This window comes from Mugil cephalus, chromosome 13, assembly GCF_022458985.1.
Source record: "Mugil cephalus isolate CIBA_MC_2020 chromosome 13, CIBA_Mcephalus_1.1, whole genome shotgun sequence".
NCBI lineage: Eukaryota > Metazoa > Chordata > Actinopteri > Mugiliformes > Mugilidae > Mugil > Mugil cephalus.
The window spans coordinates 5,669,415-5,730,362 of record NC_061782.1 but is presented as its reverse complement, the minus strand read 5'-3'; the positions used below and the strand labels follow the sequence as shown (position 1 = coordinate 5,730,362).

The following is a 60,948-nucleotide window of genomic DNA, read 5'->3' as shown; positions in this document are numbered from 1 at the left end:
CACCTGGCATTAATCTGTGTGGATGTTACTTAGACATGTAGCACCCACGTAGACCAGACCAGGCACCCCCCACCCCATAGCAATGTCACTCCTTGATGGCAGCAGAAAAACAGCATAAGGCTTGGCCTCCAAATTCACTAGATCCCAAACTGATCAAGTATCAAGGAGACCTACACAATATTAGGAAGGTGGTTATAATGTTATGCCTGATCGGTGCATATATGACATTTATCTACTAATTACAATATGTTATTTATTTTAATAGTAGTGGTTTTAAAATACACTGTGCATTTTTGGTGCATAAAGGTTCAGCGTGGTTCGTTTTCAGACACATTCCTCTTTTTATTCCTATTTATGTAAATGTAAAAAACATTTTATTCCAGCTTTATGGGGAGCCGTGTATATCATAGGTCTTCAACAGGAGGTCTGTGACCCCTAGGGGATCTGTGGAGGTACTGCATATTTATTTATTTATTTATGTCCCCCCACAAATTTAAATTTCTTTAAATACACATTAACACGTTATGTGTGTTTATGTTTACGCCACCCAACCAGGCAGACTAAGAACACAAGCAACTACATATAGTGCAGAACTTCCAGAGCTGGAGTTAGCTGCAAAAAAAAAAAAAAAGTCGTTTTCGTCACCTCCATGAAAAGGAATTAATTTCAAAGTTTACCCGAATTCCCTGCTTCTGGTTAATAAAATCATTTAAAGAATTCTGTTATCGTTGCTTCCACTTGGAAACCGGCAAAGAGCGAAGTGGCCCTGAACGTCTTAAAAGGAGACTTTCTTACAGAACTCACACATTCAAAGTGTAAGCGTGTGGAGCTCAGATCTTCTCACTCGGTATTCTGCTGACTCAGGGAATTAACACTCACCCACCCCCACCCCCTCACTGAGGCCCTGCTGCCCTAACATCTGCAAACTCACGTGCACAGAATACACAAGTCTGCGAGCTCCGACCCAGTTCTCTCCTAATTTAAATGATCCACTTTTCAACTAAGTTAAATTATGACGACAGCTCCGTGCACTAATGTCCCACATAAAAAAAAAGTGTAGAGAGCATCACCAATGCACACGTTAAGCTCTTTTTATTGCTATCATTCATATTCATACACCAATTAAACATGCATAGTGTTACTATTTATTTACAACAGGTTAAGCGAACGGATGCCGATATTAGCGTGGTGCTACTAGTGTATATAAATACATTTCACATGAAGATGTCCCACGTTGTTGAGGTTGGTATCCAGCGTCATGTGGAAGCGCTAACTAACACGTCCCAAAAAAAGGTAAAGAAAGGGCAGTCCAGCGGTAGCCATTTCTGCTTATTTTATTCATTTATTTATTTATTTTCCTGTTCCCAAAAGTTGCTGAAAAGTAGCTCCAAAAAAATCTGTCCTGGCAATGGTGTTCACATTGTTCACCCCCTCCACGGGTATTTGGAGCCATCCAATAATAACGATAGCAGACAACTGATGCTCCACCCACGCTGGAAGCTTTAGTACTTGTTCTTTGGCTCCATATTGGCATTCATCTCTTGTACTGTTCGCTGAGTAGGTTACTATCAAAACTAAGACCCTGGTGCTGTATTGTATAAAACCCGACAGTCTGTGTTTTATCGCGTTAACCTTTTCAACGGGTCAGCGCTCCCGGATTTCCAAACAGAAGACCCAGATCTGTGGGAGGCAGATGAACGAAACGTAGATCTGGTCCTAGTTGCAAAAAGCTCCGGCGAAGCATTTTTACGATGATGTTAAACCAAAACCAAAAATCAAACAAAGAAGAAGAAGAAGAAGAAGAAGAAGAAACACTTGATATTCATGCAGGAAGGAGGTAAACTGAAGAAAATCCTACTTTTCTATTGGTATCAGGCAATGAGAGCAATTAGCGAGTGTTGATAGTTGACGGTTCAAAAAACAGGTTCAAACATGAGAAGCAATGCAGCTAAAATAGAAACATAAAGAGTTAGTAGAACATAAGTTATATTAGCTTGTCATTAACATCGAAGGGTTGCACTTAAAAATGGAACCTCCGAGACTTGCGTTGCGGCGAAATGGACTGTTTCATTCTGCGCTCATTTAAATGAGTGAGAGCTTGTCACGGCAATACTGAACACAGCAATAAATAAACGTGCACCTCAACTGAATCCTGACGCCTATCTGGTATATGAAGTGTCATGTTCACCTGCTCACTGACGGCATGCTGTTTCAGAGTTCTCCTACGAATACCAAACATGATATCAACATTTGAAGATGCACTTAAAAAGAGAAATCTTCCAGGAACTGAAGCTGAAACCAAGAGGGAAAATTAAAACTCTTTGGTTCACGTCACTGGCAGCAGACAAACTGTTACCACCTGAACTGAAACACTCAATACTCACAAAGCAGAAGGTGGCAATGGCTTAAAAGAACAGAGGGGAGGAGTTTTATCAAACCATATTCGAGATTTTTTTTTTTTTTTTTTTTTTTTTTGCATTCTGATAATCCGCCAGTGACGACATCCTCTTGAAACCGCTTTGGCCGTTCCATTCATATTCAAATTACTCTACAATGCCTGGCACATCAAGGTCTGTCTACTGCTTTATGTGTTACAGAAGCACAGTGAGAAACACTACCAGCAGGCCATAAGGAGAGAATACTGCATCGAGTTTATATATTACTATAATATTATATCTGTCGTTCCAGCTGTTGCTGGACTGTATATCCACCCCTGTCTTGTGTATTATGCCTGCCCGGGTAATACCAAGTGTTCCATATTGAATTAACTAATAAGATATAGTTACATAAATAAAGATAAATAAACGATCATATCGTTAGCCTAACAGCATAATTGCCATTTTTTGACTAACTGCTACAATATCAATAAAAATGTGATTGCTAAAACTTGTTTTCCCAAAAAAGTTCAAATTTGACTTACAACAATATACAAGATCAAACAGAATGAATTATTTGAAAATTATTAAGATTCAACCAATTTAATATTCTTCTCAGAAGGTCTACTTTTAATTTAAAACACATTCTCCTCCATGATGCTTTAAATTATTTTGATGCAAGTGAAGCAAGGGGACGCTCTTGAACCACAAGCTAACTGGCTACTCCTTGCGTCGCGGCTAGTGGAACCATCAAGACAAGCAGCCTTTTTCTGTTTTATACATATATATATATATATAAAACCTGATTCGGTTTGTGTTCGCAGGGCAGTCAAGACAAAGTTCTGACATGACCTAAACACTACGAGCTTTCAAACAGTCAATAATCAGGAAATAATAGCATATGAATAACTTGATTAGTTTTATCGAGGCTATACATATAAAACCTTAGTTTAAAGTATATGCTGAAAGCTGCAATATTGGTGCCAGACACCTCTGAAGGAGAAGATATTCTGTAGAAGCATACAGCAACCTATTCCACATCAGGTAAAGCGATTGATTACAACCTGGAAGACAGACCAACTAACCCCTATGTTATGGTGGAAAGGTGGTCTGGAACCTGTCCTTAGGGAACTGGTTATGCTCTGGAAAATACCTGCCTGGTCAATCAGATCGTTATGGTGGACTTTAAGTGGAGATGGACAGAAGAGTAACAGCAGAGACGTAGTCATACGCGTCATCCGAGCGCCATAGAGTGGAATTTGTTTGCAACAAAATAGCACTGAAGCTATTTTATCCCTGTATCGACTGAAACACCATAGAAAAAAATATTTTGTCAGGGTAGCTTGGTTGTATAATTACAAGCTTATAACTAGTTGTATGAAAATTAAAGATAACTCAGAGAAGGACACATAAGACAAGAGAGATTTTCAAACAGCGAGCAGAATTGAATTTCCTCTGGAGACTGGCTTAGAGTTTCGAAGACCCGCCTCCCTCTTCTGTCTTTTTCAGCACTCTTCCGCTAGCCGTTATTTTTCCCATTTCACTCTAAACGCTGTACCCGCAGGCAAAGATGGAAGATGGAGTTGTAAAATGTCAGTGATCAGTCCTTCACAACGTAGAATCAAAGCGAAATGGCAATTTCAAAAGTGCCGGCAAATTCTTCCATAAAGCCTTAAATTACACCTCCATCTTAAAATGAATACGCTGCGATGAGACATTTTACCTTTGTTTTAGCTTAATAGTGTCAGAATTGATCAAATCCCACATAGTCAGGGTCAGGACTGAATGAAATTGAATTCTACCACTTTGTTCGAGCACATATTAAAATGGAGCTGCAATGATAAGGTTCACTTTTCCACTGAAAACAACCCTATGTGAGTATTCTACCTTGCTCACAAATCCAAACGTAGAAATTACGCACACACCCATCTCAGAACACACCAAAATAACACTGACTGTACATACATACAGTAACATACACCTCTGGTCTACATACACTCTCTATCTCACACCTTCCGGGACACATGCTGCACTCCAGCAAATGCTAAAAGTACAGGTAATATGTCCAGTAGAGCAGGTTGACCATGACAAAAGACAGAGGGAACGTGACTCTGGAGTAGTTGTCTATGTGGTGGGGGTTCTCTATATGACAGCAGCTTATAGAGCCGAGAATTTTGCGGAGGGTGGCCAGGACAGTGAGGCACCGGTTGGTGGGCTCTGGAGGCGACGCCTCGGGCTTATCCTCACTGGCCGTTGGGCTGGAGGGTCGGACAGCGAGTTCTGTTGAATCAGGAGCTGGGGGAGGAGTCGCAGCAGCCTCCTTGCGTCTCTTGGCCCGCTTGGAGTGACTGGAGATGGTGGTGAGGATGCCGTTCATTTCATCGTCGAAATCGTGCATGTGATGTCCATACTGCAAGGGAGTGAGAGGCAAAAGAAGGTTTGAATGGAAGCGAAAGCATGACAAATCTAAGAACTGGAAGCACTTGTTCAACTCACCCCACAGTGCTCTTGATGACATGAGGATGATGATTAAAGAAAATGATGACAGCGACCACCACGATGAACACAATAACTATGACCGCAACAATCACAGGAGCAACAGCAGTGAACCACAACAACTAACAGTGACGCAGTACATCCAGGAGGTCTCTCACCATGACTATGTGTGCGTCAGCATGAGTGAGGGTGCAGAAGTGGGCCACGGCGTACTCGATGAGCGCTCCAAAGATAAAGCTAAAGCAGATTCCCAAGTAGACGTCAATGGCCTTGATGAAGCAGTTGGCGTTGGGCAGCGAGGTCCGCGCTCCCATCATCAGAGTGGTCATGGTCAGTACTGTAGTCACTCCTGGCACAGGATACGCACAAAGACACAAGTCGAGAAGGGATACAAGAAGGGATTTCCCTAACCCCAACCCTAAACTCAAAGATCCACTGAATCTAAAGCAGCATCATTGTTTTTTCTATGTTGTTTTTTTCACCATTTTCAAGTTTAACTAGAGCCCTGTTAATTACGTTACCATTTGCACAAAGGTAGTTAATAGAAACATCGAATAAATGTTTGCTTTGTCAGATTGTCTGATCATTAAAGTTAAACTTGGTGCTACAGGGTTTTGGTGGGTTAGGGTTATGGTTGAGCTTGACATAAACCCTATCAAAACTTCCCTTTACATCTCCTATGCTGAGATCTGGAATAATTTGTAGTTTGTTCTGAGTTGATCCCTGAAGAAATGGTGGACTTAAACTAACAGAATGTCTATGTTTGGATGTTCCTACCAAATACCACTCTCAAATTGTCCTAAATTGACACTTCTTCTCCCTAAAATTAAGCAAAGGCCCCTTATGTTAATGTGAGAGCAGACAAATGCACATTTGTCACATCAGTACGCAGCAGCTGCATTGACCAACACATGTTGCAGTCTTCTAGAAAAGCTAGGTACATATCTTGAATCCCCACAGAAACCTCATCTAAATAGTGTTTTACCAGACTTCATATCATAGGGTCTGTTGGTAGCTCCTGTAACTGTGTGTAAAGCGATGAGTCTACAGTCACAGAGAGAAACTGTACAAATCTAACCTGCACTGGAGGCCTGCAAGGAAAACGCTTTTGCAGTCCAAAGAGCTGATAAGAGAAAACTACTACATGTAGGGGAGGGGGTTAGGTTAGGTCATTTGGAATAATGCCCTCTGGGGAGCTGAATCAAAGACTGGAAAGACAGATTTTCAGAAGAAGTACCTCATGCTAACTGTAATGAATGGAGGTGTTATATGACACTAGAAGAATTCACCAGAGAATCAGAAAAGAGAGGGAATGGCCAAGCGAAGAAATAAAAGTAAAGCAATCTGAGGTACTGAATCAATGAGAATCACTTTGGTTTGTCCAGTTATTTACATAGGATGCACTTGCTTTTGTCCATGGCAGTCGATAAGGTTTGGTGTGCTGTAAAAATACATTTTTAATTTCCATACCTATACAAATTCGTGCTGGAACAGAGGACAGGGAAATCCAGAAGGAAACCCACGAGAGGACCACCAGCAGGCTCGAGGGGACGTAGGTCTCCAGGATGAAGTAGAGAATGCTCCTCTTCAGCTCAAAGTGGAACACCAGCTTGGGATAATGACCTTTGAAAGGAGAAACAGATCGTATATCTGTCTGCTTGTGACTCCACAGAATCAAATCAGCGAAAAGACGAGGCTAATTTCACAGTATTTAACGATTCAACGCTGTGGTTTAAACATTAATAAGGAGCTGGCAGGAACATTAAACAGTTTTTCTGAATGTCATTGTCACCGGTTTCATAAATGGCCTCTGAGACAGATGTGTAGTGGTCTTCTACGGTGTACTGGGCCAGCTGGAGAGTGTCTAAACCACTGACTGACTCGTTGCCTCGGGTCCAGTAGAACATAACGTCGTTGATGTTGTAGCCCCCTGCAGAAGAAGAACAGCAGGAAATTGATCAGTGCTGTAATCAATCCGTGATGCTGTATGACCACCAATGACAATGGGTACGCATGTAATGTGACAGAATAATCACCTAATTCTTTTTAATTAAATGTCAGCCGTCGCTTGTGTTTGCTTCCAGCTCATTAGTTACCCTATCGGTTTACGTGAGCTAAAAAAGGTTATAGAGAGAATACTGCAGTCATCAGGGGAAGGCCAACAAACGTCTTCAAATGAATAGGAATTAGGATCCATGTCTCTGGCAACCATGCTAACATGAGCCACCACATGTGCCACCAGGGACCTCCACCATCCCCAGCAGGATATAGTCTGACACAGACATAAACAAACGCTTTAGGAACAAATAAAAAAACAACAACAACATGAACGACACATGGTGTTGATCTGTTCTCCAAATTCACTAGACCTAAACTGATCAAGTATCTGTGGGATGATCCACAGAAGCCCCTTCCCTCAACACCCCGGTCCCAAAGCCCCGAACACCAACAACATCTTGTTACCAGACACCACAGGACGCCCTCAGAAGGAACATGTCCATTCTCTGAAGAACTGTTTTGGAGGCGCGAGGGAGACCTACACAATATTAGGCAGGTGGTCATAATGTTATGCCTGATGTAGTGTTTCCTTCGCTAAACCCCAAAGTGACAGTGGAGGAACAGCTGGGACTGATAATTGCTAAAGCTCTGCTATGGTCTGATCCTGTTACAGCTGAGTTGTTTGGGATTGCAACCCGTAGTGGGTGGTAAACTCCCCCTAATGCTGAATATCAACACGAGAGAGAGAGATTTTGCCAAGAATCTAACAGAATGTGAGAACAACATTTGAAAAGCTATAGTAAGCACACGTGTAAGATCTGCACAGAATGACACGTGAACATGGTATAAATTTAAGCGGCATGCGACCACTGCAGCCCGACTTGTTTCATGTATGTGATATGTGGATAGAATTATCCCGTCGTTCACTATTTCGACACAACAGGAATCGCTAATGGGCGTTTCTTCAAAGAGGGAAAACAAAAGAGTCGTGATGAAGAGCTCAAGTTTCGCCTGATGACATAACAGCTTAATCATGCATAATGCACTGGGCCCTAGAGAACCCAGATAACCCAAATAAAACTTGGAGCAAGAAAGAATGGAAAATGAATCTGGACAAAGACGCCGTGATTACGGTGTGAGGAGGGACGGGATGCCCGTGGTTTGGATGTATTTTCCTTATTTCTCTGCAGAGGGAGCAAGAGAATAAGAAAAGTGCGAGGAGTCGCTGTTGGCTGAAGCTGGAACACACCTCTCTAATGAAGCAGCGCAGTGCATGAAATGCTCATTACTTTGCTGTTGCTCATCCCGTTGAAACGCGCGAGGGGCGATGTATTATTGACCAGAGCCGCGACACTGGGAGCAAAGTTCTCTAATGAAAGCCAGTGGTGACTTTGATGCTGAAAGGTCCTCTAAATGCGCCATTTTCTCTCTCATTGTGACTTCTCCAGCTCGGTGGAAGAACTCATTATTTTCCTGACCCAGAAGCCCCGACGTTACTGTACAAATTAGAGACGGCGATGGGTAGCGATACGCTGAGCAACAGCACGGAAAGAGTTACATGGGAGATGCATTCAGCCTGCCCCATGCCCCCCACCCCCCCCCACCTCGAAAGCAAGTAATCACATCAACACTATAGGAGCTTACACAAAAGGATCACGGTTCAAATTAAATCAAAGTGAGGATCACAAAAGAAAGCCGCCGTCCTCTGACTCTGTTCCGCCGTCGGAAACCAGCTGAATATTTCCCCGCTATCCAGATATGAATGCCTCACTCACTCCCACAAAGACACTTTCTTTAAAGAGCTCGCTCCTGTGCAGAGGGAGCCACTTTTGGCGCAGCATTAGGAGCAATAAATCCTTGAATATACATCAACATGAAGAGACAGAGTAAACAGAGACGGCGGGAGGGAGAGGGGGGGGTGCAGATATTTTGCATGGAATTACTGAAATGTCGGAAGGATCCATCACCGTCTCTGTTACCTAACGTTAACCTCCAGATGTCTCTTTGTCTGCTAAGCAGCAACGGAGCTCAGGCTAAATGTTTTATGTGGCGCTGAGGTCCTGGTCGTGCTCGTGGCTCGTAGCAGGGATCAGACAGACGTAGCTTAGCCTGGCTGGCTGTCATGCAACAGCGTGGAGCGAAAGGAAACTCGAAAGGAAGATGAGCGAGGGAAGGGAGCGCGAAGGGGGGGAGGGTGTCTTGCGCAGCCCAAAAAAAATAATAATCCATCTTGTCATGCAATTTAACAATAATGTGCTCTAATTAAAAACCTCACTGCCAGTGCATTTCCAAAGCCATGAAAATACATCACGATTAGACAAACTGGTCCTCTTAATCCTCCAGAACTACATTTAGAAATGTCTAAATGTAGATGAGTGTATTTCTGTAAGGTGCCAGGGATCAGTTTATCACATAAAAATAGGACTCTCTGTAGATCTCACTGATAAAAACCGTGGCGGGGCAGTGAGCACAGCAAGTGTCTAAAAGATGGACTTCTACCATCCCTTGAACCCTTCTGCAGTGTCACACTCAGGATTCGTAAAGAGTGGTTTTGTAGCTCGGCACTGTCTCGGCTCTGCCTATTCCGTCTGACCTGTGTCTAATTTGAAAATGGGCAAAGAGGTGATGCATAAGTAAACGGAGGAGGAGGAGGAGGAGGGTGACACTTTGGCAAATAGCTACCAACCTTTGACATCATTTAAATGGAAGGGTCATAAAAAATCTCTACAGTTGCTGAAATTACATGCAATTTGTTGTTTTATTTTACCAAACCATAGACTGTATATAAATATGGACGACGCATCCCCACTTCCTTGCATTTGGCTAAACTGACACTATTTTTAGTCTGCGCAGTGCGGTCTGAGAGTGGATCCACGCGTGAGACACGGTACCGACGACCCGACCACACTTCCATCAGACTCACTCGCGTTTTCGTTAAATTAACACTACGCTCTGCTCTACCTCCACTAGTCACAGAGAAATGTTGAATTATACATCGTACTTATTATATGCTCTCAGAGTCACACGGGGCCACGTTTCGAGGTGGTTGGCATGGTAACTGGAAGTCGGCAGTATGCCCGTTAAAACAAAACGTATCTAAAAAAAAAAATGACACTTGGATGTGCACCAAAATTATACCTTACCTAAAATGACAGAAACCATTCTTGCCGTGTATTTTAGTATTTTAGTTTGGCTCAAGTCCCATCGGCTAACATAAGAGGAGGTGGTCCTTAAGACCTATACTGCAGCCAGCCACCAGGGAGAGCTCTACTTGGTTGAGCTTCACTTGGTTGAGGAACAGTTCTGTGTCCATACTGTGCTAATTTGTGCTGCTTAGAATTGTTGTTCTTGGCATGTCTTTGTCAGTTTTTGATATTCTACAATGATACTCTGGTTTGTGATTATGAGTTAATGAACGTAGGCAGATGAACAGACGGAATCGGCTGAAGTTGAATGAAGCAACTGTAAGAATGGTATTTTCTCAAGAAAATATTAGATATAGGCCTATCAACCAAACAGTTAAAGAGCCTGTTATTTTATGTTATTATGGCAGTAATCAAATCCTTTATCTCAGACAAACATACACTGGAGGACATTCGACCGTGACTGGTGCCCCAGTTTGTGCCTTCTGTGGTACAAGCGTGCAGACGCAATCATACACACAGCACCAGTGTAGGAGATGAGAGAAAGGGATCTGTGCGATCCCTCGGTTTGATCAGATTTACTCGAAAATCTGCTCCCTGTCACAGCCTTGAGCAGCACAGTTCACATTTTCCTTATCAAGTAAGCATGAAGTGTCCTTACAGCTCTCCAGCTGAAGCGTGCACGTCTGCTTGTCCATGGGATACTTGGTCAGATCCATGTTGCAAGCCACGGTGGTGGTAATCCTAGGAAAATAAAATACAACATGGTTATTATTCATAAAAGGAGATTTCTTGAGAGACAAAACCTGCAGCAGGTGATATTTGCTTTTGAACGGTTAACGATTTGCTTCCCGTTGCTCCCACGCACACAAAGCATCTCTCTGCAGGCGCATCTGCATAAATTGGTCTCAAAGTTTAGCACCCAGTTGTCACGTATTCTCAGGAGTTATTATTAAGAAATTAGTGCTGAGTTAAGAGTTAAGCTCTGAGCTTCAAACTAGGCGTCGTCTCATTTCTGAATCCAGCTGGGAGAGATGATCAGAGACACTGGTTACACGCTCTCATGAATTTACAGTGACAGGCTGATGGAGAAATAGCACGTCCCAGTTATCTACGATTGCAACGCGAAAACATTCGCGATGTGATGGATGAGGAATGAATGCAGACACAACTACATGTCATCTTCTGTGGAATTAGAGCATCCTGGGAAACCAGAATTAAATCAACATACAGCATATACACTGAAATAAATTATAACAGTCAGAAGCATCAAGCCTTGTCTTCTGTTTGTACTTACATTAAATATGTAGTTGATTCACATACAGAAAGGTTTTATAATTATAATAATACACAGAATTTCTATCCTTCATTTATCTACATAGCTTAAGGGAAAATATTGTATCCACTATCGGCTTTCCTCTGGCGAGCATTGAGTCATGTAAGTGTCACAACCTCTGGAGGCCTTCTATTGGCCGATTCGGTGCTGAAGGGAGTGTAATTTTGAACATGGCTGCATTTCTTGTCTTCGCACTTCAGGGTATTTTCACATGTAACCTCAGTTCTCGTTGGGTTCAAACAGTTCGAACTCGCTGCCCTTTGCTCATCTGAACTACTGTCTGCGTAGCTTGGGATAAGATTCCTGCTGTGGCTGCTGCTGCTGCACTCGTATTGTTGTATATTAGCCCACAGACATCACATCTAAGCGCAAAAAGAGACTGATGAGAATGCAGTAAAGTACAATTCATGTCTTTCATGTTAAAGTTCCCACTGTTTCCATTGTACAAGTACTTCTGACATAGTTAGAGAAGCACACTCGCTTATATATATGTGCTGAATATAGGATTAAAACCTAACTTTGTAGACCGTGCCTGTTTGATGTGTTCTTCATTCCATATCTAAAGTGCAGCAGTTTCTTTCTTGAACGAAGCTAGTAAGAAAAGTCCAAGTGAACCTGGTCCGGTTCTCTAAGGAGGGGTTTGAGTTCGTTTGGAACGCTCCCACATGTGCAAAAATACTGACTAATTATTCTTTTGCGAGGGGATGAAGAATAAAACAACCCAAGAATTGCACGTGCTTTGAGCTTCTTTCTGCCAAGATTTTAAAGTGTGTCCTTTTTTTTGATGCATAAATCAACATATAGAACTATTTATTAGATGTTCTGTTCATTTCTACATCTGATTCTTGGACAATGGATGTGACACTGGTGTATAAAATGTATCTTGCTGAAATTTCTAAGCGCTAATGAGCTATAGGTTAACCCACAGAGAGCCTATGGGCGGTTGTGTGTTCTTGTGAAACTTCTTCAGTCGCTGCCCAACTACTGTTTTAATTCAAAGTACGTGTCGTGGTCCGCAAGTTTTATCTAGCATGCACTGGGAGGGAACTTGTGTGGACCTTGGAAAGCCAAGTATCCCAGAATGCATTTTACAGGTGTCCTCGAGTGTACTGTGTTCTGTGTCCTCCAGAATCTGTAGATCAATGTTGAACTTCAAGTCAAGTCCAAAGTGTGCATACTGGGTATCTGTCTATCATGCACCTACCATGCATCCTCCCATAAATTTACCAGTCTTTACACTACTGGCAGATGGAGTTGTGATTTCTGTCTTTGTTACATTTTTGTTTCATCTTCCCTCTTTAATTGCCCATCCTTTGACCACCATTACCCCTGTGATCTCCTGTGTATTCCCCCACAGCGCAGCTCTGAAAACAGATGTCCTTCTCCTTCAGCTCTTCACATTTCTTCACTTCACTCTGTGCTTCTTTTTTTTTTCTTTACACTGCAAATTCCCCCGAGGTGACCATGCCTCTCTCTCTCTCTCTCTCTCTCTCTCTGCTTCACTATCTCTTTTTTTTTTTTTTGGCTTGTCTTACTCTCACAACTCCTGCTCTCTGACTGTGAAGCGCCACCCTCCTCCCACACTTCCTCTGACAGTGAAGCACAGGGAGCGTGAAGTTCTCCGTGCTCTACTGTATCGAGGCAAAGGTCCGTGAAGAGCGGGCTGCAGACACACAAACACATTCAACGGGAAAAAAGAAAAAAAACAAGAAAATCAACAAATGAGTCATGCTGCACATAACAATGTCGTGCACTTGTTAGCAAACAAAAATAGGAATGAAATGTTGAGCATGTTCAAAATGTTAGTTCCGTTGTGAGAAGGGCGGCGCAATACCTTAATGATGTTTGTATTGTTGAAGAACTACAGACTGAACTGAGCCGGGACGCGCAAACCAGGGTGCCTCGTGTACAACGTGACACCCACAAATGGGCATCCAGCAGAAAATTAAAGGCACAAAAACCCGTCAAACCTGCGCCACCTCATCCACAGATGAGTGCGATGTGCAAATCCTGTCAACGCAGGTTTAAAGGAGCTGAACACATTAACCCACTGTCCGTAACCCGGCCGCTCGGCCTGCCTAATCCAAATGTCAAGGCACGTTTCAGGAGCTTGCTCGGCGCTTGTCAGGTGTTAAGCCTCGCACGCAACGCAGTATCTGTTTCCCAGATCCTAGCGGGACACAGGTTAGCGCACAGCGCTATCGACGCATAACATGCTCCCACACTCAGACGAACCAGTGCCAGAGTAATAGAACTGTCACAACGCTCTGCTTTGCAATCATATGATGTCAACCCACGCTCCTTCCCTCGGCCAATTTCCGTCTCCATTCCCATGGCCTACTTTTCTTTGTCTGATGGGAGAGAGATTTAAAACAAAACGGGATAAGAAGCCAAACGTCTTCATTGTTTAGCCCACCTCAGCGCGTAAAGGACGGTGCCGTTGGGGAAGATGCGGATCAGCCTGTTCTCCACGGTGATGTCATGGAGGAAGGACTTCTTGGAGTCGACGATGAAGGTGTCGGGCACCCAGAGGAGCTCGACCAGCCGGCCGTCGAGGCTCAGGCTCTTGTTGCCCTCAAACACCAAGCGCTCGTCGGTCCAGCGCTGGCGGAGGAATATGGTGGCGGTGTAGTCCTGCAAGATTGGAACCCAGAGGTCGCATCAGAACTAATAGACTTCTTTAACAAACACGTCAATATTATGCTGACAGCGAAGTCAAATTTCACATACGATCCTTTGTGTTTTTATATTCAATTAGTCAGCTTGCAGCTTTTTTTTTAATTTCCTTTCTTTGCTTGGGTGGGTTTTATGCCGTCGCGTCCTGGAGCCTGTGTCCCTAAAGCAATAATCCACTGCTTTGCCTTAAGTCAGCAAGTCTGTTCTGGTTTTTCTAACGCTGAACATATTTTCTGTGCAGGTCATACTCTCTGTAAGTCCTGCTGTTACATCATGTGTGACTGCATAATCTTTTTTTTTTTCTTTTTTTTTGTGCATGGTGTGGCAACAAGCTCCGAGTAAAACCTCCCCAACAACGCTCAACATCACAGGAAGTAAAGCACCATTTCTTAAGAAATGTTGGTGATGTATCAATTATTTAAACAGATTTTAAAGATGCATCATTATTCTACCATTTATGAGCAACCATTTATACTGTTCCAATATTGCATTCAAGTGTGATCGTCTCACCATGTTGATCTCTGAGATGGTGTCAATGCTGGCGATGTCCAAGCTCATGCCCACCGTCACAGGACCATCTAGAAACAAAGAAAAAGGATCCGTTAATAGGAATAATGATGCATGTTTGCACATATGATCCCTATAAATGTAATATGCTGTACACACTTTAGTGTTGCACTCTGTGATGAATGTAATGAAGTAGAGGGCTGTATAAGGAAATGTTCCAGAAGGAAAGCTGATGTAAAAATGCTAAGGACCCCCACATCTCTGCAACAGCTGCATCCTGTCGAGTGTGAACCTCCTTGAGGGAATTAGTTCTTCCTGATTCACCATCAAAGTGGGGCAACTTTGCTGCTCTTCCACATTGCCTTTCATCTTCCCATTCTCACTTATCAATCTTCATTTCTGGGAGAGAAATGAATCAGCCGGTTGTCACATTGTGGATACTGTACATGCCAACGTACACCAATCAGGCATAACATTATGACCAGTCCAAATATTGCACGGGTCTCCCCTGTGCCTTCAAAACAGTTGCATCTCATCCTTCTGAGGGTGTCCTGCGGTGTCTAGAAACACAGTGCTGTTAGTGGGGGCCAATGGGTTGAGGGGCAGGGCCTCTGTGGGCCCCAGACACTTGGATCAGTTTGGGATTTAGTGAATTTGCTCTGTTCTTCATGGTTTTTGAGTTGTTCCTAAACTTGTTTTGAGTTGTTTTTGTGTCATTCCAATGGGGTGGGGGTGCCTGGTCTGGTCTAGGTGGGTGGCACACGTCTAAGCAACATTCACATGAATGCCGTTATTGAAGATTTCCCAACAGAACATATTATTGTCACAAGAGGGTCAGTGTTATTCACTTCTATATGGTCATAATGTTGTGGCTGATCGGTGTATATTCTTTCTATATCTTCACGTATCTTTGTGCTGGCTATACTCCTACTCTAAGCAGCAGTCTGTGTACTTTCTTTTAATGTAAGTTAAATGGAACAAATATGAAGAACGGTATCTACTCATTAGGCTCCAGTCGAGAAAGAGCATTAAAACAAATTATTCATTTAAGGTTAATGGTTTGCTAGAAATGCTGATTTGGTTTTAAGTGTTTCATCTATTTAAAAAGTCTGAACTCTCAGGTTGGATGGTACTATTTGAATATACTTTCTGTATTTTCTATACTAACTTCCATCAAGAATGTCTTTTGTGTGGGGAGAAACATGATCAAAGCTTTTCTTTCCTGTGCTGTAAAGGATTTATAATAATATCAGCGGATGTTCTCACATGGCTAGTGATGCAAAGGCATGTGTGTGGGTGTGCGAATACGTGTTCATCAGTGGTTTTGCCATCACCGGCTGCCAAACCTGCATCCCCAGACGGGAGGGCTGCCGATTATGCTGAACAGCATTCGCCTTGGTAAAGTCCAAGGTGTTATTACAGATCAAACACAGAGCAAACAAACCATAATCTCATTGTGAAGGATTCCCAGAGCTCAGAACAATAACGGTAGCAGGGGGATTTGCAGGGTATGACATAACGTCGTTCTTCGTGAAATCATCCACTGATAGACTGATAGACGTTGATTCGCTATTGCAATAAAATGAGTTGCCTGGTGGAAACTGGAATCTAAACCACAAGACGTATTAGCAGCCCTAATCTGGATTAGACGACTGACAATATTGTTTATTTTCTTTTTTGGTTTCCTGCAGATGCAAGGCTATAAGTAAATTGTGCATTTCTATACTGACACAGTTTTTTCACCTTTTTGCACCTGAATTACTGGAGCACGCCTATTTCATACATAAATTAAAGTGCAATTGAACGTGTGCGTGTCAGCGTTTACGGCACAAATTTCCCCCGAGTGTTCTGTCGTTCCCACCGGCTGCATGTGTAGGCAGTTTCCTTACTGTCAAAGAAGGGCCTGAGGTACTTGTTGTATCCTTTCATCAGCCTCTGAATGGTAGGAGGCAGAATTTCTCCCTCCTTCACTTCTGCGTTGAGCAACGAGCTCTCTAACAACCTGGGAACAAAGACGGAGAAGAAGAAGAAGAGAAGAGCAGAAATAAGCTGTTTTTTCTTTGTTGCATACTTTACAAGTGGATTCGTCCTCAGCGTGCGCACGATCCGCGGGGCGTCAACTGAGTTCCGCAGAAAACCGTGCGAGCCGCGACAAGGGGAAGAGAAGGCAGGAGATTAAAAATTAAAAATGTTGTTTTAGTTATTATATTAAATTCGACTGGTGCAAAATATTTAAATTATGCATCTGCCTTTTTTTCCCCCTTCCACTTATGCCTTTGAAATTAAGGTTCGCTTTCATGAGGGTCTCTTTTTTCCTCCTTTTTATATCTGAATGCTATCCTTTAAGGCACATTGAAGTGTAGGAAGATGATTATATTGTTGGCAATTGCGGCGGGGGGGCAGAAGGCTCATTGCGCCATCCCTCGTGGTGCGTGTGTTTGTGTATAAATCAGGCTCCAAATACGGAATGCTTGCTCTGCACAGAGAGAACGCCGCGGGGCACGTGCCATGATGTAAGAGGGGCTAAAGCAAGACGGATCCGGCCATGTGCAGAGGCAGAAAACATTCATCTCCGTACGCTGGCATCATTTCCCCCTCTCTCACTTGTGTGCGGCTGTAGTCAAATGTGTGACGGGCAGAGTGAGAATAGCGAAGCGAACTGGGTCGGATTTCTTCTCACGCACTATTACACACACTAGTCCTTCTGCGTTGGCGTGAATACACTACATGTTGTGAAGCATCATTAATTCCTTGCTAATTTACTGTAATACCTTTGTATGAATACTGCAAACAAGTTGGTCGCCTTGTTTCATGATAATTAATGTGAAACAGGTGGAGCTGGTGTCTTCCATGAACGCTGTTGCTTCTTGCTGGAATGATAAAAACTTCCTAGCGTCTTCAGTCAAAAACCTGACCTTATTTCTTCTTCTTTTCCTCTTGGCTTTTCCCTTCATGGCAGAGGAAATCATCTGCTTCCATCTCACCCTATCCTCTGCATCTCTGCACAGCTTCTCGTCCTCCTTCACCACATCCATAAACTTCCTCCTTTGGTCTTCCTATAGACCTCCTGCCTGGCAGCTCTAAGCTCGGCATCCTTTAACCATATAAATATCTTCACCAACCTGCCTCATGATATGTCCAAACCATCTCATCATGGTCTCTTTAACTTTATCCTATCCTATCCTATCCTATCCTATCCTATCCTATCCTATCCTATCCTATCCTATCCTGTCCTACCTTGATCTTATCCATCCTGATCCGGCCCAGCGAAAACCTCAACATCCTCAGCTCTGCTACCTCCAGCTCTTCCTGTAACAAAATTATTTGTTCCTGATACCAGATTTCAGCTTGGATTCGTGGTCTAGAATCCAGCTGTGGTGCTGTAGATACACTATATCCACTATTTGCTGCATTGCAAACTAACTGCTGTATAAATGGCATCTTTTAATATGTAGGTAGAAGATACACACACAGCAGCCCGTGTGTGTGTGTGTGTGTGTGTGTGTGTGTGTGTGTGTGTGTGTGTGTGTGTGTGTGTGTGGAGGGGGGGTTTACTTGGACAGATGTTTGCTGCAAACCCCAAAGATAGAAAAGGAAAAGACAACCATGCCCAGCAGGACATAAAGACCAAATGACCATTGCATGAGTAATGTTTTTTTCTTTTTCTTTAACCAAGTAATACTTTGTTTATACAAAAGCATCATTATTTATATCAGTAGCCAAATTGTGTTCTATGCAAGGTTTGTGGAAATGCTTCCTAACTGGTGGACAACCACCTTCTCAACTAAGTCAACTAAATAAGTCAACATGCTGCCTGAGTTGACTTGGTTTTATATGAATGATGTCCTAAAATCACAGCTCATGACTGACTACAAAAGAAAAAAAAAAAAAAAACAGATTAAAGTAAAGCACAGGAGCATCCATGTTCATCTATGAGACGTTCCTTTTAATTTCCTCCGACGTGAGAACGGGCCGTTCCACTGCTGAATCCTCCCCGTGGCCTGAGAATCACACATCCGAACCAGACAAGAGGAGAAGCACAGAAAAAGAAATCTTCCCCCAGACCTCATTTCACCTGACTGTGTCAAATCAGCTTAGATAGCGTGGTAACTTGCTCCCAGCACACTGTTGCTATGCTGCCTAAAGTCTCACTCACATGGCTTGCAGCCTGTTGTTTTAGCAGACGACTGCCTTCGACGGGGAAGCCACGTTAGTGATGGTAGTGACAGTACTCTGCCCCTGGCACGCTGAATTATCAATCTGGGTCGGCCTGCGTGACCCTTCTTACCTTCACAAATGGTTTTGCATCTGTTTTACTAAGACTGTGCGTGTATTTGCAGTGCAAATGCAGATAGCAGCAAAAAAAATGGTGGCAGGTATGCGATGAATAAATAAAACAGAACTGAACAAGACATATAGAATATATTTTGTGGATTTTTCCTCCCGGTAACACAGCACAAGAGAGTGACAGAGCAATTCATCTCTTGACATTTGTCATAGATTACGTCTGACAATGAGACACAACTTCTTTGGCTGGAATGTGTGCTAAGAGCTCGCAGCTCCTCGCACTCTATCCATCTTTACAAATCCCCAGACTCTAACTTTAGACTGTCTAAACCTTCACCTGCAGGCGAGGATGAGGCCTCAGCTCTCCAACCTGCCAAACAGTCACTATCCACTGAGCCCTGACAATGGGGGAAAAAAAAATAAGAAAGGAAAGTAGTAGGTCTTCAGAATGCTCCAAGAATCACGTAAGCTGTTAATATCAACAACTAATCTTTGTTTCTTTACGTGCAAGACAGCTCGATTATGAAGAGTGGAGGCCTGTCAGCTGCAGCCTCCAGTCACACCGGAGAAGTCACCCTACTACACATTCACGCTCACACACACAGACAAACACCGCTCATATTTAGGTAGTGTAGGGTCCACCTCTCTGGAGATGAAAACACTGTGTGCAGATTCCACATTTTCCCACAATGCATGCTGACAGACCCAACACATTGGCCCACCAGGCTGTCAAGAATAAGTGGATGACACACTGAATGCCTGGGACTGAGCAGAGGCAGGCAACTGGCATGGGAAGTTGCAAGCTTGTGCTTTGCTTTAATTCAATTTCAAATCCTTAAATAACCATCTCTTCTAAAGTCAGTCATGGCATCGGTGTTTTGCAAAAGCAGGCGTTGTGCAAATGCTTTTATGGAAAGTGCAAACACACTAATGGACACCCATGTCGGCGCAAACCAGAATCCTGCAAAAATTTCTAAAAACATTTAGCAGGTTGTCACTTCATCTGCTCACCCAGCAGCTGGAGGTTGATGTTGCATGACACCATTTGATCTCCGATTCATCTGTCATGCGACTACTAACATTATTGGCATTGACAGTGATTCACTATGAATCAGTGTGACTCTAAGCAACACCTTGTAATGTGCTAACTGGCCAGTCACAAATGATTGTTTCTAACACTCTGGAACTTTGGAGGTGATGCATGATTAAAATCTTCTTAGTAATGAGTCTTGATCACTCTTCCTGCCTTTACAACTTAGGTTCCAGAACAAGACCTTGAAGACCATCACCCATCTCCACTATCATCCCTTTCATACTTAAAAGTAAGAAGACTTTAATGATCCTCAAGGGAAATTGCTTGGTCATAGTAGTTCAATTGTTCAAAAGGATGAGCTGTTATACAGCTGGATAGAGTAGGGTATAAAAGAAATTGTGTAGCATTCACTATGGGAGCAGAGCGGAATCATTCTGCTGGAGAATGAGCTCCTCTGAAGTCAATGACCAGCTCCTTGGTCTTGTCCACATTCAGGCGAAGGTGGTTTGCTCGGAACCACTCCACAAAGTCTGTGATCAGTGTCGTGTACTCTGCCTCCCATCCATTTCTAACACATCCAACCACTGTAGAGTCATCAGTCACCATACATCCAAACCTTCTCATTCTTCCTCTAACCCTAACCCTCAGGTCCCCCATATCCGTTAACTTCCTTGCATCAATTAATGCTTCATCTTTGTTTGCTAAAAAGACTGAGCAGCTTCGCTGGACAATGACAAAGAATTTGCCAAAACACCCATGAAGACCCTCTGACCTCCAGTGTTACCAGTGAATACACAGTAAAACCAACAGTCACAATGTGACCGATCTTAACTTACCGTGCAGATATTAGGTATATAAAAGCATGACCGTTAGAGACATGGATTCTTTTTTAGCAAATGAATGAATGCAGAGCTACATGGGCAAAGTTGAACAATCGAGGAGAAGAAAGTCAACAACCCTGTATTCACTGCAGCTTACATGCTTTCAGTATAATGTAGTGAATATCCAGAAGAAGCTCAGGCCAATACCCTCTATTTATTCATATAGCAGACACCACCTACAACCCGTGGCACTGACCATGTAAGACTTGTTCATTAAAATAATATCTATTAAGATCCGCTCTAGTCTCGGTAAGTGAGGGTGGTACATACTGAGTCTAGCTACAGTCGCACAGCCATGAGTGACCTCTACCACCGTGGCCTCTCTGGTCTACAGGAAAAGCTAGAGTGTCTTGTCTTTCCATGTGGGCGGGGAAATGGCTTCCATCAGTGTAATACAGACAGAGTGGCTTTGAATGATGGACTCAAACCCTGTGGGGGAACTCGCCTTTTCAGATCCTGCAGTGACAACCCCACCACCACCACCACCGCACACGCAGATCTCCATGCCCACCCGCTTCCCCTTTTTTCCTAGTCTCCAGAGCGCAGAAGGCAGCCGTCCAGATAGCTTGCGCATTTCACAACAGATTAATTCAGTTGAACACAACCCCTGCAGAGAGTTGAGTAACACTCTCCGCAGACCCCCCCATTCTCCTGCTCCTTCCCATCCCGACTCAGCAGCTCGCTCCACTCCAACCATCATCTCACCCTTGTTTCATTGATTCGTGTCATCCTCCGTTTCCCGCATTCCCTCAGCTGGCCTCCTCTCTTCTGCAGGAGCCCCCGGGGCCACCGCCACACTGCTCCAGCTTCACGGAGAAGAACAACATGTGTGTTCTGTATTCACACAGGGATCAATTTAATTTTATATGCAAGTGTGTGGAAATCAGCAGAGAGAAGGCGGAGAAGCCCAACCATCCCACTCGTTTCTTTCTGTTTTGACTGTATTAGACTGCATTTCTAATTACCACATGCTCCCTTTCTTTATTCTATTAATTGGTGCAGTAATATAAAGGATTTAATCACACTCACATAATATGTTAACTGGGAGAATTCCCGTTCGAGGGCCTGCTTCAAATTGTGGATTATATCATCATTGGATGTATGGAAATTAGATATTTAATTTCAGTATGAAATACTGAAATAAGGCAGGTCCTCGGTTGACCTTCAAAGTTGGACAATGGACGTGATTCATATTCAAATGACGGATAATGACATTCAACGCCCCCTAATTCATAGCATCAGATCGAATGAGAAACCATTTAAATTGGTTCATTTTCTCTCCATGCAGGGTGCAAATCGCACCACTTTACGGTCGCAAGTGCGGTGCACACTGTGACTTCGTTGGTAGGCAAGAGGAGGTGCCCATTTTCTCGTGACAGGCTCCTTGGGGGTGCGGGTGGAGGGGCAGGTAAAACATACGGCATTAGCTCAATCCCCAAGGTGTGCCAGGAACGTTAGATTCGAACGCTGGATGCCTCGCCTGTCAGGTTGCATTAAACGTCTTCTTTTCTTCCTTTGCGGTGAATGCTGATTTTTTTTATTTTTTTTTTTGCCGCTGTGAAATGGGATTTGAGGAAAAGTCGCTGCCGTTCCCATATGTGGAGATTATTCTCTCGCTCATCAGGGACTCCGGAGGCTTCCTCAGACCCCTCAGCCATTCCAGGCTCTGAGATGCAGAGGCCAGCAACCAGACGCCACGAGGAAAAAAAAAATATATATATATATAAAAAAAGAAAGTCCTCCTGAGTTCATGTCGCAGGCATGTGTGGATAAAAGCAGCTGTTTCTTCCTTTCATGCTATCCCTAGCAGCTCCCTAAGCCCCTCCACACAGGAGAACAGAAGAGAACCGTTGACACTATTGTCTTTATAAGCCTACAGATATGAGAAGCGTCAAAGAAAGAAAGTGGGACACATTAAACATGTGACTGTATTTAAGTGAACAGTTTAACTGTTAACTTTTATGGCTCTGGCTTGTACATGGTTTTGCTTCTGTGTCAATTTGACGGCGTAGCTATGGCGATAGCCCACAGACGTACGCCTTAACAGAAATGGTCCGCTTGGTAGTAGCGTGTTTCCGCTTTAGTATTTCTGGCTGCTTCCCCATCTCCACAATTTTCAAATTGATTGGTTTGTAAAGACAAAACACGTCAACACCAGGTTTACTAAGCTGGTTCAGAGATGCAAACATTTGTATGACTCATCTTCAGATTCAGCACAAGCGCACAAGTAGGGTTGGGTTCATACCATTTTCAGTGTTGAAGATGGAAAGGTCTGAAAAATGAAGCCGCAGAACAAGAAGACTTGTGCCACAAAAAAGGTGCCGTGTTGTTTTCTTTTTTTTAGGGAGACAAGACGTCCCCGATTTCGGGGGACAGTTTTGGATGACCTGTCCCCCAGCTGAGGCTGTCCCTGAAAATATCTCCAATTTTCTGAATGAGAAAAAAAAAATGTTGCACACAGACTACAGTTATTACAGTAGACAGTCACGCTGCTATTGACATTATAGACATAGCAGTTTAAATATGAGTAAATAAGAATAAATATGTCAAAATAAATGAAACTGTAATTGTCCCTGATTCTTCATTTCATCTTGATGACATGTAATTCTTTTAATTTTATCTCCGAGCTGTAAATGTCACTGGATTTCCACATCAGCAGTCAGCGCTAACACAGCAAAACTGAAGCAAAAATGTTGTACTACTAGTGTGGGATTATTCTACAATATTTACTCATCATCACAGTAAAATAGTCCATCCTTAGTCAATCTACTGCATAAATTCCTCTCTCAACCAGTAGAAAATGTTGTAAACACGTGATTATGCATGGAAGTTTTTTTTTTTAGATGTACATTGATATACATTTTTGGTCATACCACCCAGCCCTACACACAAGTATAAATGGCTCGCACCAGTATAGGCTATGCACGTAAGTTACGTGGTCTACCTCTGATAGAGGCATAAACTCACTACTTATAACATTATCTATGCAAGTTGGTTATAAATAATTAATGGAACTGGAAAAATCACAGTGCTTCAAATGCCTCCTATTTTAAATTTGATTGACTGATTGATTTCATTTGATAAATTTAAGCAAATGTAATGCACAATGATGATGCAATGAAGTCACTAGACTTATTTCCATTGTAGTCCATTAAGTTTAGGCTAGCAGGGAGGCAGGAAAAGTATATGAGATGTACGTACTACTGATATTTCACATTTTAAAATTTAAAAAAAAAAAAAATAGAACACATAAAACACACAACTTCATAAACCCAGACAAGACACATTCTGGCCTAAAAGATATGTCATTATGCTAATTTACTCATCATCCATTTTTTTCAGGTTCGTTTTAAAACTGAGCGAAGAAACAGCAGATTTAATTTAATTTTAAACTGAATGTCTTAATAATCACAGATACACGTGTGCAGCACTTCAGCCTTTCCACTCCAACGTTCTGACAGATTTCATTAGCCATAGACGCAGGCCTGATTACTGAAGAGTGACATTTGTCAATGAAATACTATATCCATCGCCCCCGGCCAATTAGGGTGAAGTGTTACTCACTTTCACAATCAGCTTTGCACGTCCCCTCATATCCACACTGCACCGAATCAATTACAACATGGGGGCAATCAAAAAATCCTCCAGTTTCCTGAATCACACAGTAAATTAGCTGCATTATTCATGTGAGCTTTTCGGCCTGTCCGTGTGTTAACTCCAGTATGTTTCTGTCTGTGTGTGTTAGTGGGAAGCATCTTGACAAAAGAGAAAGCACAGACGCATGTGTCTGTCCCGAGACTAAACGATGCAAGATTTGACTGAGCGAATTTCAACAAAACGTTGTTTTTCTGAGTGATTAAATGCAGATTTCGTGTGCCCGCTGTCAGGAACGCTGATGGCCAGCTTTCAGTCCGATGTTCATAGATCCAGTTCTTACTCATCATCATTTTCTTTTCTTTTCTTTATTTTTTTTTAAGTAATTGTGTGCATACACAGTCTCTCTGACTCTTGCAAGCCGCTGCTAGTCACCCAGGCGAGAGGTCCCTCGGCCGTTTCATTAACGCTTAAGAAAATAATGCCCACTGCTGCGAGATAATTCAATTTCCACTGACGGATGCAAATTTGAATGCCTCTCAGGAAAAAGGTTTAACTGACATGAAGAAACTCTGACTTCCAGGAACCATGTACCGCGCACTCTGTAGCTCTAGGGTCTGTTTTTTTCCAATATAAATCAGGGAAAGTGTGGCTTGAAAGGGGGATTCATGACTCGCCCAGAATTTTATCCAGGTTCTGACTTTAGTTTCATGGTGGGAAAAGTCTCAACAACAGCAGGACAATGTTTCAGGTGACTTGAGGAAGTATTGTCTGGATGTGATGTGCTTTGTCAGATTACAAATGAGGACAACACAGTGGACCCCAAACCAACCAACCAAGCAAATCTACTCTTCCATCCATCATCTATAATTGCTTATCCTGTTCAGGGTCACTGCAGCCCGCAGCCTGTCTCGGCTGGCATTGGGCGAGAGGCTGGGTTCACCCTATAAAAGTCCATCACAAGGCTAACAGAGACAAACATTCACACTAAACCGCTGCCGCCCTCAACCAAGCACAGCTTCCCATTTTTCATGACTTGCTCGACGTGCACAAGTGAAAGGCGCGAGGGGCCGACGTGACCGATCCATTTTCACTTGAACGTGACCTACATGCACATGTCATGGTGTCTGTATTGGTTCCGATATTTCAAATAGGGATTTTCTCCTATTTTATTTGGAGAAGTTCCTGGTCTCTTCATCCTCTTCAGTTAGTTTTTCTTCTACGATCCCTGAGCCACTTCTCCCCACCCTTGTTATTTTTCTTTGTGCATCACCCCTCATGCCCTACCTTGCACCTGCTCTTGTGTGTTTGTAGCCCTGTCTTTCTCTTTGTCAAGTTGTCTGTTTAGCTTTGTCAAGTTGTCCTGCTGTTTATCCTGCTTTTCTAGCGTTAGGCTATCTTGCTTTCTTCGATCAATGTTTTGCCTTTTGTTCTTTATTTTTGAAAATCTTCATTAAGTTGAGTTTTAATTGTTCATCTTGCCTTCAGGGACTATGTCTTGGGTCTTCCCTTTTCAAAGTGGCACCCACAGGTGTGATTTGCTCAATATGGCTTTGGCATACAGACGATTCCAGATTGTTACTAAAGGTCGACTGAAATGAAGAAAAGAAAAGAAAAGAAAAGAAAAGAAAAGAAAAGAAAAGAAAAGAAAAGAAAAGAAAAGAAAAGAAAAGAAAATGCATCCTTTGTTTGATCCCAGGGTGGCGACACTTCTTTAACGAATCCATTCGTGCACACAAGAAGAAACACACTTGGAGCAGTGGACAACAACTTGCAAGGTATCTGGAGAGCAGTATCAGGGTTTAGATCCTTTGCTCAAGGACTCTTCAGCCATGCATGTGAAAGGATTCAAACCAGTGACCCGTATGGTCCCAAGTTTGCTTCCCTTTGATCTTTCTGTCGATGTTGCCGAACTACTGTGTCTCACTTTAGTTTGACACATTTTTAAGCCATTATTTTGTACTCAACAACGCATTTATCTGTTCAAGGGAATAGTTTGACATTTTGGAAAATATTATCGCACATTTCACCACTCCCTGCTACTGGAATCTTGTACTGCAGTTCCTCACCACGCATTGATTTTGGCTTTAAAAGTCGACTGAATCAATTTGAGACATCTCAGTTGAGTAACTCAATTTCATCTGTGTTCAATCACTTACAGTGTTTTCAATGGTCATAAAAACGACTAAAACTGAACCATGGGCTAATTCTTTAAATATAAATAAATGGACTGAACTGTGTTGTTGACAAAAGCCCTCGGTACCATCCTGCAATTCACAAGTTGGAAATCATTAAAAATACATTTTATGCATCCGTGGGTACTCTATAATTACTGGTGGAATTTTTTCTTGTCCAATACAGATTTATGCCATTACTGAGGAAAGGAAAAGATTAGTTGTGAACAGTATTTAACCATCCATAAAAATCCAATCAGCAGATAATTAGCTGCGTTTTCTTTTCAACACCAGATGAAACAGACTAGACGTCATGTTAATGGATGCCTCTCTTCCACAGGCATCTGTGCACAGCACAAGGGAGGGGGGAGTCATGCAAATTGAGGCTTAATTTAGAGCTACAGAAAAGATTGTTACTGTACGGTTTGCATTTAAAGATCTAGAAGAAAAGTAAGGTACATCACACATTTGTATCCATGAAAAAGGGCGAGGAATGTACAATAACAACCCAAATGTAAAATAATATGTTTCATTAAGTTGCTCCTAAACTGTTTTCCGTGTGTGTCTGTGTCAGGCTGCATCCTGCTGGGGATGACTGCTGCCATCAATGAGTATCATTGCTCTGGGCTGGAGGTGCCTGGTCTGGTCTAGGTGGGTGGTACATGTCTTAGTAACGTCCACATGAAATGCCAAGTCCAAATTGCATTGCAAACTGCATTACATATTGTGTTTTTTAGGAACATTTATACTCTGAAAAGGAAACTTTAAAACGAAGATGAATAGCATAATAAAGCTGTTTGGTGCAGGGCAGTTAGTGTACAGTGAGGTTTTATTTGTGTTGGTGGAAACTGATACATGCTTTGCGAGGCAAAACAACACTATATGTGACTGAACTAATACAACTGTGTTGTGGAGAGCTGTGCATTTACTTGAAACTCGATATGATGCACTATAGCAAAGGCAAACTGTAGATTAAAATACGAATTATAGCAAGGTTAAACAAAAAATTATTGAACAATTCAAAATAAGGGGGAAAAAATGGAAAACAACTGGTTCCGATTGCATTGCATTTTGTTTTGGAACCAGAGGAGGCCTGTTTTAACAAGAGTTCATGTTTAAAACTACTGTATAAACAAGCTAAAAGCAACATAATGAGCGCTTCTTTTATGATTGAGTTATTTGAGATTTTGATTTTTGGTTGTCCGATGCTTTTAACCCTTTAAGACCTAAGCATCCACCTATGGATAAAATTTTAAAAAAGCTTGCGGTATTTGCAATGATGCACTGATGGATAAAATTCAAAGTATGGCTGAACGCTGGGAAGCTTTCTGGGGGGAAAAAAATATGCTACTACAGTAATGTGCACTGCTGCTGTTGGCTGCAGGTTTCCCCAGGAGGAAAGAGTTGTTTGGAGGAATTGGTGTGTAAACGAAGTTAGTTATACCCTCGACATGTCACAAAGGTCTTCTAGAAAAAAACACAACTTCCTAATGTTCAGCCACACTGTGAGTTACAGTAATTCAAAAACCATGAGCTTCGGTTCGGTTTTGAAGGGTTATGAGATCTAAAATAATCTTTCGAAGCTTCTAAACTTGCCTGTTCGACACCCTCAGGTAATGACTCAATTATGCCGCTACTTTTGAATGTTATCCTGGGATCACGGAGTAAAGCCTGTAAAGCTGTGATGTGTCGACAGACAAAAAAGGGTCAGCTATTGAGAGGCTTTTAACCTTGGCTCTCTTGTTGAGGGAGATAAACCTCTGTGATTGTCCCTCCCCCATGGGATAAGCTATCAGCCACAGTAACAACCCTCTTATGGTGACAACGTGCTTCTTTATTAAATCTTCTTTTTTTTTACATAACCTCCGAGAGTTTTAGGAACTCAAAGTGAGGCCAAAATAAGATCTATGCTTGGAATTAATTAATAAGAACGTTATCTGTGGTGCCAGCTTTGTAGTCCCATGATGTGAAAAAGACCTCAGAGCTTAAAAGGAGCTTATGCATAGATAGAGTACGTACAGTATAGCTTTAATAAATATTCTAATTGGAAATTAAATTACTTATCACGTAAATTAAATGGATCACTCCAGAAAACTGGAGAGGTACCTTGAAGGCTTGAAGCTTTCTGATGTATGGCCCTGACATTTAGAATTTACTGTACATCGATCAGATCACGTAACTTTTCACCATTGACTTCTATTGAAAATTTGCTGCAATCTGCCACAGTGCTGCCATTTTTCATCGCTTTCTTACACTGCAAAGCCCAGCCACTGAAAATGATGTGCAATGTTCTTTGCATTGTGCAATATTCATGCAGCTTATAATGTCTATATGTATGTATGTGTGTCTGATGTTGTCTCACATGTATTTGCTTTTATGTTTAGGTTTGAACGCTGATTGCATAAAACAGCATTTCATTCTGACTGAAATTCAGTCTGAATAACAATTAAATTAATTTGATCTTGATCTATTTCCCTACGGTCACATGCATTAAGTGCAGCAAAGTGTCGACTGATGATTTTGTGTTTTGCCATTTAGTTACCATGAACCGTACTTGTTTTATTTTGAGAAATCATAGAGTAAGGAGTAATGAAGTGAAGTGACGAAGCAAAAACAAAGCTACAATGATGTGCATGTCCAATGAGTTCCAATATGCTTCTATCTTAATACGTTATTGGATGCCAGATCAAAATCCCTGTAGAAATTGTAGCCGAATGCACTTAAGGACCATCAAAGGGTAATTACAAAATGCATCCCATCCAGGCTTTCATGTTTAATTTGTTTCTCTCCCTTTGCGTGGGTTCTGATCTCTCCTTGGCATTAGTTTGCCTCGCGTGTTTGTCTGGTCTGTCACCTTTCCAGGTCTTGCTGGTGGAGAGGAGGTCATGTGACGCAGGGGTATAGTGAGACATGGAAGTTTCCACACTTCGTCCCATGCTATATTCTTCATAAGTTACATAATGTAACTCGGTTCGACCTGGAAGATGGGTCCCTTCTTCAAGATTCAACAAAGTTTCTCCCATTAAAAGCGCATTTGGTGAGATTTTCCTTATCCCAGTTGGGATTCAAGGACATGGGATGTCCTGTTCTGCACTGACTTATTATTATTTGAATGATGCTGATTGATTTGAGCAGGCTTGTGCATCATTAGCAGATTTTAGTGGTCTACCCGTGTTTGTGGCGTACGCCAATTTATTTTGTTCAACTTATTTTCTACTCTTATTATATAATCCCTCTCCACCAAACTTCACACTTGGCACAGTGCAGTCAGGCAAGTAGCCTTCGCCTGGCAACCACCAAGCCCCGATCGGTCCATCAGATCGCCAGATGGAGAAGCATGATTGCTCCCTCCAGAGAACATCTCTGCTGCTCTAGAGTCCACTGGTGGCACTTCAGTCCATCTGACGCTTTGCATTTCACTTGGTGATGTTTGGCTTGGATGCAGCTGCTCGGTCATGGAAACCCATTCCATGAAGCTCTCTGTGCACTTCTCTTGAGCTAGTCTGAAGGCCATGTGAAGGTTTGTAGTGGTTGACTCTGCAGAAAGTTGGAGACCTCTGTGCACTATTCGCCTCAGCGTCCACTGACCCCACTCCGTCATTTTACGTGGCCTGACATTTCGTGGTTGCGGTGCTGTCATTCCCAAACGCTTCCACTTCGTTATAAAACCACTGACAGTGGGGTAATATTTAGTAGTGAGGAAATTTCTCGACGGGACTTGCTGCACAGGTGGCATCGTTATCACAGTACCATGTTGGAATTCACTCCTGAGTGCGAAATATTCTTTCACATGCAGTCTGCGGTATTTATACACCTGTGGCCACGGAAGTGATTGGAACACCTTAATTCATTTATTTATTTGGATGGGTGAGCTACTTAATACTTTTGCAGCACACACCATGTAACACATGAGCTGTTTGTTCTCAGTATATGTGTTCAGGCCAAAAATATAGATTTCATTGCTGCATAGCATTGCTTTCTACTGTGTTTTTAATATTGATATAATGAGCAACTAGTCAGTGTGACTTATTTTATTCTCTTCATTATTATTATTGTTCTTTTATTGATCCCTCGTCCTCGTCATCTTCCGATTATCCAGGTCCAGGTCGCGGGGGCAGCAGCTTCAGCAGACAGCCCTGTCCAGGCCAGATGGGAGATATAATCCCTCCATCATGTCCTGCGACGACCCCAAGGCCTCCTTTCCGGTGGGATATGCCTGGAACACCTCTAATGGGAGGGGCCCGGGAGGCACCCTTACCAGATGCCCGAACCACCTCAACTGTCTCCTCTCGACGTGGACGAGTAAGCGGTTCTACTTTGAGCTCCTCCCATGTGTCTGAGCTCCTTACCCTATCCCTGAGGCTGCGCCCAGCCATCCCTGCAGAGGAAACTCACTTTGGCCTTTCGGTCATTACCTAAAGTTCATGACCATAGGTGAGGGTTGGAGCGTAGATCGACCGGTAAATTGAAAGCTTCGCCTTTTGGTTTTCACCACAACAGATCAGTTAAGCTCCCACATCACTGCAGACGCCGCTCCGATCCGTCTGCTGATCTCCTGCTCCATCCTCATGGGAAAATTCCTTCAGTGGACTGCAGCCTCAGGTGGGCTGCATCCGGGGAGCAAATAGACTTTCACCACGTAGTGTCAACTTTAAAAAAATGTTCTGCAATCCATAGTTTTTACATACAGTAAAAGTTACTTTCAGTTCATTTTAACAACCTTTAAGAAAATAAAGCATATAAATAAGAAGATATTGACAGTAGAATGGGGAATAAATCGTGATCTTAAACAGAAAAGCAACCTTGCTTTACCTTATGATACATTATAGTCACAGTTTCTCCTGCATTAGTGTTGGACAGAAATGATCATTTTCAGGAACATAATTCCTAGGGATTCTGACATGGACAGAAGCACCACAAAAGTTCAATCAGGTCAATGGTTAGACTTCAAATTATCCGATTCCAAATCCTAAACTTCAACATCTGTCACAGTTTCCATCTACGCTGCAGGAGTGCAATCAAATCCTAATGTAATGTTAATCCTTTGAAGAAGTCTCAGCTCGGAAGAAAGTGTTTAACCAATGAACTAAATTCAGCCCCCCCTTCACGAACAGTTTCTTGTTAATCTGAATGTTTCTGTGGTGGAAAGAAGCTGATGAAATATAGCTACTTTGTCAAAACCATAGCAGTGGCTGTTTCACAGATCATCGCATTGCTCCCACTCCGTTGTCTCCAATGTGTTGACGACAAATTGCTGTGACAGGAATAAATAGGCCAATAAGTAGGATCTGCCCCGTAGCTTAGAGAGCTTAACAATATATTATAATCTGTTCTAGAGTGAGAAAGTGGTGGAAAATAAACAGTAAGCGACAATGTTCCCACAACAAAGCAGTGACAAATAAAAATGACAGACAAAGCCAATGGAGAGAAGATACTGCTCCAAACAGGAGACCAGCAATTAAACCTAATGAACATGAAGAACTGGTTAGTTTCCCACGACAAATTATGGATTTGAAATCATAGTAATTACCAACAGCTGCCGTCGTATAGAGTGAAGTGGTTTTGTGATATTTAAAAGAATCTGATTTGCCTCATTATTTAACTCTGAGGAAGACTCTGTCGAACAGATTGTCCATTGATCTGCCTTCCCACATATACAAGATAGTTACCAGCAAAACACCAGTAGAGCTTAATTCGAAGCTATGGGTAAAATCGGACCATTTTAGCTTTGTAACGTTCAAAGACTGAACGAAAAAGAAAATACAATCCTATAGTTTTAAACATATTTTTTGTGACTGTTGGCCTATTTCTAACTAACCCTTCATATCAAAGCCGGAGGATCAACAAATATAGTAACATGCATAAGTAATGCTGAGGATATTTCACGCGTTCCTGTGGCTGGAGCTGCAATCGCTGTAACAAATTTGGTTGTAGTTTTAAGTCACTTTGCATCAACTCAGCAACATCGGTGGTGCTGTATTTTGGTAGCTGCTGACATCAGTGAGCTGCCTCGAGCATTAACTTGTCAGGAGCAGTAAAACTGAGGATCACTCTCAGGGATCAGAGTGCTTAAACAAGTCCAGTGTCAGATCCGATATGATCCCCAGGTACTTGCATGTGAACACACCTTCACAGTTAGATTTTTAACAACTCGGGGGCATTTTAACCTGTCATTCTACAAACGGTTTGACTTGAAAAAACAAAGCACGAGGTGGTGCAGTAAGTTTTCTCAAGTCCTGAGATGTTCCTATGTGTGGTGTCAGGTCTGAGACAATCTGAGCATTTTATTATCAAAGCATAGGGGTAACTGTTCTCCGCAGTGACAATCACTTAAAAAAAGCTGACATAGAATGGATTTCTACAGAGGGGTAAGTCATGTTTCTGCAGTAAAAGCAAGGAAAGCGTAGCGTAAGCCTTTAATCTTCCTGTAATAGGCTTCAGTAAAATTGTGTCTGTGATTTCTGAAACTGTTGGTTGCCTATATGCGGTATTATGGCGCTCCTTCATATTAATAAGCCTCTATTGAGAGAGATTAAATAAGAAATCAAGCCTGGCTGCTTTGATGCTGTAGCTTGCATTCGTAAATGTGGGTTGTTAAAAAGGCTCGCAGAGAGGAACGCAGTCACTCCTGGATGCAGAATCGTGAATGCAGCCTTTTAACATGAGGCGGTTTCAACAAATAAATGACTTGGTTTTATTACGGATTAAACCTAAGCTTGAACTAAAGCCTTCCCCTGAATAGTAATTGTTTGGTCACAGCCGACCTAACTAATGATGGCATGCATGTTTGGATTTGTTCACATGCAGATGCCATGTGCGTTTGGTGCTCACTGCCCATCTACAACTGTAACAATATATATCGAAGGCCAGTAATCGTTAGCAGGACTGTAGGAGGTTACATAAAAAAAAAAATGGTTCTTGAAAAAGCACATCCACTGCAGCATATTCTTATTTCTGGTTCTCTCCTGGTCTTTAGTGAATTTGGGAAAGTTTTCACAGATAATGCTGTGTTTGCCAAACACATGTGAACTCAAGTGAAAAAATTAGATAATACGAACTGCGTGGCACGAGAGGCCCAGCGGGGCTGTGTTGCTTTGGCTCAGAGGATCACTGATCTCAAAATGTTCCTTATATACTATGAATTTAGAATATGTAAATGTTTTGTCTTGCATTGACCTTTGATAATACATTTTTTTTTATATATGTATTCTTCCTTTTAGCATCTTACGCACACTGGCCCAATGCTCATTTGAGCTGTTGCTGTGTCAATAAATGTTCTTTCTGCAGTCCAGTTAAAAACACCACATATGTGCAATGTTGCTAGTAAGCTCAGTTTACACGGTGAATTAACACAAGTCACCCATTTCACGCTCTGGCAAATTAGCAAGTGTATCTGCCAACACACATTTAGTCAAGAGGAGTGGTCTCATTAACAAGCTCTTTATTAGAGTGACAAGTTTACGCTAGTAGAACTCTCATTAATGAGCTCTTCTCTGCCTCCTTGTCAATAATTCCATTTTAACTACTTCCTAAGAAAAAGACTTGTTTTTACATGTGATATTTCTGGAACCAGCTACACCACAACTCCTATTAGAGTTAAGCATTTGCATGTAATTGTTATCCCGTCCAAGGTGCCTGGCGATGCTAACCTACCCTTAATTACACATTGCTAGTCTGGTTGGGACAACAGTTGGATACAAGCAGCCCTATACACTAATTTTAATATATTTCTTAGCTCGGTCTGAAGGGGCCACTCTTTTTCCTCCGTTGTGATGCTTTCCCAGGCCTTTATTGCAGCTGTAGAACTTTATTTGATGCTTTTTTTTGTTAATCTTCCTGCCCTAAGTTTTGTCTTAAGAAAATGAAATGTGTGTTGAGATCTGGTGAATGACTCGGCCATTGCAGAATCTATGTTTTGGGTCATCATCCATCTGACCCGTCCAATGCACTTTTTCTTCAAAGTGGAAAGGGTCCTACAATCATCCACCATTATGGTCTTGGCCACTCCTAACATTTCCGCCATCTCTCTGATGGATTTCATTTTTTTTTTTTTTCAACCTAAGGATGGCCTGTTATACTTTCATGAGGTTTCCTTTGATAACATGTTGTAGGTTCACAGCAACAGCTTCTAAATGCAAACCTGGAATCAACTCCAGACCTTTTTACCTGCTTAAATGATGAATGATTAATGAGGGAATAGCTTATGCAGGCCAAGAAATAGCTTCTGAGTCAATTGCCCAATTACTTTTGGCTCCCTGAATAAGAGGTGGGCACATATTATACAGGAGCTGCAGTTCCTAAACCCTTCGTCCAGTTTGGATGCAAATACCATCAAATTTTAGCTGAGAGTCTCCGCTTTAAAACCATATTGATTACATAACTGTATCTGGAGGATGTTTTGGGAAACAGCTAATATAGCAGAACTTGGTAAATATATATGGATTTAGCTGTACAACAAGCCCTGAATCCAGACCACCTTCTTCCTCCATTGATTTTTTTGTGGTGGAAAGCTGGTCTAGAACCACTCCTTTGGGAACTGATTACTCTCCAGTAAAGCCATATTGTTCTGAAGGACTTTGCGTGGTGAAAAAAGAAAGACTGTAATGTAGACGTGCATGTCATCTGAACAAAATGACTCTGGTTGTTTAAAAGACTATCCAATTATGTGCAGTGTTTTTGCCCCTATGTCTGCTGATACATGCGTCATAATGACCATTCCAACACGGTTTGGCCAATATGTCAAAAGTGCAGCGCAGCACGGTGCCATAATAAAGCCAATAAAATCTTAGTGGAAGAACGGCCATTTCCACAAGAAATACAGATCTAATGAGAACTCTGAACATCTCTATATACCTCTCCCTGAAAACAATGACCAACAATAACTTAGGTTAATTCAAATCGGAGTTAATTTGGTATTTAAGAAATCTCGTTTTTTGGTTTATTAAACTAAAATGCACCAGCCTCAGTGTGATCGTCTAGTTAAAACCCTGTTTTCACCTAGTTATCAGCACATAAAAGAAATGAGGTGACTTTAAATCAAATGTGTGGTCTGCACCATTGCTGAGCTTAGCCAACAATCCATAAATAAGCCCACTTTGTTTGCCAGCGAAAGCCACGGATGACTACCTCAGCTGACACGGTCTCCTTTTTTTTTTTTTTTGTTCTCCCTCTCTCTTAATAACAAGTTCAGCTGTGATCCTCAGCCTCCCCTCTTCAGCTCTGTCCTTTGTTCTTTTTCTTTCTTTTTTTTTTTTTTTTTACGTGGGGAGAAAAACAATGCTTCAGTGCTGCCAGGGTTTTCAGTGAGAGCCACGGAAACATGAGAGGAGGAAGATATCAGAGCTTGGATTGACAGTCAGTCATTCACAAATACGTCTCCTATGGCGGAGCTGTATCGGCGGTGCGCTGTTTCCTCAGAATGAAATAAAACATTGATCTTTCAGCTCAAACAGGCCATTCATGTCTCCGTGAGCCGTTTCCACCCGATGAATGTGTGACTCTCGCGACCCTTCGTGAGCTTGCACTGCTGTAGCTTGTGACCTGCAAGGTACAAGGTACTTGTTTGCTCGTAGCTGAGGCAGCGGTATTGCCAAGGTCATGGGGCGTCTTCGTGAAGCTGCTGGGTCAATAATGTGCCTGTGAACCCTGGTGAAAATGACACCTATGCATTTGTATTCAGCTGACAAAGGCCGGGCGGCCTTTCCTAATCACACTAAAGCTATCAAAGCTTCGGAACTGAGTACCAAGACCTTTCGCTGATGGGCTCCAGATCCTGGTAATTCAACTTCCCAGGGCCTTCACACACTGTATCACGGAGGTTATATCAGTTATATTCTGCACTAAATGAAAACAGATAAAAAAAATCCAAAACCCTGATGTTTGATTAGTCACATGCAACACGTGCAAGTGTAGCAGTGATGTCCAGCCCTATTAAAGTAGAAGAAAAAGAAATGGCGGCAGACTTTCTCCCTCCGCATAGGTTATCCAAGACTCCAGCGTTCACGTGTTATTTACTGACAACTTGCAGTCTGACTCGAAGATCTCGTAAATACAGGTGAACAACTGACGCTAAAGGCCGAAAGTCTGAAGTCAAACCAATCAATTTTAACCAGAACGCTCGAAAACAACCAATTAGCTCATGACGGGCTGCAGATTGTTAGACAGAGGGAAAACAAAAATAAGGTTGCTCTGTTTTTCATCAGCCGAGCATCACAGAGCAAAACTGCACGGTAAGCCCCCTCGAGGTTCAAATGGAAGTCGATGATGGATGCCTCTCGGAAACGCTTTTGTGTTTCAACCTCTAAGCTCCGCATGAAGGGTTAATCTGCAGCAACTGCCTTCTGCCTGTACTTCTTATTCCCATCATTATAATTTCAACGCATAAGCCTGAAACATAAATCCACAGCCATGCCAGGCTCGGTGAGGCTGTGGTTTGGCACACTTAATTGTGTAATGGTGCTACCTCCACTCAAAAAAGGGCTGAAACGTTACCAATAACACCAAATATATAAATAACAATAAATAACAAAGAGCTTATTCTGGGTATTTACTTTTCACAGATTCATGACATTAATTCAGTCCATTTCTACTGCACGACATCTGGCAACACACTAGTGGAGCAGTAAAACCTACCACGCTACAGTATGGGAAGCGTTGCTCCACACAGAGAATGCCTTCTAGAAGGATTTGAGCGGGACCCAGAGGGCTTGCCTTATCTAAAATGTGTAAAGTGCACTCTGTGCTTTGAGAATAAGCTGCAAGAGGAGGAGAGGCTTCTCAGCAGACAAATGTGCACCAAGACATCCCATCATTCTCTCCATATGACCTCTGCAGGGATTGTAACACCAATTGTAGGCAGTGACTGATGCATACAGCGCTGGATCCTGCCTCATCGGTCCCGCTCAAAGTGGCAATGGAATTTCAATGCATCTCGCCTGATGCATGGGGAGCTCTTATTGAGTATTGATGCCTCACAAGAAAATGATTCCAGTGAGTACCTCTCTATCTCCGACTGAGTTCGCCGCATACAAAGCTTTGGCTTTGTTACAAATTAGAATCTGACGCGGCCTGATTATGCTCCTGGGCCGTTAAGACAGGCTTTGCGGTCGTACGTTGTATTTCTTCTCCTATACGTGGTCTTACCTGCTAATGAGGAGGATGGTGAACACGGTCCCTCCAGATGCAAAGAGAGCCATGGCTGCTGAAGGAGCGGAGACACCAGCTGGAGTTTACCTAGAATGAGAGCACACAGACAACAACAAAAACACACAGTTTAAAGAAGTGATGATAGTAGTTTCAAAATATGTGGATTGTGCTCCCCTTAAAAATAGTTGGATGCATCTCAGCAGGGAGGCAAAATAGTACCTGTGACTTCTAGACATTCCTCTTTCAGCTGAGGATCTGTGCCCTATTTCCTCCTTACCTATTTTTAATCTTTATAGTCTACACTTCCACTTTTTATTTTACTGAGATGACATCTATTTCAGGTAACAGCGGTTTCTCTGGTCGTCTTTTCCAGATTCTCCCACAAACACCAGGGTGTAACACAGTCTTCCTTGACGTATTTCATAATCACACATAACAAGTAACATCGTTGGTATGCCACAGGGACATTCTCTCCACAGACTAATGACCTCTCATTAATGACCCCCCCTAAAAGTCTAGCGCAAAGCCTCCGACTTGTGTGAAAATTAATAACGAAGGTTCCTTCCGAGAGTCGTCTTGTTTCCTGTACATTCCCCCGGCTCTCCGTTTCTTAAGATGAAAGCAGACAGAAAACCTTCAGAGACCAGAGTGACTTAACCAGCGAGACCCGACCGCTGTGGATGGCAAGCAGGGCTAAGGAAATATTTAACATAAAGTTGAAAGCAAACTTCTGTAGAAGTGGCACTGAAGGCGCTTTTATAGCAACGTGTAGTGGTAACTTTATATTTTTCCTCTACATATTTGGTTACATAACATAACGATAACACTTCTGTGGGCAAGACATGACAGTCAGTACCACTGGCAATATGTAGAATAAAGTAGATATGCCGTGCAGTATATATGCATTAGCGAGTACTAGATTCCTCATAGGCATTGCAGCAGCTGGAAAATGCATTGTGGCAACGCAGCGTGGCTCACTTCCTGTTTTCTGCTGTCGGCTATGTCACAGCCAGATAGACTGCAATAAATGGCATGACCGATCCTGACAGAAATGCAGGAGTGTTTGACGCTTTCACTCCCTGCCGATGTGCCCATTCACCTGTCATGCACTCTGACTCATGGGCGACTCTGTGAATGTCAAAAGCATGTGCTCCAGAGTAACGGCACATCCCTCCACCTACGTTTTCTGTCATTTGTCTCTATTATTGTCATATTCCAAGCTTCAAATTAAAGTGAAACTTTGATTGCTATTGTGATTATGAAAAAAAGAAGAAATTACAAATTGCTTTTTTTTATTATTGCTATATTTTTTCCTAAAATAATGACTTTGAGTTGCTTTCCCGAGTTAAGTTTATATCTGTCGTTAAAGCTCCAGCCTGCTTAGCTTTAGGGGTGTTGCTAGCTCCATTTAGTTTCCAGTGTTTATGCAAATTTAATTTTATATTCCTTATATTACTTGTATTTAGGTCGCCTTAAAGTCCCAAAATTAACTTCACCTAAAGTATAAAAACATTGCTTGGTTTGTTTGTACCGCACACAAACAGCATGAACTGGGATGCAATTCAAACACAATTAGTGCGCAGTACGTAGTAGTTACAGGAATCAATGGGGAAGTATTTTCATCATTTTAAAAGAGTAAAGAATCAGAGTTTAATAAAAAAAAAGAAATAAATAAATAAAAAATCAATTAAATAATAGAAGATTGACGTTGTTCTTTCTTGTGCAGGTTAAATAGTTTCCTTGGCATTCTGTTCACCTTCACCATGTACTCGAGCTCCTGCAGTGAGCTGTCATTACAAATGATTATCTGTGCATGCAGCTCACTAATGCATTAAAAGGACTGAATCAAGCCCACTCACCTGGAACCAATTCAGTCGTTACATTAAAGCACTTTACAGTAACCCGGAGAGCTATTAAGGAGATCAGGGGATAGGCATTTAAAACCTGTTTGACAAAGTTATGCTCTGAAAACTCTGCAAATGTTTGACTCATTTTCATACAAGAGGACAATTCAGAGATATAATAATAGTCCATGTGAATGCCTGATATTTAGGTAATGTAAAAAAGACTATCGGTATCATAGAGTGTATTCACAGATGCCAGAAGTATTTTTTAACAAGCCAGTAACATGCAGATCTGCCCTTCCAACGAAATGCAATCATCTCTTTAATCGTACAAATTCACATTCAGATATTGTTCAATAATTCATTTCCGTGTTTACTGCTGATTTTTCGTTCCAGGAAAACGTCTGGGCTCGACATGTCAAAGCTGTCCTTGTAAGAAACTTTGTGACTTGCTTCGCAAACATTATTTGATTTGTTTCTTTGTGTCGGTGTACCCTGAGTGAGTGGATGTGACGCTGCCAGGCAGTAAATGAGAAAACTGTATGATCATTTATGTTTGGTTTTCATTCCAAGCAAAATTAGATTCATCTGTCACTGTCACCGTGTTACGTTTTGATCTTTTGGCAGATGTGAATAAATTACCCACAGGTTGCCGACTGTTCGTTTTACATTTACAGTATACATTGCAAGGGCTGGATGTTGATTACGCCTGTTGTGTAAACCCTAATTGTCAAACCAACATATACACTCATTAAACACAACATTAAAACCACTGACAGGAGACGTGAATAGCAGTGACAATTCAATGTTCTGCTCGGAGTACTGTTGGAAAACGAACGACTCAAAACATAAAAGCACAAGGTGATGATCTGGCCTCTAAATTCACTAGATAATGATCACGTATCTACAGGATCCACAGATACTCTTTCCCTAAACCCATAGGACCCAAAGAACCCCCACTGACAACATTCTGCTGTCAGACACCGCAGGAAATGATACCTTGGATTACTGGTGCCACAAGCTAGGCAGTCCTCGCTGTCACAGCATGGTTTTCGTCACTCTTCAGTCATCAGAACTCGTCTGTCAGGACTGTCCTGGCATCTGCCTGAGCTCAGTGACCATCATGACAGGACACTCTGACGTGGGAGAATGGGTAACAGTTCCGTAAAGTGATGCCTGTCTTTCAGCTGTGACTCCAACCGTTTGATTTTAAGCTGACTTGAAAAGGGCAGCACCACATATAAAAAGATAAGGCAGGCAGAACTGAGTCACTTCATCTAATTCTCTGGCTTTTCTCTCCTTTGTTGCACTTCAAGGTACTTATTCAAGGCACGCTGGATGAGTCACATCAATTGCCCGTCAACCTTTGTGGCCCCCAAGCTGCTAGTCCATACATAAATCCTGTGGTTGTTTTCATTTATTTCTTTCAACGCTGAGATGTACTGGATTAAAGCAGTGTTGTTTCTTGGTATTTCTGCTAGTGGTTTATCAAAATCATGAAATATACTGTACAACACCTGCGTGGAAACCTTGTGATAGGTGCCTTAAAAGGTGCTTTCAGATCAAACAGTTTGGGAGACTGCCTGCGGGTGACTACTCACCGAGCAGCTCCCCCGAGAACTTCGCACCTACAAGGACTTTTATCTGTTTGGATTCGCACCTCCTATAGGAGAGCTGTGACAAATCAGCCGATAGGCATTTGGTATAGCAACGTCACTTCTACTCAATATAGAAAAACAGATACTGGCACAAAATGCCGCATAGTTCACTGTTGGTCCAGTTCTAAAAGTTCTGTACAATTTTTCTAAGGATAGGATTTCCCTTCTTATCTGAAGTAGGAGAGGATGATATTGCCTTCTATAGACTGCACTAGTCCACAATTCTTGCAATGCAGCCCCAAGAAAAGGGAGGTTCCTTGTCCATAAGTGGAAGGAACTTTGAAAATGCCAGTACGGTCTGAAAGCACCTGTGGGTGGGTAGCAAATCATATGAAATAAGCACTTTCATATTCCTGCATTTACACTATTTTAAGTGCAGAACTGGGTCTACGCAGACAGGTGGAGTGGGTTATCCATAAACCAGAGGGTTAGTGGTTCGATCCCCAAGACACTGGACCTCAAGCTGGTCCATGGGGTGCAAATGTCTGTGCTTGTGTGAATGAATGGGAAGATGTGTCACTGTGACTGTAAAGTGCTTTGAGTACCAAAAGGTAAAAAAGAGCTGTATAAATACAGCACCATCTACTATATTCAACATCTTCCTCGAATGACTTGCCCCCACTGGTATCACCTGCACCTGTCATGACTGGTTTAAATCATATCTTTCCCCCCCGCACAGAATTTGTTCAGCTGAAACACTCCAGGACCCAAACACTAGATCTCACTCCTCCCCTGTTACCAGAGGAGTCCCCCAGGGCTCCATTCAGGGTCCCCTACTATTCATCGCTTACCTTCATCCTCTTGGCAATATTTTCCATAAATTCAAAGTACGTTTTCACTCCTACGCAGATGACACCCTGCTCTATTATTCTATACTCTTCTATCGGTTTGTCTCACTGAAATTTCTCCCACAGCCAAGTCCACTCTGGCCAAAGCTGACAGTTTCTCATTAAACATCAATAACTCTGCTGTACTTCCTTCCCCTCAGGTTAAGAGTCTGGGTGTAATCCTTGACAGCACTTTATCACTAGAACCCCACATCAACAATGCCACTCGGTCCAGTTAGTTCCATCTCTGCAATATTAATCGACTTGGCCCATCCCCAGCACAAAATATCACTGTCATTCTTGTCCATGCCCATGTCATATCATGCATCGCCTACTGTATATAATGTCTCCATAAAATGCTGCAGCTCGTTTCATCCCCGAAGTCCCTCCACACACCTCAGCACCCCAGAATTTCAGCAGCTCCAATGGCTTCCTTTTAAATCTCGTATTGAGTTGAAGATCCTGCTACTTACCTTCAAGGCCCTTCACAACCAATCTCAATCATATCTGTCTGAGCTTCTTCAGTTTTATACACCCTCTCATCCCATATTGTCAGATCCTCCTTGGCCATCCAACTTAGTGCTTCGCCTATCCGACTATCCACTATGGATTTCAGAGCTTTCAGTCGCTCAGCTTCATACCTTTGAAACACTTTTCCCCTCATCCACCTGACATCCGTAACAATGAGTCTCCTGACGACTGTCAAATCCAGACTGAAAACACTCAAATCTTTTTAAAATAGCTTATTTTGTCTCATATACTTTTTATATACTATATACTTTTTATGTCTTTCATTTTTCATTGTGTTTTGTTTTTAAGGTTTCATGCATTGCTCTTTTTTATGGTGACCTGGAGATCTTTGAAAGACGCCCACAAATACAAATATATTATTATTATTATTACATAATCTATTGGTGGACATCTGGTCACCATCTTGGTTACATAATGGAAGGGAAAGGAGCAACAACCAATTTCAAAGTTGTGAAAACGAGGGCAGAGTAAGAAGACGATGTTGGAACAATTAGAACTTCGATGCAAATCTTCTGGTATAGACGTTTAGTGTTTATTTTATCTACAGTATCTAGCTTTATTTCTGGGCCATATTAACAAAGAAAATTGGTGCCAGGGCACATATTCATGTTCTTTAGTTGCAAATCGTTATGTTCACAGTGAACATACACGTTGACGTTCAATAGTTTGTGCACAATACTGGTTAGCAGATTAATTTGTGTTTTGCTTTTTGAACAATTCCATTAGATAATTGAAACATTTATTCCTATGAATAGGACCTGGAGCAGCAGATTTGTACATCCCTTGTGTTTTATTATACGGCTGATGTTGTACAGTATACAGTACAACACACACATTTTATACTGTGAAGTCAGTCTATGCTGATATGGCTCTTTGATTTGGTCAACGACTTAAATCCCTAAAAGTACAGTAAATAATAGCAAACCTGCTGTACCACCTAATTTGAACTTCTGGATAAAACCAGCACAGCCAAAAATAGTCCTGTCAAAACTCAGCTTGAATAATCAAACAGAGTTTTTCGCCTTGAAGCAGATTTATTTTTTTATTCAGAGATTCACCAGATGTTAGAATGTGCTGTCAGACTAATAATTTTCCATCCAGTCATGTGAAAACTCAAAGATAACTCAAAGGTGGTGAAACTACATTGATTATAAATTTTACCTTCAAGAAACAGACTTCATACACACGCTTTCTGTCAGTCGTTAGCGAATCACAATCCAAGTGACACCAAAGGCACTTTAAGGTGTTGATTCTAAGTGCCCAGAGTCAAATATATAACAATGTTCAGAAAAATGATTACAATGTGTTTGAAAGAAAAAGCTCTTCCATTACTTTGAAAACAAAAGCATTTCAGCCACAGTGCTTTGTGCGCAGCCCGACTTCAGACCAGCTCCCTTTCATTAGATCTTCAAACTAGAATCTTTAGAGGTTCCACCTCTAAAGATTCTAGCCACTGAAACGAAAACAGCTCTAAAAGAATGGCTAATGTGGAGGAGACGGAACAGAGTAGTGGAGCATTTTGCTGTGTGGTAGAACAGTTTTCATCTCTGTCATCAAAGACGTGTTGTCATTGTCGGGTCTTTAAGTTTCACGACACACATCTAGCCAGCGTCTCGGAGTACTGTACATGAAAGGGACTGCTCGGCTCACCTCCCGACAGACACCCTCTCAGTCCCACTTTCATTCTCTCTCAGTCTCTCCCTCTTTCAAACGCGGAGAGGCAGCGTCTTAGAGGAACATTAGGGACTCTGTGGGCTTTGTCTGGGCGGAGGCCTCCTCCCCCGTTTCATCTGAGGGTTTAGAAGCTTCGATTCCAGCTCTGACTGATTTCTCATCACACCAGATGACGGGTCTCTAGTGTCCATCACGGTGCTTTATTATGAGGCTGAGCAAGCAACATTAGAGCTTAAACATACGCTATAGGGAGGAATTCTGCACGACTGCAAATGCGGCCGTGGTGTGGATAATATGCAGGAGGGAGGGTGATTGAAAAATAATGAAAGTTGACGATGAGTATGCACCTGCATGCGGTGTTGACATCTTTGTTGGAGCACTCTGATACAAGTGACGAAGAACAAGTATGGACCAAAAGACGACAAATAATAAATGTACACATGCATACCGTAGATAGGTTTGATGTGGTCTAGGGATTTCAGGACAAAGGACGATGCAAGGAGATGTTTACCCAAAATGGTGTTGCATGCTCCAAAATACAAAGTGCTATACAGTATATATTTATTGTAAATGCCCTTAATTTTTTTAGGTACAATACATGGTAAATTTAGGCAGTTTTATTTTCAAATATAAAACAAAAATGGTATGCCATAGGTGCCCTAAAAATTTGCAAAAAAAAGGAGAGAATATTTGCAAATCTTTAATGAATAGCTTCTTAAAAATTAAATAATGAAACTTGAAATTCTGTGACAAGTGACTGACAAATAAGATTTACATGCAAATTCCAGGGCCACCTAGATAGCTCTAGTACCAAAGGATAAATATGTGTAGCCAGCCATTGCTAAAGTCAAACAATCATTATTTATGATGACGCCAGGCAAAAATCACCTGAACACGTGGCTGTAGAAAAAAAACAGGGGTCGGAGCAGGGAACACTTCTCACCTTTGGTGACGTCAGCGAGCAGCCTCAAAGTAGCCAAGGACCCACGCAAGTCAAACAGTAGCAACACAACGAAAACCATGTGGCAATAACCGTGAAGGTAAAAATCACCCGTCGAACTTTTGACATTCTTTTCGTCTTTTTTTTTTTTTTTAGAAAATTGGCAATGCTATTTCTGTGAAAGTTTCCCCCAGATGGAGCTGCTAGGTTCTTTCACACCCTCAGTACCATGCAGACCTATCGTAAAATTGCACTTTTGTTTGACTTTGTTTTTTGTTTTTGTTTTTTTCAAGGATAAGTTGTATCTGAAAACAAATCATGATGTTTGAGTAGACAGGTATGGATTGAAGAAATGATGGCATGAATGACAAATGAAGTGGATTTCATCATGAACCACGTGCTCCATGTGCGACTACACCTTTGGTCCTTTGGTTACGATTCAAGTGTAAACCTTGGAAAAGAACAGCCTGTGGGGAAACCGGCCAATACGAAGACACACTGAGACAGTGTGACCGCCCATCGATGGATAATATCAGGAGGATACTGTATATACCATCATATCATGTTATCAAATTACGCTGGCCAGCAACAAGGTCTGCACCTGTCCTGTAAACAACCCTGGACTGTGTTAAATGTTGCGTCCGGGGTCATGAGGTCTGGACCTGACATGAGCGATGCGCTCTGAGTGGCAGAGACGAATCGCCGGCTTCCATCGCAGTAACACGAGGCAGTGTTCGCATTTTGTTTGCTAGACCACAAAAAGCAGTCAATATAAGCAGGTAAGAGAAGTGCACAGAGAAAAAAAATCAATAGAGAGATGGAAAACTGAAGACAAAGACGGCCCTGTCACGCACCCAATGAGGCGCATCCACTCCAACGTGTCGATGTGTTATTTACAGCTGCAATCTAACAAAATAGTCCAGGTTGTCTATCTGAAGGAGAGCGAAAATACCACTCCCAGATCTGGAGTTCTGAAGATAACAGAGAGCCTTCACCATTATCTCCCCACAACTCTATTTATGCAAATCTCTTGCCTCTCCCTTCCCTTCTTGTGGCCCTGCGCTGGCGGAGCTGAATCTGAAAGGGAGCCGGCGGTTTGCACCCAAAAATAAAAATAAAAAAACCTTCACCAATTAAGCATTCCTCACAATCTGTGCTTGTTCCGCTGATTGCGGGCATTATCGCCGTGGTAAATGTGGTTCAGGAACTGAGGGGAGGACTCACCATAAGGCTTCACGGAGCATTAGCATGATTTTAATTACAGTTTTTCTTTTTTATCGCAGGGCAATCACAGCATGGCCACGAGCCTTTTGTCTGCTGACTTGACAGCTTAACTTGATAAGGACTGAGGTTTGACTGGCTTTTCAAATGGCCACAGGAAGAAGCTGCTGATGAATTCTCCCTCTGGACCACCCACTTCCTATTGAGACTATGCCACCTCCGGGGTCTCCATTAAATTCATTGCTGACCTTCACCTTCTTGTCACTATGATAACTGTCATCCATAAAATCGGCCTATTAAAGGTGACAGTTTGCTTTATCACCTGATCACAGCTGGAATACCTCAACGTTCCTCTTATATTAAAATAAAAAAAATAAAAAATAGCACAATCTCCCCCCCAAAAAAAGAGCCCTGGAGTTAAAATCAATCAACGATTTAGAGGCGTGTTTGCGTGGTTAAGTAAAAACTTGTTAACCTCCTAACCCTCATTCACACCAGGGATGGGAATCGTCTACACGCACCGGTGCACCAGCAGCTTACACAGCTCGATTTAATTGAGAGCTTGAGAATTTAGGAGCGACGCGCACACACGCGCTGAGACGCACGGGCGTAGACACAACCCATGTATCCATATGTGTGGCTGTTAGGTAACACCGAGAGAGACGGTGTTAGGATTGATAGACACGAAAATATCACTGATTTTTTTTATGTCATCTAATTAAAAAAATAAAAGGTCGTTCCGTACATTAAAGTTTAAACCATGAAGGGACTTTGGTATCCAGTCTGATCTGGACGCGATCAAATGTGCGACAGTGAGAAAGAGGCGCACGAAAGAAAACTCAACAAACGTCGCCAAAATGTGAGGCGCTGCAAACATTAACAGGTGCGCACCATCGTTTAAGAAAGAAGAAATGCAAAATTTGTCAAGTTATAAACGAGGACTTTACCTGTACCTGCAGACCGAAGCGAGCGCGTCATTCATTGCAGCGCATCCTGGAAATGTATGAGTCCGTAATGTAAGAGTTTTTTTCTTCTCCCTTCAGTTCAGCTATGCTGTAACCGCGGCTTCCATCCAGTTTTTAAGACGGCACCTGCTGTTACGTGCACACATATGCCCGCACAACAACTGGTTGTGCTCTGTCAGCGGATTCCCATTAACCGCTATGGGCTGAACGCGCCGCTGCGCAATGACGCACGCCATGGAGTCGCAGCTGATTTGGAGTCTCCAAAGCTGCCCAGGATGAATCCCAGAAAACATGGCATTGTGCTGCGCCTGTAACAGGAGGGAAAACGACAGTTCTTGCCACAGATAAATGTGTGAAGATTTAAATTATTATTATTATTTTTTAAAATCTGTCTTTCGCGTAGGACAAATATTTACTCCAACGGGAAATAGGTGCACACTTGTACAAATCAAGCCGAACCAAAAAAAATAACTGCTAAATAATTGAGTTAATATGGACACACGTCACATGCACAACTGTGTTGCCACTGCGCCCCTATTTTGGTACTGTGACGAAATCAAGTGACTACAATCATGTCAGTGCTCGTTTAATGCTTCACAGCAGCACTTCGAGCTATTATATGTTATACATTATAATCACCATCAGTCAAAGAAAACAAAATGTTTGCTGTCAAATCTTTTAAAGGAAGCTCACAGGCTGCTGGGCGGGTGGGTGGGGGTGGGGTTGGGGGGGCTGGGCATTGTGGCAAGGTGTTGGCTTTTGATGGATGGAGCTCGACAGCCATCTCCAGGGCTCCCCACCCCCCAGCTCCCACCATTGCCTCTTGCCTGGGTGCACTGGGAACTCTTCCATCTAGACCACCCCAAGGGGAGTGAGGGCCGGTCATTCAGGCAGCAGCTGATCTGATCTTAGCTCACATGTGTGTGTCATAACTCCGTTGACAGGAGAACGCCGGAGCCGCTGTAAAAGCCACCGTCCAAGCGGGAGAAGGTGAAGCTCCTCTAACATCCCTCCAGCTGAAGAGTGTTAAAGCAGCAGGCTGAAGTGAATGGCTTCCATGCACGGTTGTGTTAGCGTCCACCTGCAGGACAACTGCTCTGAGGATGAGCAGGATTCATCAGAGCCTGACCTCTAATGGGGAATATGAATTATTATAGAGTATTTGAAAGAAAGGGAGTTCAAGAATAGGACGCTGGAAAAATAATCTGATTTGAAAGTGGCTTTCAAAGATTATGGTAATCAGTTAAATCCATAAGACATCAACAGACATAAACTGGAACTGGAAGACATCTGAGAAACTCACAATTTCACACATCACACTAAGTTGCCAGGGTGTGCTATGAATCCAAAGGTCATGCGACCAGGTGACTCCTTGAATTTGCCACCTTTAAATTTGGCCCAGGCTGGCCGTCTTGTTACGTGTCTCAGACATCTCTCTGCCATCTGATGTTTCTTTCTCCCTTTCACTCTGAGTCAATGAAATTTAAAAAAAAAAAAAAAAAGGAAAAGAGTTCACTACAGCCACAACCATTAAGGTTGAAGAAATAATTACACTGATCTCATAATAATTACACTTCTATCTGACAAACTATCTCAGCTTCTGGGTCAGAAGAACCAAGATGTCACAAAATAAAATTCAGATGTGATGAGAATAGTAAAAAAAAACAAAAAAACAACATCCTTATTGTTGACAAATCACTGACACACAGAATTATTGATTCTGTTAAGAGGGCAGGCTTAAAAAGGTCGGGGTCAATGTCTTAGGATAATGAGATAGCATCTTCTTCATCACGTCACCGCTCTCCTTGTGCCGCATTCATCCATCAGCAAACCAATTAAAGACATGCTGTCCTTGCGCGCCTAATATCTTTTGAATATCCTTGAAGTTCCACCAGCATCCCTCCTGTTGTCATTTTTTTTTTCACGTGTGGGAAGAGCGGTGAACAGGTGAGCACCTGAAGGCCTTGAATCCCCCCCTCGTATTTGTCCCTGTCACATTTGAATCCTGTCGGGGGAATTTCCCCGCCTCCACCTGAGCCCTCACTTCATCCGCCACCACTCTCAACAGGGCCGCGTGCGCGCACCACGGGTGATTTATGTTGGCCGAGTCCCACCACTCTGAGCCGGGCCATGGGAAAAAGGCCGGATTAAAGGTGCAGCCCGAAAACCAAAGCTTTAATGCATCCGCCCAAAGATGCGCAGCTCAAAAGGTCAAGTGTGCGATGCATTATTCAGACAGAGTGAGTTGCTGCGCGCGTGGATCAGCGGGAGGTTTTAAGCGAAGCGCGAGGGCCTTCGCTGTCACTCAAACGTCTCTCGTCCCGTGTGCAGCTTGTCCCTTCTTTTAACACTGGACCACAGTCGCAGTAGATATAGGGCAGGTTTCCTCGTGGGATATTATTTATTAAGTCTCCTCATACAGAATGCAACATCCGACTACGGGATTTACATGTGCACAATGCGTCTGTTTAAAAGGGAATACTCGGAGGCAGCTGCAAGGTGACCCCAGCATTCCCAACTGGGACAGAGACTCAGGTGGGAAGCCTCGGAAAATCGCTCCTTCACAATTGACAGGCACAAGAGGCTTCACTGCAGAAGAAATCCATCCTTGGCCTGAAATGTGTGACTAGAATATATGACAACAATTTCTCTACTATTAAATGTGTATTATTTTTTAAATTAGCAATTATTCAGAAGGCAAAAATATGTCTACAATAGTGAACAAGTAAACTACAGTTGTACAGCAACTCAAAGTGTTCATTATTAAAGAGCTGGAATTGTCACAAGATGGTTAAGATGTTATTTACTTCTCCTGTCGGTGGTTTTAATGCTGTGGCTAACTGGTGTATATTCCAATTGGATATTAAATAATTCATCATACGAATCAAACTGATCACTCTAGTCACTGGGGAGGTACATCGAAGGCTTGAAGACTCCTTAGCCTTTTGATTTATTGCGCTCTAAATGATGGAGCACTGACCTTTAGAATTTATACAGTATGTTAGAGATAAAAGGGGACATTAATATATTCATGAGAATACCTGGAAACATTCTGTAACTTTCCACCATTGACTTCTGTTGCAAATCTGCTACAAATGCACATCTTCACGTTGACATTGTTGGACCATTTCCACTTTCTTTGCATTCTTAAAAAAAGTGTGAAGACGAGGGAAATTGAACCGTCACAAGACGGTCAATGTTATTTACTCCTGTCCTGGTTTTAATATTGCGGCTGATGGGTGTAGTCCCGCGTGTCACTGAGCCCTCGGGCTCACAGTGTCATTTGTGCTCCCCTGACTGGCAGCACAAATAAGCCACCGCATTAACCCTTAACAACGCCCTGTTCATTACGCGCCTAATGCTCCCCCTTGCACCTGTGAAAGGAAATGAAAAAACATCGACTGGAAGCATGCCTCCCAGACGTGCTCTGGGCGACGGCTTAGACGGATCTTTAGAAATGCGCACCGGTAGAAAACCTCTCAGGCTTCTTCACACTCATTACTTAGTGGATCTTTGGAGAAGGCTCGTGCTTTTACAGCGCAGTTTATCCCGCTGCACGGGAGCTCCTCTGCACCCTCATTAGACAGATGCCGTTGCCAGAGGGGATTGTGGTATCTGGGGTAAACTGTCAGTGGCGTCCTTGCTTTTCTTTTCACAGGAGCAGATGTCAAAGGGAGTGAAACTGCCTCGTCATTCCACCTGAGGTTTCCCATCCTTTCATTTTCCTGGTGCGTTAAATTGTGTTTTTTTTTTTTTGTGCGAGCGTGTTTCCCAACAGTGGCAGTGTGACGACCGGATTTGCTCCGCGTACAAGGCAGAATTAGGTGTCTTGCTAGGTTAATGAATAAATCAACATATGCATGGTGCAATGGCGTGTCATAAGCAGCGGAGAAAGTAATTACGGAGCTAAAAAGTGGTGTCAGTTTGTGGCTAAGTAATGTTACCCAGTGCACGTCATTTACTCTGCATAGCCAGAAGGGATGTTGGGTCATTAAAAGTATGTGCACCGTGCGTTTTACTTGCTGTTTTTCTTTTCATGGGTAATAAGAAGGAGATCATATTTGTAAAAAGTCGCTCAAAGACGCGTCCAATTTCAGTGTCTGCGGAGCAGGTAGACGCACATCAAGTATAATTGGTTCCTACAACATGATGTTCTTGCTGCATCCCCCCATTCTCCCATCTGACATTCATCATCTCTCACTCCTCTTTGTAAATATTGTCCCCATTTGATCCCTTCGCTCATCTGAAACCCTCTCTGGTGGCTTTCCCTCTATCTCTATCCCTTTGTTTTACTTGAATACGCATGCATACCCTAGGAAGAGTTTGCCACTGCTTGCTAGGTGGAAAAGAGAATCCAGGCATATTCAGACTCAAATGTGAGCAGACACACACATTTTTATTTATTTCCTATTAAAATAGCCTTGAGTGTACAACACCTGCCACTTTGTTCATTTGATTGATTTAATGTTAGCGAAGAAAACTTTCACTGTATTTTCATCATTAAGTACTTCAGACAACTAGAGCAAGCTTTTACCTTGAGGCAAAAAGGTGAGAAGAAGATAAGAACAAGCGTCGCACCTACGGAGGAAACACGCCGACACCATCGTGCTAAAATGTCCTTCCCTGAATCAGCTGAGTACGCTGGAGACCACTTAGGAGTCCCTGCAGGTTGATTTTCTCTGCTCCGAACGGTTGTTGCAATTGCTTTGCCAAAAGTTAAAAAAAAAAAAAAAAAAAAGCAACAGGCACTCAGAAGTATAGTGAGAGTTAGTGACTTCTCCCTGTGGATAAGAGATTTTGTCCCCGCTGACATACCAGAGCAAATGTAATTCCAGCTGATGCAACTCCGCTTGAGGATTATGGATTTCTCTGCTCTTCGCACTGGTTAGAGATGCACTGGAAACGGACGTGGACCAACAACGTCTCACTCTCTCGTGTTCAGGTTTCTAGCTATACTTACTGTAACAATATATTAAAATGGGCAGCTAGTCTCATGAATGTCCCCTTTAATCTCTGACATACTGTATTAATCTTAAAGGTCAGTCAGTCAGTAAGGGGTCTTCGATGTTTCTCAGGCCAAGGACCCACAACCTGATGGAGAGTTTAACTAGGGACCCCCTACCTATTATATGTGTTCTATACTAAACTCGATTCAGTGCCGTTTATAAATATACATTATTATTGTTATCATCATTTTAATTCAATATTAAGCTTTTATTAAGCTCTTTTATCCCTTTACTAAAATATGTTGAATTCATGTTTATGTGTATTTAAAGAAATTTAAATGTGTGGGGGGAAAATACAAAAATATATATTAAAAATGTCTAATCAACCAAAGATTTTGCAACTCCCCCCTGCAGTACCTCCGTGGATTCCCTAGGGGTCGCAGATCCCCTGTCGAAGACCTATGGTTTAAAGCGATCATTTTATTTTTGTGATAAGTGATTTCCAATTGGAACATACACCGATCAGCCACAACATTAAAACCACTGACAGGAGAAGTGAATAACATTGACCACTGACGATTCAGTTTTCTGCTGGGAAACAATCGTGTGGATGTTACTTAGACATGTAGCACCCACCTAGACCAGACCAGACACTCACACTCCATAGCAATGACACCCCTTGATGGAAACAGACATCCCCAGCAGGATGCAGCCTGGCACAGACTCACACAGAAACACTTTAGGAACAACTCAAACAAAAAAACAAAAAATGCAGAACAGCACAAGTTATCTGAGGGATGATGCATAACCCATAAGGCCTCCACTAACATCCTGTTGCCAGGCACCACAGGACACCTGCAGCAGGTCCATGTCCATTCTCTGATGAGTCACCTACACAATATTAGGAAGTCATAACGATTATGTCTGATCCCAATCAAACCTGATAAATGTGACATGTCCTACATCTTCCTGAAAGAAATAACTCAGCACCGATGCACCTTCTTGCCATGAGCTAGATCAGGAGATCAGGACGTATTTCGTGTCTGTGCTTTAAGTGAAGCCCTGGAGGCAGGAGGTGATTAGCATAGTTTAGCATAGAGACTGAACGCGGGCAGTAACCCGCTGTAACTGCTTCTTACTAAGCGACAGCTGCATGCATTGACTTAAACGAATCCTGTCACCACTGCAACAATGCCTTTCACGACCGGGTGGGATGCTGCACAAGATGTTCTCAGAGGAATGTTAAAATGTGTTTGTCATGAAATAGTTTCAGAACACAACACTCTCCGAGATAACACCTGGTCATTTACGTATTGGTGATTGAAAGAAATAAGATATAGTAGCGTAGTAGTAGTAGCGTCCTTTGGATGTGTTAAATGAGTGTTTTTTTTAGCTCGAGTCATACATTCTCCTCCAGTTGCTGCTGGTGTGCTCGTGCTAAGCTACACTAACTGCATCTTGGCTTCAGCTCAGGCGTGAGAGTGGTATCAATCTGCTCCTCTAACTCGTGGCTTATTTGCAGATAGATAGGTTTGCAACAAGGCTGATTAACGTGGAATGTGTCGTTGCATCACAATGTTTACGTCCATGCTCAATTGTGGCAACTCAGCTGCCACGCAATGAAGTCTGAAGCCAGACATCAAATATGCGGAGTCCTAATCAGATGCACGACATGGTCTTATTAACTGAAAGCACCTGAACTGAAAAGATCTGGAAGCTTTCCAACCTCAAAACGAGTTTAGTGCTTCAGCAAAGACTCCAGTTAGCAGGTGCTAATGGATGGTATAGCATGGCTGCCTCTCAGTGCATTTACAAGTTTTAGGCAGTTTATGCGCATATAGATGTACGCCGATCAGCCACAATATTAAAACCACTGAACAACACTGACCATCTTGTGACAATGCAATGTTCTGCTGGGACTCTTCTGGACCTGGCATTCATTTATGTGGCTGGTACTTAGACATGTAGCACCCACTCAGACCTACACAATGTTAGGATGGTGGTCATAATATTATGCCTGATTGGAGTGTAAACTACAAAGGACGTAGATATGAATTAACTTTAAGATCAACACTAAGTGGGTGTAAGCAACATTTTGCATATAAATACTAACGGTGCCTTTTCACAATTAGCGGAAGCCATGAAAGTTCACACTGTCTTTGCTAATTAACGTCAGAACACAGTAAACAATGTTTTTATTAGTTATGTCTCCAAAGATTACATTTTAACTTTTGTGATAAACAGTGTAAGTAAAAGTTAAAGTTTGAAACACTTCTTCAGTCACGGTTTTCAAGTTAAAATGTGCCATCTTGCAGAAACGTTTAAATAAAAGCTTGATAAATAAGTGACATAACCCATGGTTTTTATTTAGTGGAAAGCTAAACAATTAGGGAATAAGCAACCAACCGGATACCAAAAAACCAAAATAGTCACACGCACACAAAATCCTGCAAAAAACATGCAGGGTGTATTGCATTTGCATTTTAAAAACAGCTCCCCGGGCTGAATGTTTTAGTATTTGCTCGGAGAGATGGAACGATGGTGGGGTGGCTAAAAAGGGTCGTCCTGAAAAAGAAAGTGCATCCTGCTAAGGCCTCCGTTAGAACATTCCTTACCAGCTCTTGCGTTATGGACCCAGCGGGACTGGGCCACGAGAGTAAGAATATTCAGTGTTTTTTTGATTTTGTTGGTACAACTTCAATGTGTGAACATGCGCATGAATACGTTATATACTGTGCGTGTCTTCTGAATGAGCTTGTTTGCTGCTCACGGGGGGAAAAAAAAGATTTGAACAATATTAGCATGTGTACCGCCAGCGAGCTTGCTCTGTTTGACAAATAAACCCGTTAAGTGCTATAACACAGCCAGGCAAATGTACAATTTTGTTTCCATGGCAACATTCTGGATATCCACTGCGCTGATCTCTACAGGGATATATCAATGAAGAGGACGTGTAGATGCTTTTAAACAACAAATCCCTGCTCGGATAATAAACAGACCGGAGTTTAGTTTGTGTCTAAACACTCCGTCAGCAACGGACAAACCACAGCAGGATGAGTCAGCATCAGCTCAATAGTTTCAGGGATAGTTTCACTTTGCTCTATCCGGACCGTTGTTTGGTCAACATTTGCATTTGAGCAAATTCTGGCACTTCCTTCAGATTTGTGTGACAAACTGCTGGCACCTAGTTGCAGGTATATTTTGGTCTCTTTTTCTGCAGCTTCACCGCTCGTGTTTTTTTAGGTTAGTCCAAGAAAATGTACAAAGAGGAAGCGAAGACTGTGCGACCAGCTGCATACATTATTTATTCAGAGTGCAAACCAACCACATACTGTCTCCTGGTTAGTCAGCTCAAGGCGAAAGAGCCCAGAGGTAAACAATAAGCTGCCAACGGCAATAAAATATAAAGACCTACGTCGCCTCACGCTGCATCTGAAAAGTAGCTGAATATGTGAAAGAGATAAGAAAATAAATATTACAGCTGAACAGGGCTTTTCGGGGTTTTAAGTGTGAATATCTCTATTCTTAGCGACCGAAAGTTGCACAGAGTCTTCAGTAAATGTAAATTTTACTTCTACTTGACGCGCAAAAGTTTGGTGCATTAATTATCTCAACTTCTCGATGGGTTTGAGACGAATAAAGCGTGTTTGCTGCCGGCGGTTCGGTTGCAGCTGCTGCAATAAATAACAAGACGACACGGGGAGACCTGCTCAGCCACACACAGGCCAGACACCGTGGCCGAAACCAAACAGGTCGGATCGGGTCAGAAAAACAACAAGCTGCTGGACAGCAATTTGTTTTGGCAGCTAACCGGTGTAACGTTAGTGTCTGTCTGTGTCCTGGCACCTTTCAATATAACGTGACCTCACTGACTTGACCAGCCGAGACGCAAGTCATGTGACATGCAGAAAGTTTTAGAACTAATGCAAGTTATTGCTTTGGATTGCATTATGAAGTAATGCGGCATCGTTCGTTGCATTATTCAGCCCGAGGCCTGGTAGTGGCGAGCCTCCGCCTGGCCTTGGGTTGGTTTGTTATAGTTGATATAAAAGGCAACAAAGCAGTGTGCACATAGTTCGGATTTCTTTTAAAGATCAGGGTCTATGTGGCCTGTGACTGTGTTGTCAATCACATGTGTTACGTGCCCACCAACTTTCCCTAACATTGTGTAGGTCTCTGTTGTGTGACTCAAAAGAGATTGGGCATGAGCCTTCTGAGGGTGTCCTGTGGTGTCCAGCAGCAGGATGTTATTAGTGGGGGGCCTTTGGGTCCTGTGGTGTGAGGGGAAGGTTGAGGTGGTGCATGTCTAAGTAACATCCATACGAATGCCAAATGTTTCCCAGCACAAGATAGAACATGGTCAATGTTATGCACTTCTCCTGTCAGTGGTTTTAATGTTGTGGCTGATTGGTGTATACCCACTTAGAAAAATACAAATCTTATGCATGTAAAGGTTTTTGTCACATCCATAACCGCAGTATAAAATAGTCTAATCATATTTGATTGCAAATGTTGCCAAATCCTTACAGTTAAATTCAGAGCAATTATGTGTAAAACGTGCCTTTTATTTAGCATTAAATGTTTTCACTGATTACAAAGCCTCCATAGTTAAATAGAAATAAAACACACCGCGTTTAAAATCTCTATATTTGCTTAAAAGGAAAATGTATAATGTGGGAGAAGAAACATCGTTTTAGCAATGCTCCCATAATGTTTTTTGAAGAAAGGGTCTGATGTGCTCAATGGGAGATGAAAATGCTTTTCTGTTTCATCTTCTAGCTCCAACAAGAAGAGGATGCACTCGCATTCATCCAAAGCTTCTCACATGTATCAGTGCTTTGTTGCAATTGTTGTTTCTCACAGGCAACTCCACTCATTTACACAGATAAATGGGTTTTCTATAGTTGTCTAACCTGATTTGAAAATGTGTCCTGAGCACAGACTTTATTAAAGATGGATGATGGCCCAAAATAAGTGGCGCTCCCCCTGGTGGCTGGCCGCAGTATAGGTCACAAGCTCCGCCTCCTCCATGTTAGCGGATGGGACTCAAGTCAAACTAAAACACTAAAGGAAATGCAAAATAATTTTTCTTTTTTCAAGGATGGTTTCCATCATTTTAGGTAGTTAATATAATGTGAATGCAAGTTCAAGTGTCCACTTTTCTCATTTCTGGTTAGTTACAGAAACAAGCTATAGGAATAAGTTGTGACATCATGATGACTACCAGTTGCTATGACAACTGCTCTATGAAGCAGGCCCCCCCCGGGATCCTGAAAAATAAATAACTTAAGAGTGTAATCCAATAGTTCTTCTTCTGTTGCAGTATTAATCAAATAAAAACACGAGTGAGCCTGGAGGATGTGTGGGCCCACTCTCAGACTGATCAGACTCTTTCTCCAAAAATGCGAGACGACGTTGCCTATATCCCTGGAATTCCAGCGTCAGTTTGACCAATGGAAGGAAGCGGGGGTGTTAGCCCATATTTTATGCAGTCTACTCTCCCGAGTGATGTGGCCACAAGTAGGGAGACGTGAACACAAAATGCACTAAAATCACTGAAACCCTAGGCTGCATTTGACCACATTCTTTCACAGCGTTAACACACGACATATTCTAACAGACGTCCTACTCGACTGACATACACACAAGAAACAACGCAGTGGTTCTACAACAGTGGTAGCCATTGTGATTAATGGTTTTAGACTGTGACTGGAGATGCATGTTGAGGTGCATTTTAATGACACATACTTTGGGCAGAGCGCTTTTGATGGGATCACCCAAGACACACGTTAATAGGCCAACCACGTCTGGAAAGGGCCCATGAAACAGAACCTATCAGCACATGGCAGAATTTCAATCCATCTGTCAATGCCGTCTGGCAATCCTCGAGGGGCGTGTGCGCGTTGGCTCTCTGCAGGCAGAGAGGCCAGTTAATGGTGAATGAATTGACTAACTAACTCAGCAGTCGTCAGAATGTCAGGACGGGACGGCGTTGCATCTAAGTATCAAAAAATACACCAGTGCGCCTTGGCAGAGTTGGACTGAACAGTTTCATTTTATGTTTGCTCATCTGCTTTGTAGCCTTGTTTGATGTGGCTGGTTGCTCAGGGTGGTTAGTGTTCACAATGCGTTGTTTTTGCAGAAGGTTTGCTTACTTTAATAATGAGAAACATTTCTCATTACCCAGTACATGTCACTCGTGGCCAGTTATAAAATGAGGTCTTTACCCCAGAGTGAAGCGACTCGAACTCTACATTTTCAGGACCAGCAATCGTCCATCTACATTATCACTGCAATAGACCAGTGAGGTCTCCAGGGCTCCCGGAGAGTTTCTGGGACTGAGGAACCTTAAAGGAAATAAGTCACTAAAGAGAAAAAGTAGATGACTCAGACGGTGAGAAAATTAGAGCGCTTAATAGTATTGATATAAGAGGAATTAAAGAGCTGGGGTGTAACGGATGAGTAGTTTGGCATTGACTGATGGATGATAGATGATGATGGATGATGTTGCCACTACACTACAAGTATTTACTCGGCTCTCCGCAGTCTGCCTCGCATGCACTAGGGGACTTTCTGCTCCATATTTTTCATGGCCAGTAATTAGGCCACGTTTTTGCATAAAGTGTCACCATGAGGGAGAATCCATCATACCGTCTCTGTCGCTGCTGTCAACACAAACACATCAAGTCACCGAGGGGAAGCCGAGAAACACACTGATTGTACAGTATGCAGTGCCGTCGTATGCAGATAAAGCCGTGTACTGTACTGAGGTGTACACATATGTGATATTTACTAAATATAGTCCAGTAATGTGTCTTAAACATAGATTTTGATCTGTGGATTACATACGCGCAGTCGCATATGTGAATAATGACTGAAGTTTGCCAAGCGCATTACAAATAAATAGATGATAACCTCAAGGCTCACAGAATGTACTCCTCCTCCAAAGCGCACCAGATAAACTCTATTTGAAGTTGCCTTTCAAAGCAACTAAAAATGTTCAAAGTTACCTAAAATAGGTTGTGAAAAAGATAAATATGCTCAAAGCAAATGTGAACAATTAAAGTCTCATTGAGCCTCTCGGCTTTAATAAGGGTGGCCTCATCTCCGTGCATCCGTGTCTCTCAGTATAGACGAGGAACCGAAGGGAAAATTTACAGGGACATGTTTCTTGGAAGGCAATTGTCTATATGTCTGTGAAGGATGATTAATAGCCTACAGGTTTATGGAATGAGTGGAGGAGAGTCTTTGTCGAGCGTATCTCTGTAGCCTCAGAGGTAATTACGGAACACGTACAACAGGCATCAATATACTCCCCGTCAGCTCCTCATAATATGAAACAATATAGTATTTTATCTGCAAATGAGAATTCCACACTAGACCAGCTATCAGTTAAATTAGATTATAGTGATCCATGACCACTGACAATTAGACTTTCATTTCTTGCAGACAATCGCCGTTCAGTATAAGTTTACATGTAGAGAATGGTGCTGGTTGAGCCATGGCCATTGTCTTAACATAATGTCTGTCAGACTTCTCAGCTAAACACGCAAAGACTCTTAATTGTGAGGAAGATAAATGAATCAGTTTTGCATCACAGCCTACCCAACTCAAATTTCCGCCCTTTGTCTCCTTTTGTATATGACAGTTCCAATTAAAAAGATGATAAATTTAACTCACTGCTTGTTTAAGTTGCCAAATGAACACTCATTCAAGGAATTGGAAAAAAAATCCACTTCTGCATCAGCTCAGAGAGACATATTGTTTTTCTAAATTTGTCAGATATAGTCTTGCCAGCACTTTTCCCTGTAATGCAACTGGAAGGTAGAAAGTGGTCCTGTTTAGACTTAGACAGACTTTAATGATCCACAAGGGAAATTAACTAGTCGTTGAAGCTGAATTGTCACAAAAAGATGAGCTGTTACACAGCTGGACGGAGTAAATGAAGTTCTGCAGCTGAATCAGTCTGCTGGAGAATGAGCTCCTCTGACCCTCTAGTCTTTGGTGTAGTGGATGGGATGGATTGTCCATTATGGAGACTAGTTTATCTAATGTCCTCCTGTCCCTCACTGAGACAAACTACTCCAACTCCCTACCAATCACGTCACGTCCAGCCTTTCAGATCAATTTGTTGATCCTACTGATGTCTTTTTTGCTGGTACTACTCCCCCAACAAACCACAGCAAAGTGCAAGGCATTCACTACAGCAGACTGGTAGAAAGGCTGTAGTAACTTGCTACACACATTGAAAGAACTGAGAAAATAGAGTCTACTAAGGCCCTTCTTGTACACAACATCACTGTTGTCCTTCCAGTCCAGCCTGTTGTTCATGTAGACTTCCAGGTACTTGTTGTGGTTCATTACTTCCGCCTCCAGTCCACAGGCCGTAATGGGCTCCACCAGTGTCCTCTTACTCCTGAAGTCAATGACCAGCTCCTTGGACTGGTCCATGTTCAGGAGTAGGTGGTTTGCACGGGACCACTCCACAAAGTCTGCAATCCTATGCACCTCCTGTCCATCTGAAATGCACCCTACCACTGCAGAATCATAAGAGGTGTAACGAGTCAACAGAAAAAGGAGATACGACACAGTGCCCTCCCCACCATTCAGGTGTGTAATACTGACTGCATGCATGTCCTCAGTTGCATTATTGTGGACAGACCGGTAAATGTTTTCAGAAAATGTCTGGCAGCAAAG

General features: G+C 42.4%; 1 protein-coding gene across 2 annotated transcripts; it reads right to left on the bottom strand.

Annotated features, from left to right (window-relative positions):
- Positions 1 to 1,075: 1,075 nt before the first annotated feature.
- LOC125019199 (gamma-aminobutyric acid receptor subunit pi) lies at positions 1,076 to 47,580 on the bottom strand. Of its 2 annotated transcripts, none has more exons than XM_047603758.1 (10): positions 47,294 to 47,580; positions 37,643 to 37,732; positions 16,421 to 16,533; positions 14,535 to 14,602; positions 13,765 to 13,982; positions 10,674 to 10,756; positions 6,664 to 6,801; positions 6,342 to 6,494; positions 5,030 to 5,220; positions 1,076 to 4,785 (listed from the first exon to the last, which is right to left on the bottom strand). In XM_047603758.1, the coding sequence occupies exons 2-10, from the start codon at positions 37,693 to 37,695 to the stop codon at positions 4,420 to 4,422; spliced, it is 1,383 nt and encodes a 460-aa protein (XP_047459714.1). In that variant the 5' UTR covers positions 37,696 to 37,732; positions 47,294 to 47,580; the 3' UTR covers positions 1,076 to 4,419. The 2 variants fall into 2 exon arrangements, with proteins under 2 accessions (XP_047459714.1, XP_047459713.1); XM_047603757.1 differs by having other exon boundaries at positions 47,288 to 47,579.
- Between the last annotated feature and the right edge of the window lie 13,368 nt (positions 47,581 to 60,948).

Bases quoted from the DNA above. Each gene is read 5' to 3' on its own strand.
- LOC125019199 (XM_047603758.1), bottom strand. From the start codon at position 37,695: ATGGCTCTCTTTGCATCTGGAGGGACCGTGTTCACCATCCTCCTCATT. The intron at 6,495-6,663 runs GTGACAATGACA...CTCCTTTCAAAG, and splicing joins AGAGGCCATTTATGAAACCG to GTCATTATCCCAAGCTGGTG. The intron at 5,221-6,341 runs GTATGGAAATTA...ATCCTGTGCCAG, and splicing joins TCCAGCACGAATTTGTATAG to GAGTGACTACAGTACTGACC.